The 71,835-nt window shown below is 37.5% G+C and overlaps 4 protein-coding genes, 2 long non-coding RNA genes, 1 other non-coding gene and 3 pseudogenes across 10 annotated transcripts; 7 read left to right on the top strand and 3 right to left on the bottom strand.

The window, feature by feature from the left end:
• LOC147938186 (uncharacterized) overlaps nt 1-2,686 on the top strand; it is an 11,573-nt pseudogene extending 8,887 nt beyond the window's left edge.
• A 24,018-nt stretch (nt 2,687-26,704) lies between these two features.
• LOC147938185 (small nucleolar RNA R71) lies at nt 26,705-26,810 on the top strand. The gene has a single exon (XR_015567546.1). It is a non-coding gene; the product is annotated as a small nucleolar RNA R71 (small nucleolar RNA).
• A 5,541-nt stretch (nt 26,811-32,351) lies between these two features.
• Nucleotides 32,352-32,981, top strand: LOC147938184 (uncharacterized). The gene has a single exon (XM_087465516.1). The coding sequence runs from the start codon at nt 32,352-32,354 to the stop codon at nt 32,979-32,981; it is 630 nt and encodes a 209-aa protein (XP_087321642.1).
• Nucleotides 32,982-34,808: 1,827 nt separating this feature from the next.
• On the top strand, nt 34,809-35,630 carry LOC147938183 (uncharacterized). Its single transcript, XR_015567386.1, has 2 exons — nt 34,809-35,029; nt 35,137-35,630. It is a non-coding gene; the product is annotated as an uncharacterized LOC147938183 (long non-coding RNA).
• Nucleotides 35,631-38,712: 3,082 nt separating this feature from the next.
• On the top strand, nt 38,713-40,725 carry LOC104710873 (leucine-rich repeat protein 2). Its single transcript, XM_010427531.3, has 6 exons — nt 38,713-39,186; nt 39,591-39,662; nt 39,782-39,925; nt 40,065-40,136; nt 40,239-40,310; nt 40,389-40,725. The coding sequence occupies exons 1-6, from the start codon at nt 38,954-38,956 to the stop codon at nt 40,459-40,461; spliced, it is 666 nt and encodes a 221-aa protein (XP_010425833.1). The 5' UTR covers nt 38,713-38,953; the 3' UTR covers nt 40,462-40,725.
• An 11,787-nt stretch (nt 40,726-52,512) lies between these two features.
• Nucleotides 52,513-52,621, bottom strand: LOC147938182 (uncharacterized; annotated as a pseudogene).
• Nucleotides 52,622-59,039: 6,418 nt separating this feature from the next.
• LOC147938181 (uncharacterized) lies at nt 59,040-60,750 on the bottom strand. Of its 4 annotated transcripts, none has more exons than XR_015566827.1 (5): nt 60,634-60,750; nt 59,971-60,530; nt 59,698-59,860; nt 59,293-59,598; nt 59,040-59,178 (listed from the first exon to the last, which is right to left on the bottom strand). It is a non-coding gene; the product is annotated as an uncharacterized LOC147938181 (long non-coding RNA). The 4 variants fall into 4 exon arrangements; XR_015566824.1 differs by having other exon boundaries at nt 59,698-59,842; XR_015566826.1 differs by having other exon boundaries at nt 59,293-59,565; nt 59,698-59,842.
• Nucleotides 60,751-61,260: 510 nt separating this feature from the next.
• Nucleotides 61,261-62,523, top strand: LOC147938180 (uncharacterized). The gene is made up of 4 exons (XM_087465515.1): nt 61,261-61,290; nt 61,449-61,511; nt 61,601-61,828; nt 61,916-62,523. Exons 1-4 carry the CDS (start codon nt 61,261-61,263, stop codon nt 62,444-62,446), a joined length of 852 nt encoding a protein of 283 aa, XP_087321641.1. The 3' UTR covers nt 62,447-62,523.
• Nucleotides 62,524-67,507: 4,984 nt separating this feature from the next.
• On the bottom strand, nt 67,508-68,209 carry LOC147938179 (uncharacterized). The gene is made up of 2 exons (XM_087465514.1): nt 68,021-68,209; nt 67,508-67,912 (listed from the first exon to the last, which is right to left on the bottom strand). Exons 1-2 carry the CDS (start codon nt 68,207-68,209, stop codon nt 67,508-67,510), a joined length of 594 nt encoding a protein of 197 aa, XP_087321640.1.
• Nucleotides 68,210-71,079: 2,870 nt separating this feature from the next.
• The window catches only part of LOC147938178 (E3 ubiquitin-protein ligase RSL1 pseudogene), a 1,159-nt pseudogene continuing 403 nt past the window's right edge, over nt 71,080-71,835 (top strand).

The raw sequence follows: 71,835 nt of genomic DNA, 5'->3' as shown, positions 1-71,835 counted from the left end.
TGTTATTTTGGGAGGCAGATGCAGAAAGGGAGACTTGTAAAGTTTGTGAAGCTTCTCGTTGGAAACAAAATATTTCTGCCAAGAGTAAGGTTAGGCTAAGTACGGTATCTGGATCAGAGAAAAAAAAAAAGAAAACTCCAGCAAAAGGTATAGTATCTGGATCAGAGAAGAAAACAAAAAAAACTCCTGCAAAAGTTTTGCGTTATTTTCCTCTAAAGCCGAGACTACAACGCTTATTCATGTCATCAAAAACTGCTACCCACATGAGATGGCATGCAACTGCGTCTAACAATGATGGCAAGCTTCGACATCCAAGAGATGGAGAGGCTTGGAAATCATTTGATCAAAGATATCCAGAATTTGCATCCGATCCAAGAAATGTCAGATTAGGCTTGGCGACTGACGCTTTTAACCCATTTGGTACAATGAGTAATAGTTATAGCATATGGCCAGTGATACTATTTCCTTATAATTTGCCACCGTGGATGTCAATGAAGCAGACATCAATGATCCTCTCTATGGTTATCCCTGGAAAGCAAATGCATGGTAATGATATTGATGTCTATTTGCAGCCACTTATCAAAGAATTGAAGGAATTATGGTTTGATGGGGTTAAAATAGTAGATGCTTCCACAAAACAAACATTTGACATGCAAGCAGCCATCATGTGGACAATTAGTGATTTTCCTGGTCTTGGAAATTTGTCGGGTTGAAACTTGTCCAAGCTGCAATTTTTGATGGCACCGGCCAACGTTTACACCATGGCAAAAAAATTGTTTTCAGGGTCATCGTCGCTTTCTTTCTCAAGATCATGATTTTCGTCAAAATATAACTAATTTTGACGGATATATTGAAACAAGATCACCACCAGTGACGTTATCAGGTTCTACAATTGTTCATCAACTAGAACAAGTTAATGTTACTCTTGGTAAGAAGCATATTTTAGTTGGAGTTGGAGGAAAAAGAGTTCGAAGTCATGTTGGAAGATCTAGTACTCAACAATGGAAGAAGAGGAGTATATTTTTTGTGTTGCCTTATTGGGAATTTATTATGTTGAGGCATAATTTGGATGTCATGCATATAGAGAAAAATGTGTTTGACAATTTATGCTACACATTATTGGACGACAAAGAAAAATCAAAGGATAATTTGACTGCTAGAAAAGATCTTCGCGAGTTAGGTATACGTTCTGACTTGTGGCCTGATGATAATGGGAAGTATCAAGCAGCATGTTTTACTCTGGACAATGATGGAAAAGACACCTTTTTAAGTGTCTTACAGAATATAAAGTTCCCTGATGGTTATGCGTCTAACTTATCAAGTTGTGTTGATGTTAAAAGTCGAAAGCTAGTAGGCTTAAAAAGCCATGACTGCCATGTGATAATGAGAGATTTATTGTCAGTCGCCATCCGGAATCTACTGCCAACAGATGTGACATCAGCAATTGTTGAGGTTTGTCAGTATTTTAGAGATATATCTGCAAAGGTCCTTGATATTGAGGAGCTTGACAAACTTCAGGACCGTATTGTAGTGACTCTTTGTCGTCTGGAGATGATTTTTCCTCCATCTTTTTTCACAGTGATGGTACATTTAGTAGTACATCTCACAGAAGAAGCAAAATTAGGTGGACCAGTTCCATTTCGCTGGATATATCCGGTTGAGAGGTAATATATATATTTACATTATATGTTTGTATCTATATACACAACTGGAAGTTTACTTAATTAATTTATCTATAGGACTCTAGGACACTTCAAATCTTATGCTCGGAATTGCGCTAAGCCTGAAGGTTCTATATGTGAGCAATATTTAGCCGATGAATGCGTAACATTTTGCTCAATGTATCTAAATGATATAGAGACACGATTTACAAGGATTGGACGTGTTGATGATCGACCTGTAGTTGAGACTATCATAAGACCAAATTCAGAACTTCCAGATTTTTCCAACCCTTGGAAGGTTTGTGGCGGCGGGTCAGGTTTATACTCTCAATCATGTGGAAAGACAGCAAGCACATCGACATATATTGGTTAATTGTCATCTACTTGATCACTTACGCGAGTAAGTTTCTATCACTTAATAATAACTCATTTTCATTATGTATGATTGACGTTCTCTAACTTTTACTAATTATTATCATTTCAGGAAGTATAAAAATGAGTTGTTAGGGAACCCATCTCACCATAGCAAGAGGAATCGTGCTATTGACATTGATCGAGAAATGCATCTTAATTTTGCAAAATGGTTCAAACAGAAAGTAGAGCTTGATGAGTTAGATGGGATAACTGCAGATTTACGATGCTTAGCTTTGGGTCCATCTGAAAAGGTTGTGAAGTATACAGCTCACAATGTCAACGGTTTCAAATTCCGAGCAACAGATCGAGAAGTTGAACTGAAAACCCAAAATAATGGTGTTTATGTGGCTGCTGAGACAATGAGTTATGCTAGTTGTCGTGATCCCAACCCAAGAACAGGAACTGTGCCATACTATGGAGATCTGGTTGAAGTTATTGAATTAAACTACTATGAGGTTTTCAAAGTTGTATTGTTTAAGTGCAAGTGGGCCGATACTCGTACGGAACGAGGATACAAAATAGACGCATACGGTCATCATATGGTAAACTTTTCACGCTTGTTACACAGTGGGGATAATGAAGAAGATGTTAATTATTTGCATCAACAATGAGAGTATCATTTCTATAAGTGATGTAAAATTCTTTTGTATCATTTATAAGTAATGCAAATATACAAAATAAATGATACCACAGACCTATTTTTTTGTAGTGCCTCTACTAATTAATCTATATTTTTATAAGAAGATTGTTTAAAAAAGATCCATGTTTTTAATTTTCTTAAGTGTAGTTATTGTTTTTTTTTCAATTATCTCCCTTTACCTTTAGTAATACTAGGACTATAATTAAAAACAAAATAATATAAATATTAAATATTAAAATATTTTTTAACGAAAAGTTACGATAAATAGACGCAATGCAACTATAAATTATATATTAAGTTTTATTAAATTTCTATATTGCTATAGTTATTTCTAAAATTTTAGTTAGATTATAGAATAACGTTGAATATTAAATATTAATATTCAAATTATTTAGATTAAACATAAAACAGAAAATTTGTTTCAACGAACAATGATTTGTTAGTTATTGATGAAAAGACAAATATATAGAAAGTTCAAAATATATAACTATTTAAATAGACACACTTATTATTACGAAAAGTTGTGATGAAAAAATATGAATAAAATATAGTGAAAAGACACAACTCTAAAATGAACAGATACAACTGTTTGAGTTTTAAAAAAAGAATAAAAACAATTTTCTTACAAAAAAATACTAAGTAAAGTCGCAACTGTTGTTCATATTTATTCAGATTATTATTCTTATTTTTAAATATTAAACTATTTTTTTAACAAAAAGTTACGGTAAAAAAGTGGCAACTATAAATTCTATATTAAGTTGTATTAAATTTTTCTACTGCTATAATCATTTTTAAAATTTTAGTTAGATTATAGAATAATGCTGAATATTATATATTAATATTTAATTATTGTGACAACCCGTCCGTGGACCCCACTAGCCTCACTGCTAGTTGCCCCCATAGGCTGGCCCTGCAGGGCATCGATCCTAACCCATTACTGTGGACTAACTCACATAATCCACCAGTAGGTTATTGGTGCATCAGGCGTTCCTCGAACCATGGTCCCTCACCCTTTAACAACTTTCCCACAGACAAGTTGCCACCAATAACCTACTGGTGGATTATGTGAGTTAGTCCACAGTGATGGGTTAGGATCGATGCCCTGCAGGGCCAGCCTATGGGGGCAACTAGCAGTGAGGCTAGTGGGGTCCACGGACGGGTTGTCACATACCAAAATGAAACGACCGACCTTTTTTTTTTTTTTACTAAATAATAATAAATATAATATAATAAATATAAATAATAAACTACAACTAGTGGTCCCATACCCACTAGCCACCTAACCACATTCACAATCAACAGCGGAAAACAAACCAATAATATCCAATAAACCAATAACCAATAACATGATAACCAGTATTATTTCCAGTCACAACTAATGATTCAAACAACATAAACCAAATATCCAGCAATCCTAAACAATGTTCTAGGACTCAACTCTATCAACCTAACAGAAGCCAGACAACCAAGCGAACCACTAGAACATCCTCCTCTTCATCGCCTTGATTCTACGATCACACTTTGCCTTTACCTGCACCACAAACACATATTGAGATGCATGAGTATTTGATAAACACTCAGTGAGGCAATCCTCCCATCTACTGGGCTATACACACAAGCAATAAGATCTCTACATGCCACAAACAACAATCAATAAAACAAACCAGGCAATATACAAAGCATACAACAATCCATCGTAGCTGAAAGAAGGGTGTCGACCGAAACAACCACAGAAGCACCAAAACACATGAAATCTAGAAATCTTAGCTTAGATAAGCCATGGTCATGCACTCATCTCTTTGAAGGAAGATTTAGACCAAAGGCAACGAATCCAACACTCTCAGCAACCTTCTAGCACGTTCCTAGCCTTGGATCTTCACTCCCACAGCAAGATCTCACCAAAAACGCCTTGAAATCTCACAAACTCTCTCAAGAACCTTTAGGAACTGTTTTTCTCCTTTTCGTTTTCTCTCAAACGGCGTAAGACCACAAAAACACGACCCTAGGTCGTTTTCTCCCTTTTAAACCTCGGTTCAATGGTTTCCTTAAACCAAACCGAACAAAAATCGATTAAAAACTCAATCTGGTCGAACCGGAAATAAGTGGTGTCGACCGACACCCCCTTGGTGTCGATCGACACCCATCCCCAAAAACCAATTTTTGGTTCGCGGATGTTACAATTCTCCCCCACCAATCTAGATTCGTCCTCGAATCTCGAACAACCATCGGCCAAGGACTCCCGTGCAACCGTCTCCACAGCCCGCACTCCTCCGACCGATCAACAGAAGGTCACCTCTAGGCGACAGATTCACGCTCCAGGCGTCATTTGCTCTCGACTTTTGGACTTTCCTTTACTCATAGGCCTAGACCTTGAGTTCTTATTGGCTCCTCATCGGGCCTAAACCTGCATGCCATAATATATAAGGAAAAATCCAAACTCATCTCTCGGGTCGTCACCCTACAGCGCGCCTCCGGACCGTCGTCCGAATTCGATATACCAACCATACTCCCAAGCCACAAAGTCTCTGAATATGGCAGTACTAGGAGAACCTAAGTCCTCCAAGAGCCGCGAGCAAACGATTCTGAACACGTCTGAGTCCTATCCCTATCCAGGTTTCCTTCCCGTGGCTCGCGTAAAACATCTCAATGTCCTACCAACCACATATCCCCTCACTGGAATACCTCATGACCACACAAGGATCATATACATGCCACAAGGGCCAAACAAATGTCCTAAAGAGGACTGCCACTAAGGCCAAACAAGTGTCCTAAAGAGGACCGCCTAAATAGGCACTCTGGCTAAACAGCCCGCCACAAAGGCCATCTGTCCCGAAGGACCATCTGTCCCGAAGGACCGTCTGTCGCGAAGGACCGTCTGTCCCGAAGGACCATCAGTCACGAAGGACCGTCTGTCCCGAAGGACCATCAGTCCCGAAGGACCGTCTGTCCCGAAGGACCGCCTAAACAGGCACCCTGGCTAAACAGCCTGCCACAAAGGCCACACAATAATATAAGAATACTGCCACACACGGCACACTGACACGAAAGTCCACCACTAAGGCCACACAAGCCCCTCCAAGGCTCTCCACCACTAAAATGGACAAATTCTAACTCCTGTAAAACTTTCCATATTTAGCCCTTTCCCTTTTTAGAAACTTTCCTCTTTTGGAACTTCTATTCCAGGAAACTTCCTCCAGAAACCCCGCCTCACGGAAACTTTGTACCCCGAGCACCACCTCATCTTGTTACTGAGTCGCACAACCAACCACCCCAAGCGACCGAGTAACAAGAGAGATGGGCTGGAATACTCCATTCCCGGTCCAGCCACGGATTACAGATGGGAAGCTCAAGTCGCGGCTTGCTTCTCATACCACTTCTTGAACCTTGCCTTCATCTTTGCCTCAGACTCCCAAGTCTGCTCCTCAACACCATCACAGTCCCACAGGACTCTCATCAAAGGAATCTTCTTCTTCCAAAGTTCCTTGATCCTCCTCTCGAGAACCCTCACTGGTCTCGCCTCCAATGTCATGTTAGGCTGAAGATCCTCAGGAATCTTAGCCAACACCTGCTCACCCTCACGGAGACACTTCCGCAACATAGACACATGGAAAACCTTATGGAATGCACGCATAACCTCGGGTAACTCCAGTCTATATGCCACAGGTCCAACCTGCTCAATCACTCTGAATGGACCCATATACCTCGGACTCAACTTAGTCTCTGATAATGACCTGTTCGGACCCTGCAACATGGCCATCTTAAGGTACACTCTGTCTCCTACCTGAAACTCAAGATCTCTCCTCCTCCTATCAGTATAACTCCTCTGTCTATCCTGAGCCTCCTTCATGTTCAGCTTGAGAACCCAAATCTTCTCTGAGGTCTCCTGAACAAAACTAGTACCAAACATGCTCCTCTCCCCCACCTGAGTCCAGCATAATGGTGTACGACATGGTCTCCCATACAAGGCCTCATAAGGAGCCATCTTAATACTCGCCTGATAATTGTTGTTGTAAGAAAACTCTACCAGGTTCAGGTGATCTGCCCAATGGTCATCCCAATCCAATACACACATCTTCAGAAAATCCTCCAACGTCTGGATCGTCCTCTCAGACTGCCCATCTGTCTGGGGATATTAAGCTGTACTCATATGCACCTTAGTGCCCATCTCTGCCTGAAATGCCTTCCAGAACACCGAAGTGAACTTAGAATCCCTATCAGACACAATGCTCGCTAGCATCCCATGCAATCTGACTATCTCTCTCACATACTTCTTAGCTAAGACCGTTGCTCCATCAGTCTTCTTAATGGCCAGAAAATGTGCTGACTTAGTCAACCGGTCCACAATGACCCAAATAGCATCAAAGGTCCGTGACAATGGCAATCTTACCACAAAATCCATATTGATCATATCCCACTTCCACTCAGGAATGGGTAAACTCTTCAGTAAACCGCCAGGAACCTGATGCTCAACCTTCACTAGCTGACACACATCGCACCTTGAAACCCAACTAGCTACATCCTTCTTCATCCCGACCCACTGATAGTACCTCTTGAGATCACGGTACATCTTAGTCGCTCCTGGATGAATGGACAACTTGCTCGCATGAGCCTCTCTCAGAAATCTCCTGTCTCAACTCCTCATCCTTGGGCACACAAACCCGACCATGCACCAAGATAGTACCATTATCTGAGACCTGATACTCTGAATCCACATCCTTGGAGGCATTCACCAGCCCCAAATCCTTCTCCTGAGCCAACCGCACCCTACTCAGAAGATCTGCTCTATCTACTGCTTCCAAACCCAACGGTTCCTGTGAAACAGCACACAGGCTCAAAGCACTGATCTCTCCTACCAGAGACTCCATCTCCTGCTCCTGAGCCGAAGCTACCCTCTTCCGACTCAGAGCATCTGCAACCGTATTAGCCTTACCAGGATGATAGGCTATCTCCAAATCATAATCCGCCACAAGCTCCATCCACCGCCTGTGTCTCAAGTTCAGCTCAGGCTGAGTGAATATATACTTCAGGCTCTTATGATCTGTAAACACCTGTACCTTTGCACCATAAAGATAAGATCTCCAAATCTTCAGGGCAAAAACTATAGCACCCATCTCCAAATCATGAGTAGGATAGTTGCCTTCATGCACCCGCAACTGCCGCGAAGCATAGGCAATCACCTTCCCATGTTGCATCAGAACACACCCCAAACCAACTCTAGATGCATCTGTATAAACCACAGAGGGTTCTCCCTGCTCAGGCAAAGCCAACACTGGCGCAGTAGTCAACATCTCTTTCAGGCATACAAAGCCTTCCTCACACTCTTCTGACCAAACAAAAGGAACATCCTTCCCTTTCAACTTAGTCATAGGACGTGCTCTGCTCGCAAACCCCTGCACAAATCTCCTGTAGTATCCTGCCAATCCAAGAAAACTCCTGATCTCTGTGGCATTCTGCGGTCTAGGCCAATCTCTGATAGCCTGAATCTTCTCTGGATCTACAGAAACCCCGTTTGCAGACACAATATGACCCAGAAAACCCATCTCACGCTGCCAAAAACTACACTTGCTCAACTTGGCAAACAACTTTTGCTCCCGCAGCTTCTCCATAACTGCCCTCAAATGCACTGCATGCTCCTCAGGACTCTTAGAATAAACCAGGATATCGTCGATGAAAATGATGATAGACACATCCAGAAACTCCTGAAACACGCTGTTCAACAATCTCATAAATGCTGCTGGCGCGTTAGTCAACCCGAAAGGCATCACCACAAGCTCATAATACCCATACCTAGTCCTGAAAGCAGTCTTCCTCACATCTGCCTCATCTATCGGTATCTGATGATAACCCGACACCAGATCTACCTTAGAGAACCAAGTAGCACCCCTCAACTGATCCAACAACTCATCGATCCTAGGAAGAGGGTACTTGTTCTTCATAGTGACCCGGTTCAAACCCCGATAATCAATGCACAACCTGAAACTCCCGTCCTTCTTCTTCACAAACAACACCGGCGCTCCCCACGGTGATACACTAGGACGGATGAATCCCTTACTCAATAAATCCTCTAGCTGATTCTTCAGCTCTGCCATCTCTGCTGGAGCCATCCTGTAAGGAGCCTTGGATAACGACATTGTCCCCGGTTCCAGTTCAATGGTAAAAGGATCCGACCGAGATGGTGGTAATCCCTGCAAAGACTGAAACACATCCTCAAACTCCTCCACTACTGGAATACCACTAACCGTAGACTTCCCCGCTGACTCTGGCATAGATATAGTAACCAGATAAGCCTCACGGCCCTTCTCGATCATCTTCCCAGCCTGAATGGCTGAGATCACGAGACTCCCTGAAGTCGGTCTAATACCCTGAAAAACCAACTTCCCTCATGAACGCTCAAACTCCACTCTACCCCGATGGCAATCCAAATGCACCCTATGCCGAAGCAACCAATCCATCCCGAGAATAACATCATATAACTCCACAAGACTGATAAGCAAATCCGCTGGCCACGACTCTCCTGCGATTTGAATATCAATTCCTCTGGCCCGTCCAATCACTCTCAGGAACTCACCTCCCGCAACCCTGACAACTCCTGCATGCTCTCCAGGATCCCCGCTGATCCCCGCACACTCTGCACACTCCGGGGTAATGAAGCTATGAGAAGCTCCAGAATCAAACATAACATAGGACTTAAACCCGCCCACCAACAAGGTCCCTGTGATTGCCCCGACACTAGTTTCACCAGTCTCTGCTGTCGTTTAAACCCGTGGCCCCTGCTCAATTTGTGCCACATGCTGACCTCCAGGCTGCACCTGCTGCAACGCTGCCACTGCTGCCGGCTGCAACTTGGGACACAAGGGCCTGATGTGCCCTGGCTCTTTGCAATGATAACATACTCGAGGCCCTGCCGTCGGAGCACTCCTCTTGGGACAGCTAGCAATCTTATGATCCTTGCTCCCACACTTGAAACAACTCGCACCACCCTGCATCTGCGTAGCCTCCCACTTCCTCTTGGTTCCATGTGCAGATCTACCGCCCCTGCAGCTGAGCCTTACCAGGCTGAACTGTTGGAGCTACCGCCACTGATTGTGCCCGGATATCCTCCTCAATCTCTGCTGCAGTCTCAACCAGCTCTACACGCGTAGCATAACTCCGCCCTCTACAGTGAACCCTCAAATCATCACGTAGATCAATTGGTGACAACTTGTCTGTGGGAAGGTTGTTAAAGGGTGAGGGACCAGGGTTCGAGGAACGCCTGATGCACCAATAACCTACTGGTGGATTATGTGAGTTAGTCCACATTGATGGATTAGGATCGATGCCCTGCAGGGCCAGCCTATGGGGGCAACTCGCAGTGAGGCTAGTGGGATCCACGGACGGGTTGTCACAATTATTTAGATTCAACATAAAATGGAAAATTTTATTTCAACGAAATTGTTAGTTACTAATGAAGAGACAAATATAAAGAGAGTTCAAAAGACATGACTATTTAAATAGACACTTCTATTAGACCGAAAAGTTATGATAAAAATATATAAATAAAATATAGTGAAAAGACACAAATTTACAATGAACAGATACAATCGTTTGAATTAAAAAAAAATATGTAAAGGTGCTACGAAAAATCGCAAATGTTGTGTCTGCACTTTGATTTCACCTAATAACCCATATAAAGTGCTTTTAAATAGAAAACATCTTTATTACCATATTAAGAAGTCAAATTTAAAAACTCACTATATAATCCATGTAACTCTTGAAAAAAAAACTCTAGTTAATTTCATGAAATTTTTATATTTAAAATTAACTAAAAGTTGTAAATTAGATTCGTCATTCCAAAAATCTTTTGTTAAATCAAGAATTGAAGGAATATTTTTACTTTTAAAAGAATGAATGCTAGAGAATAATTTAGAAATGTGTAAATACTGTTGATATTGAAATTTTATATTATTTTGTGTCATGGCAAAAAAATGTAAACAGTTCAAAAAGACAAATATATCTAGATTTCAAAAGATACGAATATTCGAATAAACACAACTCTACAATGAACAGTTGCAACTTTACAAAAAATTTGTTATAATGAACAATCGCAACTTTTTGTAAAACACACAAATTAATTTTTCTACAAATTTTTTTAAAAAATATCCAAAAGGTACGGTTGAAAAAACACAACTTTTGGTAGCATTTATTCAGATTGCTATTATATATAGACATTAAATTTTTATATTTAAAATTAACTAAAAGTTGTAGATTAGATTCATCATTCCAAAAATCTTTTGTTAAATCAAGAATTGGAAGAGTTTCTTTACTTTTAAAAGAATGAATGCTAGAGAATATTTAGAAAGCTGTAAAAACTGTTGATATTAAAATTTTATATTATTTTGTGTCATGGCAAAAAAATGAAAATAGTTCAAACATATAGATTTCAAAAGATACGAATATTCGAAAAAACACAACTCTACAATTAATAGTTGCAACTTTACAAAAAACCATTACGATGAACAATCGCAACTTTTTATAAAACATACAATTTAAATTTTTTATAGATTTTTTTAAAAAAATTATCCAAAAGGTACTTTGAAAAAACACAACTTTTAGTGGCATTTATTCGGATTGGGTTTAAATATATTGAAAAGTCAAATCCAAAAACTCACTATGTAATCCATCTAACTCTTGGAAAACATTCTAGGTATTTTCATTAAAGTTTTATATTCAAAATTAACTAAAATATGTAAATTATATTCATCACTCCAAAAAACTTTTGTTAAATAAAGAATTAGAGGAATTTCTTGACTTTTAAAAGAATGAATGCTAGAAAATAATTTAGAAAAATATATAAACCATTGAGATTGAAATTTGAGAATTTGTTAAAAATGCCCCTTTTGATATATCCCTTTTCAAAAATACCCTTTTTTTCTAGCCATTTTTATTTTTGCCCTCTTTTAATTTTTAATGACCATTTTACCCTTATATGAAAATTATTTTATTCAATAAAAAGAAAAACAAAATTTTCCCGCCAAAAAATTTCCGACATATTTTCCCGCCAAAAAATTTTCGAAAAAATTTTCCCGCCAAAAATTTTTTTGACAAAAAAATTTTGATAAAAAATTTCGACAAAAAAATTTTGATAAAAAATTTCGACAAAAAAATTTTCCCGCCAAAAAAAATTTACAAGGTTTTTAAAAGGTTTTATAAGGTTTCTACCTTATAAAAGCCTTATAAACGCCTTATAAACAACTTGTAAAGGCTTTTACAAGATTTTTTAAAGAGTTTTAAAAGGTTTTTTAAACAACTTGTAAACGCTTTTACAAGATTTTTAAAATGTTTTTAAAAGGTTTTAAAAGGTTTTTAAAAGGTTTTCAAATGGCTTTTAAAAAAAATTTAAAAGGTTTTTAAATACCTTGTAAACGCTTTTACAATGTTTTTAAAAACCTTGTAAAAGTTTTTGTAAGATTTTTAAAAGTGTTTTAAAAGGTTTTTAAACACCTTGTAAATGCTTTTAAAAAGTTATTAAAAGCGTTTACAAGGTGCTTAAAAACCTTTTAAAAGCATTTACAAGCTTTTTTAAAGCATTTACAAGGTTTTTAAAAGCGTTTACAATGTGTTTAAAAACCTTTTAAAAACATTGTAAACGCTTTTGAAAGTTTTTTAAAAGCGTTTACAATGTTTTTAAAAGGTATAAATTTCAATATTTTTGGCGGGAAAAATTTTCGATTTTGGCGGGAAATTTTTTTTTTAGCGGGAAAAAATATTTTTTTCGGGAAAAATTTTCGATTTTGGCGGGAAAAAAAATTTTTTTGCGGGAAATTTTTTTGGCGGGAAAATATTTTCGATTATGATGACTGTACATTCTTGCTGTCACTCAAAAAGGGTAATTTGGTCATTTTGTATATAAAGAGGGGTAGTTTTAAAAATGGTCAACATGAAGGGGTATTTTTAAAAAGGGGTATGGAAAAAGGGGCATTTTTGAGAATGCCCCTTGAAATTTTATCAATTGGTGACAGCTTGTCCTGTGGGAAGGTTGTTAAAGGGTGGGGACCAGGGTTCGAGGAACGCCTGCCGCACTAATAACCTACTGGTGGATTTAGATGAATAGTTCCTTTTCACGTGAGGGGTTAGGATCAATGCCCTGCAGGGCCAGCTTGGAGTCCGTTGGGGCGGCTAGCGGTGGGCTAGTGAAGTCCGCAGGACGGGTTGTCACATAAAAATCGATTTTTATATGACAACCCGTCCCGTTGACCCCACTAGCTCACCGCTAGCTTGCCCCCATAGGCCCAAAGTTGACCCTGCAGGGCATCGATCCTAACCCCTCATTGTGGACAAGAACTATTCATCCAAATCCACCAGTAGGTTATTGGTGCGCCAGACGTCCCTCGAACCCTAGTCCCCACCCTTTAACAGCCTTCCCATAGGACAAGCTTTCACCAATTGATTGACTTTGTGTCAATGACAAAAAAATGAAAACAGTTCAAACAAACAAATGTATATATACTAGGAAAAATCCCACGCGTTGCGTGGGTTATATTAATATATTAGTTATATATATATATTTAAATATAGTTATTTCTATTAAAATTCCTATTAAGAGTAGTTGATTTTATATGTTCCAAGATAAAATACACATAAACTTTTAAATATGTAATATCAAAAAACATCTATTTATTAATTTTAATAAAAATGTATGGTCAAATACTTACGCATAGACTTTCTTGGGAATCATAGTTTCTGCAAATGTTAAATTTCTAAGAAAATTGAAATAATAAGAGATTTAGGAGAAGGAAATTAGGAAGTAAGTATGATGTAAGAACTGAAAATGCAATATAGGTGTTGACGTAAAGACGTTTGGTAGCTAAAAATTAGGTGTTGAAGTAAATATTTTATTTAACGGACGTAGGAGGGAATCATGGTTTCAGGTATTTATTTATTTTGATATGGAATTCAAATTTCGAAACTGCTAACTTATGTTCGTATAGTAATTAGTTGAGGGGTTTGGGATATTTTATGTTGGGAAGCAAATATTTTAGCGATTGTTTTGGTAAGAATTGAGTGTTCACAACAGAAAATTTACTGAGACGCTACATACATTTGAGATTCTAATGTACCTCTCCTGCAAGTTAAATAAACTTTTAACCTTCATTAGGGCCATAACCTGAAGCTCCTAAAGCCAACATTCTAGGAGCGAAGAATGCCAATTCATCCATCTGAATATAATAGAGAAAGTAACAATGTCATACCCACAAAGTTGTCGAGAAAGAAAATCCAACAGGCCATATGAGAAAGTAAACGGGGAAAACCTAAGCAGCAAAGGAAAATAGTGGTGGCAGATCTCATTGTCTCACAATTCTATAACTCCAGATGTATGTTTCTCTTTTCATCATTCAAGTTAGACTGTTTGTAGTCACTGACAGCAACTGCAGAGGAGAAGAAAGTATCAGATCCACACTAAAGAGTCATTATATAAAATTCACATATAAAGTGAAAAAACTTAAAATTACCTGTGATAAGAACCACTGGAAATGCAATGCTTCCTCCATTCAAGTTTTGAGGTTGGAGAGACAGTCTGTAGTCACAGACAGCTGCAGAGGAGAAGAAAGCATCAGAACAACACTAAGAGTCATTATCGAAAAGGAAAATCTCATATATTAAGTGAAAAATTACCTGTGACAAACCTCTGTTTTTGTTATCCCAAGTGCTACTGCAGCAACCATCAAATGAGCTGAAACGAGAAAGAGAAAACAACATTAGAAGCAGGGTTAGTAGTATAACTTGGTAAATCTCAAAAATCCAAGTAAAAAAGAACAAAGAGAGGAGAACAGAGTTAACTTACCTTAGTCAGTCTTCATTCTTCAACCCGACCTGCAAAACATATACAGAATTAGATTAAAACCATATTAGTTAATTTTACAAGTCTGAATCAAACAACGACTTTAAAGAGAAACCCTGAAAAAAAAGAACCCTAGAATTTTTAAAACTTGTACTTGGCCTCCGGTCAAACCAGAAGAAGAGACACCAACTACGGAAACAAAACAACCAACGTCCTCCGATCCTCACCGGGCACCAAAATCCTCCTTAGTTAGAAGACAAAGACAAGACAAGAGAAGATTTCTTACCTTAACATTAAAAAAATAAACCCTAGGATTTGTATACATTAACTTGCTCGTTCGAATAAGAAGCGCCCGTGGAAACCCTAATTCATCAATTAGAAGACGAAAAGAGAAGAGACACTGAGTGAGTCAGTGTACGTTTTATCAAATTATTCTCTAATTATAATGAAAACAACAAAATTAAACATGAAATTGAACTAACACACACAATGGACTGGGGAAGAAGCAGATATTTACCGTTTTTTTAACAGCAACACCACCTCGTTTCTTCTCTGAGTTAAACGGAAAAGCATAAGGATAGAAGACCTGTGACCTGGTTGTCTCACATTCATTCCCAGCTGAAGGAGAGAAAACATACGAATCATTCTCCCACTCATTAGACAAATGAGGATGGTTGGTGTGTCTATAGACTCGGTAATTTCATCGAGCTTGAGATAGGAGAAAATAGGGCTATCTGAAGGGGATCTTTGGAAGACATTTGTGTTTTTTTAGGTTGGAGGAAGGGTTGTTTGGGTTTTAAATTTCATGAGGGATGAAATCAAATATATATGTAAAAAGGTAAGGTTTTAAATCGGGGTAGTAATTAGTAAGTTATGATGAAATCGTAACGGATCGCACAATTAAGGGAAGGCAAATAATTAGAAAGGTAATTAGGAAAACACAGCGGTTAGGCGATTTAACCATTAAGTAAAGGCATATAATCAGGGTTGAATTACCTTCTATGGCAGGAAAATTGTAATGTGATAGAGCTTAGGAAGGTAATTAGGGAGTCACGGTGGTTAGGCCATTTAACCATTAAGGAGAGGCATAAAATCAGGGTAGAATTAGTTTTAATGGGAGGAAACCCTAAGGACATTTCAAATTTAATAATTTACCAACCTGGCCTACAGTAAAGAAATAGTTCTATCCAGCGAGTCCAAGCAACCTGCAGTTAAATGGGAGGAAACAGCAATAAGCAGTGCCCAGTAAATTAACAGAGACGCTAAATACATTTGAGATTCTAATGGACCTCTCCTGCAAGTTTAATAAAATTTATAACTTCATCAGGGCCATAACCTGAAACTCCTAAAGCCAACATTCCAAAGAAACCTCCTTGAAGAAGAAGAAGAGAAGAAGAAAATAACAGATCAACACTAAAGAGTCACTGACAAACCTCAGTTTGTTTTTTGTCTATGGAATGGGATGAGTGCATACCTTCCTCTGGTAGTACGTAGCTCATCAAATTTGACAATCATTGAGGGTGGTTCCAACACAAAAAAAACATACCAAAGTAAGCTAAAGAAGTCAGATTTAAAAAAACAAATCATACACATATAAGCACGTCTCATGAGAGAAAACCTACACGGTCCATATTGCTGCTTGTTGTAGTGATCCATTGTCAACATTATGAGAAAGCTGTTGAGGAATAATTCCAAAATCTTACCAGCCAGACGCAGTTTGGTTCTCACAAACTTGAGAGAAAAAGGGAAGAAGATCATTAGAAACATAGCGAACACAGAAGAAGCGATAAACGGGTCTAGGTCTTTCTCTGTCAACTACATACGAAACATAGATGATCAAAACTATAGATGACATTTCAGTTTAAGCTTAACAAATCTTTCTCACAGGACACGATGTAGTAAGCTGAAACGACCTATGTCTCTATCTCAATGATCGTTTTAGAGCAATTAAAAAGACCCCTAAATCTGAAACGAATGGTCAATTATTCAAACTAAAAAGGATCCCACGACCATGAACCGACCTTTAAAAAAGAATCAAAACATGAGAATAACTTTATAACCAAATCAGAGAAGTAACCTTGACAGAATTCTACGGGCGTAATCAAAATGGGTATGGCCATAATCGATTTTAAAACATAACTTAGCCGATCAATACTTGGAGAGGTGAAGGTGAAGTTTGGGCTTCTTTTTTTTTATCACTTGACGCCATTAAAGAAAGATCCACACAACCCTGTAATTCTGAATATTAATACCGCACTTTCAAATAGGAAATGAAGAAATTTGATTAGAAAAAGAGAGGAATTGAGGAGATCGGCAATGGCGATCTGCCTGAGATGAACATATAAGCATGGAGGAGTGGGGAAGAGAGAGAGCTGGGGAAGAGGAGAAGACTACTCCGAGATTCCGTCATAATATTTGTGTGGCATTAACCCAGTTACAGCCCATTAACAAACCCATTTACAGCATATTAACAAATGCATAAGATATGTCGGGAAGGTTAAAAAGAAGAAGAATTTAGAGGGTGACACGTGTCGGGTGGAGGGAGCTTCTTAGAGGGTGTAACCCTACTTTATTATATTAGATATATGGGCCTCGGTTAGTGAGGGGCAGCTTCTCTCTCTCTGTTGCTTTTACCAGATTCCGTTGCTTTGTTGATGGTTCTTGGAAGGATACCGACAAGCTTGCTGGCGCCGGCTGGGTGTGTATGTCATCCCTAGGATCCTCTTTGCTCATGGGTGCCTTGAATTTTCGGCGTAGTCTCACACCACTCCACGCTGAGGTAGAAGCTTTTGTGTGGGCTTTGCGGTGCATGATAGGCCATGAGTTTCGGGAGGTAGCCTTTCTCACAGACTTCTCAGATTTGGTGAAGGTGGTGTCTTCACTGTCCGACTGGCCGGGCTTCTCTGTGTATCTTGATGACTTTAAAGTGGATTTAGAGGAATTCTCCAGTTTCTCTTTAACTTTGATCCCATGTACTTGTAGATCGATTAGCACGACAAGTTCGTCCTCAACCGCATATGGTTACTTATGTTCACAGTTCCCCCTCCCCCTCCAAATTGGCTTGTTTGAGTCAATTATGTTAGTTTTTGTTGTCAAAAAAAAATGTCTGCATGACCTTTGACCAAAAAAAAAATGTCTGCATGACTTTAAAGATTAACAATTATCTTGCCTTAACATTGTAAAAGCAGAAATATAAGCAGACATATCAATTACAAAATATGAACGAAAAGACTAAGAACCGCAATGTGTTGGGAAAGTTAGCTATGAGTTTTTAGTTTATCAAACATCCTAATTCCTAAACAACGTCATGTTCTCTAAGAAGTGATTGCACTAGAGACCTGAAGCATGAATTAAAATATAGCTAGTCGCAAATGTTCATCACCAAAAAACAACTAATGAGATCTCTGTACAATTTATACGAAGCCAACTAATTTTATGATGCATCCCGATAAAGCTCCGGGCCAGATGGGATGACAGCTTTATTTTTTCAAAAGGCATGGAGCATGGTGAAGACAGATTTGCTCTTTTTGGTAAATTTATTTTTTGATCAGGGTTGTTTTGATAAGCGATTGAACACAACGCATATTTTTTTAATTCCAAAAGTGGCAAAACCGACTCTTATGGCGGAATTACGACCGATCAGCTTATGTAATGTGGGATACAAAATAATTTCTAAAATTCTATGTCAACGGTTGAAACGGGTTCTCCCAGATCTTATTTCGGAAACACAATCTGCTTTCGTCCCGGGCCGTTTGATTTCGGATAATATTTTGATTGCTCAGGAAATGTTTCATGGAATCCGGACTAATCAATCTTGCAAAACAAAATTTATGGCAATAAAGACATATATGAGTAAGGCATATGATCGGGTTGAAGGGGGGGGGGGGTTTGTGGAGCAGGTGCTTCGGAAAATGGGTTTCTCGGAGAAATGGATATCATGGATTATGTTTTGTGTTACACCAGTGGTGGACTGTTAAAGGGTGGGGACTAGGGTTCGAGGTCTGCATGGTAAGACAAACATGATATCATGAATATATGTGTTACTCATATATGTAATGATTGTTTGTCACTAACAATCCTAAGATGGAAATGTAAAGATGCAAAAAGTAAACTACAAGAACTAAGAACTAAATGCAAATGAAACTGAATGATTGAAACTGTAATGAAGCAAGAACAGAAATAGAAACTACTACTAATGAACTAATGCAAGACAATTAATGAACTGAAAGCTAAATGTATGCAACTGGAATGAAACAGGAATGAAACAAGACAATCACAAATCATAAACCAGAGTTCTGGGGATGAACTCGAGCAAGCACTCGACCGAGTGTAGGTCGAGAGAGAGGTCGAGTTGGCTAAATCCGGAAAACAGAGCAACACAACAAAAACAGAGCAATACTAAAACCAATCAAACAACAAGCAAGCTACAAGATTAAGACTTTAAAATCAATAAACAAAAAAGGTTCCTGAGGATGGATTCATGGGAAGAACTAATCATTGTGGTTATCTAACTTGGTCAACAAATCTCAAGCAAACTTTGAGCTAACCTCTAGACATATAAATCTAAGACAAGTTTCTCCCACTCTCATGGTCGAGAAACAATCAAACCTATGCAATTCTAGACTTGTTCTCACACAGTAAAGAATCTACATAAGCAGGCATTAAGCAATACATCTCAAACCAAACAAGACCTCTAATCTCTTAGCAAGCCTAATGGTAAGCTCTAGATCTAGCCTTATCTATGCTTCTTAAACATTGGTGTGATGCTAAGGAGCTTGAAATCAGATCCTAACCTCTCAGTTCAAGATCAGCCTTAAGAACATCTAGCCTAGAAGAGATCTACAACAATCAAGCTTGACCAAATCACATAAACCACAAGATCAATCCTTCCTAACCCATCCTCAAGATCCTAAGAAGACTACTCACAACAAGACATGATGAAACAAATCAAAAACCCAGAAAATATTGAAACTTGCATTATTAGAAAGATAAAACTGAGATCTTCAATATTAATCAAAGGATGAAACTCAAATTCTCAATATTAAGAAAGTTACTGAACCAACAATATTGAAGAATCTAAGAGTTTTCTTAAACAAGTACAAAATCTAATAAAATGCAAAAGGAATAATGCTAAAAAAGGTAAAAACTAGGTTTTTGGGAATATCTAAAAAGCTGGACGCTTTGGTGGCTGCAGGTACAAGGTCTTATATAGTGGGGAAGTGGAAGCCCTAAAAATAGAAAAAGTCAAAGCAGTCAACGGCTCGGTCAACTCAACCTGTGCTCGGTCGAGCTAGGGGTCGAGCTGGCTTCTCACGTGCAATCTCCACTCGGTCGAGTCCTCCTCAGCACACGGTCGAGTGTCTGGTCGAGTGTGCGGTCGAGTTGGACTCCGGACCTTGTTGTTTCAGCCTTAACTTCCTTGTTTCCTCCTCAAGATTGCTTCACATCTCTTCTCCATTGCTTCCATGCTCCTTGAGCTCCAAAATCACCTGTTTATGCATGAAAAGATGCAAATGCAATGCAACTAAGCCCTAATGCATGATTAGTGCTAAAGCTACACAATAATGGCCTAAATGGATATAAAAAGATGCAAAAGATGTGAATAAACTAAGGGAAAACAAGGTAAAATATATGAACATCAATACCCCCAAACTTAGTATTTGCTTGCCCTCAAGCAAATAATCAAAGACATAAGAAGGTAAGTGAGGTTTGAAAGTGGGATCTCAGCTCCTTAAGCTTGCAAATAGACCATCTAGAATCAATGTCCAAGTTACTAGTACTATGATGCAAGTTGAATGAGCTGGAATTTAAAGACTTTAGACAAGCATATCACAACCTTTATTGATTTGAGCCTTAGTTATCCACATGCATTCGAATCAACCATTTCCTTTAACATTCATTAAACAAGAACATGAATCAACTCTATGCAATGCTTAAACTCATTTGGCTTGGTAATAAAAGGTTTTGAGACAATGATGGTCTCTTTTTAGAGTGGGGCTTGTCAATATCAAGGTTCTCTCATAAAAATGGATTGAGCTTTAGAAGAATGCTAAAGGTAAGAACACTTAGACACATACAAGAATAAAACCTTGTCTACCCAAAGGTACCCAAAGTGTTTATCCTAGCAATCTAAACCCAAATGATCCTAGTGCTACCCTTTGCTTCTTCTTTGCTCTTTAACCCTTTTCTCTTTTGGTTTTCAAGTCTTAGGAGATGCTTCTTATTTGATCTTTCTAGTGGAATGGGGGATTCTTTCTTATTGCTATGGTTCTCTTTTCTTCTTATTCTTAAGACATAAAAGCATTTTGCTAAACTTTTCTTTTCTTTCTTTTCTTTTTCTTAACTAGAACCATCTTAATCAACACTTTACTTCCCATCCTTTCACTAGACTTTGCTTAAACACAATCTCCTCTTAAAGACTCTACCCTTTTTCTTTCTTTTTTTCTTTATTTTCTTTTCAAAACAGCCAAGTCCCAAACCCAACAAGTGAACCACCTAGTCCTATCTAGTTTGAAAAATGCAAACTAGAACTACACAAGGTCTTACTCTTGTCAGTTCAAACCTAACAGTTTCTACCAAGCTCAATCCCAAAAGTAGGCCTCACACACTCAAGAACAAACAAGGCTTGAAAGAAGGTATGGTTTAGGGGTAGGGGAACTGATCTTAATGATTTAATCAGCTACTTGGATCAACAAGAGTGGTAAAAAGAAGAAAGATGATCCAAGTATGTATATGGTATCCATGAGTTTAAAGCAATGCACACATTGATAATTAAAAGTCAATATTAGGTTCTTATAAAATAGGAAATGGTTTCAAATCACAACATGCTTCAATTTAGACCAAATGCAATGCAAGAATTCAAGCTTGGTTCAATCTTATGCTTCCTACTACTCAACTAGCATCAAAGTACTAATAACTTGGGCATTGATCCTAGTCTAGTGAATAGGCTAGCTAACAAGGAAATACTCATCATAGATCCCTAATGCAAATATTATACAATTCTACATGAAACATGCTAAACAAGATCCTAATATGCAATGCAAACTACATGAAAACTCTTTTTTTATGAAGATTTTTTCAAAATTTTTCAAATTTTTAGGGTTTTTCTATGCCTTAGATGCTAATGCAAGTGCTAACATGATGATGATAAAAATTTGAAATAAGAACACAAAACACAACATCAAATGCTATCTCAAACCCTCCCCCAAACTTAAATCACACAGTCCCTTGTGTGAAAAAGTTGTGAGAGGATTCAAGATTTAAACACAACACAAAACACAATATGAAATGCAATGGTATAAACAATGGTAAGGTGATAGTGGTACCTTAGGGATTGTGGAAGTAGTTGTCCACATCCATCTGCATGCTGTCATAGGAGTAGTTGGGGTCAGGCTGGTGGCTTGGAGAAGGACTTTGGGGCAGCTTGATGACTCCGATCGATCTTGACACGGTCGAGTACGTGTCCGAGTGGGGGGGTCGAGCTGGACCGCGGTTGTCCATATGATGGGCTTGCTGCTGGCAGAACTGCTGGTAGAGAGCTGGATCCATGTAGTATTGAGGTGGGATGGGAGGGTATAATGGATAACCTGGATAAGCAGCCGGAGGTGGGAAGCCATAGGGTGATCTGGGAAGGTGCTCGGCCGAGTGCGTCGGAGGTGCTCGGTCGAGTGGGTGCTCAAGTGACCCGGTCGAGTGCCTTGAAAACTGATGTTCACGGGTACTTGAGCTCCTCTTCCTTAGATTTGCCTCATACATTGAAGCCCTAGCTGGTTCCACAGGATTCGCAACCCTTGAAAGTGCTCTAGTTGAGCTACTTCTCCTCAAAGGGCTTGAATGTTGGCTAGGAGATGAGTTTCCACTCTTCAGCTCAGCAATCTCCTTCTTCAAGCCTTTGATAGACTTAGCCATGTTGGTCACCTTCTTCTTCAGCTTATCAAATCTCTTTCCATGCCACTTACCCCATTTTTGCAAAAGAGTTAACCTCTTGGCATTCTCCCTCACTCCTCTACTATCTCTTGGGTTGGGCTCATAATCTTCAAAGTAGAACTGCTCCTCTCCATCAGCTACTTGTGCATTCCTAGCTTCCTCAACTCTATGTTGAATCACTCCATCAAACCAATGCTCCTCAGCTGGCCAAAAATCAATGTTGGATCCTTCTTGAATGGTGGTGAGCTCTTGGTTAGGCAATATGAATTGCCTTTTCCCAAGTGTTGGGAGCTCAAAGTTGAATATGTGGTTCCCTTGATGCTTCTCCTTGGCTAGGATGAGAGTAGAAGTGAGGTAGCTTGAGTCAATCCATCTTGGTGAGACCCTCTCTCCTCTAAGTTGAACTCTAGCAGCTTGAAGGATTGGAGTGATGATGCCTCCAATGGTAAGTGCTCCTCTTGACCCTTTGGTCTCCAACTTTCCTACCCAACTTCTCAATTGGGTCATGTGGTCAATGAGCACCATTCCTAAGTCAGTCTCCACTGTGCTCCCAAGGATGATGGTACCATTCCTTGCTTGAAAGATCACTCCATTGAGAGCCAAGTCAATCATCTTTAGCTCTCCCTCATTGATGTTCCCAGTTTCCTTCCTTTCAAAGAATGTATTTGCAAGAGCTTTGTGGAAGTACCTTAGGACTGGGCTTCTTATCCTAGAGCTCTTGGAGTTGGAGGATGAGTAGTACTTGTCATCTCCAATGGTTTCCCACACTGCATACAACTCATCTCTTGGAACCATCAAACTCCTATTGCTCCCAACCTCAAAACCAAACACATTTGCTACCTCTTTCATAGAAAGCTCATGCTTCTTCCCTTTGATAGTGAAAGAGATGTGACCAGCTCCATGTTCAGCACTCTTCCTTGCATATGTGTGCAGCTTGACAGTAGCTAGGAACTCACAGCTTTCCTCCTTGTAGCCTTCCATGCACAGCCCCATGAACTTGGTGAGATTGCTCTTCTCAAAGAGGTATTCCACATCCTCATCAATGGCAAGCTTCTCCATGGTCTCCTTGTGAGGATACCTAGTTCCCAAGAACTCCATCCTCATGAAGGCATCATAAATCTGCCTCTTTGACAGCCCACAAGACTCAGCTTCTCCATCATCCATCAATTCTTCTTCTTCACTCTCCTCCTCACTTTCACTTTCAATCTCTTCTTGCTCAACTTCAACAGCTGGCCTCTTCCCTTTGGCCTTGTGTCTCCTCATAAACTCATTAAGAGTAGGCTCTCTTTCCTCCTCACTCTCAGTCCTTTTAGGATCTTTCTCAACAGAGTATCTCCTTGGATACGGCATCTGGCTCGACCGACTGCTCGACCCGGCACTCGGTCGAGTGGTCGATCGAGTTGTCCGTCGAGTGACTCTCCCAGCTTCACCTCTTGATTCAAGGTCAGCATCACGACGTTCCATGGAGCTTGCAGCGGTTCGGTGAGACTTCTTGGTGATCTTGGAAGACATTTTCAAAAGAAACTGAAGAGAATAAACTCAAAGCTCAAAGTTAATAGGTTAGTGACCCAAAAACTTGAAAGAACAAAGCTTGAGCAAGAGATGAACTTTGAGAGAGATTTTAAAGCTTGAATTTTAAGTGTTTTGAGCAAATGAGAGAATGTGAGAGGTTCAAGATCGTGCAAGGGCTATATAAAGAAGCCAAGGGGACAAGGAGACAAGGGTGGAGCGTCCATACCATTCAAATTTGAATTGGGAATCTTTGACTTTCTTTTGGCTGTAGCTCGACCCCACACTCGACCAACACGTGGTCGAGCTCCTTGACCAATTTTGAAATTTCAAAATTTTTCTCCTTGTTCTTCCCTCCACTCGATCGTCCTAACGGTTTGAAGATGAAATGGGCTTTAATTCATACCCAGCTCGGCCGAGTACCTCTCGTGGACTGGTCGAGTGGGCCTGCGAGTCTTCTTCTCCAAGTCCACAACTCTCCTTAACCAATTACATTCTCACTAAAAGCCTGTCCAACAAAAACATAAAAGAAAACACATCAAAACTACTAAGAATTTAAATCATATTTACAAAGGATACCTTAGGGACTTCCTCCCTAGTGAGCTTGTTTAAAGTCACTAAGCTTGACTTTGGTTTCCTTCTTAACTTTGGTTTAGATACCAAGGAGGTGATGAAATCCTCCCTGGAACCTCTTGGTCACTGTGAAGTTGATCCTTGATCACCTCACCCTTGGCACTCAAACCATATTGCTTCTTAAATTTGAGCCTAGGTCTTGCTTTCCTCAAAGACCTCTTGTTCAGTTTGACTTTGAGATCCTCAACCCTACTAGACAGCTCTTGAACTGAACTCTTAAGCTCCTCAACAGAATCCTCTTGAAGTGGGAGCTCAGCTTTAGGGTCTCCTTCATCCTTGAAAACCTCATGATCAACTTTCTCCTTGATAGTGAAGGGTTGATCATCAATGGTAGGCAGGTTGGTTGGGTTATAGATGTTGAACTTCATGACTGTATCCTCAGCAATGTTCAAGGTCACAAGACCTTCCCTAACATCTATCACTGCTCCAACAGTGGCTAAAAATGGTCTCCCTAACAAGATTGGATCTTCAGGCTCCTTGTCCATCTCTATGACCACAAAATCAGTGTGAACCCTTGCCTTCCCTATCTTGAGTGGGACATTCTCCAACCTTCCAACTACCTCTCTATTTGTCCCATCAGCTAGGCACACATGGAGTTTAGTGGATTTGAAATCAGTTCTCCCAAGCTTTTGAGCTAAGGAGTATGGCATCACACTTGTTGAAGCTCCCAAATCACAAAGGCATTGATTGTAGTGGAGGTAACTGATTGTGCAAGGCAGGTAGAATGGCCCTGGGTCCTTGAGCTTAAGTGGGATGATCACTCCTCCAAGGTTCTCAAGATCCTTCTCATCTTGAGCTTGAGCCTTCTTTACTGATAAATCAAGCAAAAAATCTCTATAGAGAGGGTATGGTTTATACTGTTCCAAAGCATGTCCTCTCTCCTCTTCTTGGTAGGCAATGATGATCTCTTGAATAACCATCACTTCTTCCTTTTTCTCAACCAAAGCTTCTTCCCTCAAAACCCTTTCTTCCTCATGTTGCTTAGCCAACATCTCCTTTTTCTCAATGATTTCCCTTAACTCCTTGATCCTCTGTGCTTTGAAACGCCCAGGGAATGGCAGTGGAGGCTTGTAAGCAGGAGGAATGTACTTAGCAGGCTTGACAGCTTCGGAGTCCCCAGCTCGATCGACCACTCGAGCATGCACTCGGTCGAGTGACTGCTCGAGCTCCTGGTCGAGTTCTCCTGCGTGCTCCTGTTGCTTTGCACAGATGTCACTTGGGGCTTCAGTAACTAATGAATTCCCCCAAACTTGGACTTCACTGTCCTCAGTGACTTCTTCCTCTTGAAATTGTATGGCTTTGGCTGAGAACTCCCTTGGATTTTGTACAGCTTTTCCAGGGAGTTGGTTGGGTTTTGGAGCTGAAGTAGATGCTATGTTACCCTCCATATACTTCACTCTTGAATTAAGACCCTCAAACTTCATATTCAGATCATTGTACTGTGATGTTAACCTTTGGTTCAACTCAGCAAACTGCTTGGCTTCCTCAATCTTTCCTTGTGTTTGCCCAATCAACAATTGTTGCATCATAGCTCTTAAGTCTTGTTCTTGGCCTTGGTTAGTCTAAAACCCTGGTGGGGGACACAACTGAGGCTGGAACACTTGGTGTTGTTGTTTGGGGATGTATGTTTGTTGCTGTTGAGGCTGTTGAGGTGGATAGACTTGGTCTTGAGGATTAGCCACATTGGTACTCCTATAAGATAGGTTGTTGTTCTTGAAACCTCCTTGGTTGTAGCCTTTGAATCCTCCTTGATTCTGCATGTAGCACAACTCAGCAAACTCAGTCTCCCCCTCTTGAACTTGTGCTTCTTCTTCACCAATGAAATGAATAGACTTGGACTGGCTAAGAAGGATCTTGTAAAGTTTCTCATTGACCATCTTCAAGTCTTTCTTATACTTGTCCTCTTGATCAGTTGAGGAGCTCCTTATGGTCCTATCATAGTCCTCATTATAGTTGCCATCTGATTGAGCAAGATTCTCAACTAATTCCCAGCCTTCTTCCACATTCTTGTTGAGGAAGTTGCCATTAGAAGCTGTGTCAAGCAACATCCTTATCTTTGGAAGCACTCCTCTATACAAGGTACTCAAGAGTGACTCATTGCTGAAACCATGATGAGGACATTGAGTCTGATATCCCTTGAATCTCTCCCATGCCTCACAAAAGGTCTCATTGTTCCTTTGAGCAAATCCAGAGATCTCATTGCTACTATAACCTCTTGTTGGTCCTGAACAACTCTCCTTTGCTTAGTTCCCAAACCCTTTGTCACCTTGTGGATGTTATCAATGTGCTTGAGAAGATGGTCCTTTCCTTTAGACCTTGTGTGCATCAACGAACACAAACGGTTTTTCCCAGGCACACGACTGAGCACAGGCTCTTGTTGGTGATCAAGTCGACTGGAAACTGATGGTTATAGAGATCCGGCGTCTGGCTCGATCAAGTGCTCGATCACTGCTCGATCGAGTGGTGGTCGAGTTGATGGTCGAGTGGTACCTGAAATGGAACTTCAACCCAACAACAGAAGATTCAAGTCCAGAAACCTCACAAGTGTTTAAACGAACTTAATCTTAGACTAATATGGATCCTAAATGTCACAAAAACACACTCAAATGGGCAACGGCGCCAAATTGAAACAAGATTATTTGTGTGGTGAATGATGATGATGATGCAATGGTGAGATATGAATGGAATGATGGATGGGTGTTTCAATTCCCCTTATGCTATTGCAGTACAAGAGGTATCAATCCTAAATGAGTGTTTGTGAACAGATAAGATGTGCATATGAATCTAAGTTAAGACAAATGTAATGATTGTTTGTCACTAACAATCCTAAGATGGAAATGTAAAGATGCAAAAAGTAAACTACAAGAACTAAGAACTAAATGCAAATGAAACTGAATGATTGAAACTGTAATGAAGCAAGAACAGAAATAGAAACTACTACTAATGAACTAATGCAAGACAATTGATGAACTGAAAGCTAAATGTATGCAACTGGAATGAAACAGGAATGAAACAAGACAATCACAAATCATAAACCAGAGTTCTGGGGATGAACTCTAGCAAGCACTCGACCGAGTGTAGGTCGAGTGAGAGGTCGAGTTGGCTAAATCCGGAAAACAGAGCAACACAACAAAAACAGAGCAATACTAAAACCAATCAAACAACAAGCAAGCTACAAGATTAAGACTTTAAAATCAATAAACAAAAAAGGTTCCTGAGGATGGATTCATGGGAAGAACTAATCATTGTGGTTATCTAACTTGGTCAACAAATCTCAAGCAAACTTTGAGCTAACCTCTAGACATATAAATCTAAGACAAGTTTCTCCCACTCTCATGGTCAAGAAACAATCAAACCTATGCAATTCTAGACTTGTTTTCACACAGTAAAGAATCTACACAAGCAGGCATTAAGCAATACATCTCAAACCAAACAAGACCTCTAATCTCTTAGCAAGCCTAATGGTAAGCTCTAGATCTAGCCTTATCTATGCTTCTTAAACATTGGTGTGATGCTAAGGAGCTTGAAATCAGATCCTAACCTCTCAGTTCAAGATCAGCCTTAAGAACATCTAGCCTAGAAGAGATCTACAACAATCAAGCTTGACCAAATCACATAAACCACAAGATCAATCCTTCCTAACCCATCCTCAAGATCCTAAGAAGACTACTCACAACAAGACATGATGAAACAAATCAAAAACCCAGAAAATATTGAAACTTGCATTATTAGAAAGATAAAACTGAGATCTTCAATATTAATCAAAGGATGAAACTCAAATTCTCAATATTAAGAAAGTTACTGAACCAACAATATTGAAGAATCTAAGAGTTTTCTTAAACAAGTACAAAATCTAATAAAATGCAAAAGGAATAATGCTAAAAAAGGTAAAAACTAGGTTTTTGGGAATATCTAAAAAGCTGGACGCTTTGGTGGCTGCAGGTACAAGGTCTTATATAGTGGGGAAGTGGAAGCCCTAAAAATAGAAAAAGTCAAAGCGGTCAACGGCTCGGTCAACTCGACCTGTGCTCAGTCGAGCTAGGGGTCGAGCTGGCTTCTCACGTGCAATTTCCACTTGGTCGAGTCCTCCTCAGCACACGGTCGAGTGTCTGGTCGAGTGTGCGGTCGAGTTGGACTCTGGACCTTGGTTCTTCAGCCTTAACTCCCTTGTTTCCTCCTCAAGATTGCTTCACATCTCTTCTCCATTGCTTCCATGCTCCTTGAGCTCCAAAATCACCTGTTTATGCATGAAAAGATGCAAATGCAATGCAACTAAGCCCTAATGCATGATTAGTGCTAAAGCTACACAATAATGGTCTAAATGGATAAAAAAAGATGCAAAAGATGTGAATAAACTAAGGGAAAACAAGGTAAAATATATGAACATCAATTACTGGGATAAAGGTGGCTAATCAATGTCCGCCTATCACTCATCTTCTTTTTGCGGATGATAGTTTTTTTTTTTGTAAAGCTACTAAGGAGGAATGTGGGGCTATCTTAGGGGTTCTAAAGAGCTACGAGGCGGCATCGGGCCAACTGATCAATTTTGACAAATCCTCGCTCCAATTTGGTCACAAGGTTTCTGAAGAGACAAAAGTGGAGATGCAGGCGATCCTTGGTATCTCTAGATTAGGTGGCATGGGGTATTTGGGAATCCCAGAAAGTTTGGGGGGTTCTAAGATCAAAGATTTTTTCTTTTGTCCGGGATAAACTCCGGGGGCGTACTACAGGTTGGTCGGCTAAACTCCTTTCGAAGGGGGGGGGGGGGGGGAAGAAGTGATGGTAAAGTCGGTAGCCACTGCTGTTCCGACGTTTGTGATGTCATGTTTTTGGATTCCAAAAACAATAACTTCCAAACGTACTAGCGCGATAGCCAACTTTTGGTGGAGTAATAATGGGCAGTATGGGGGTATGCATTGGTTGGCATGGGAAAAGCTTTGTTCGAGTAAGCAATTTGGCGGTTTGGGATTCCGGAATATAGATGATTTTAATACAGCATTACTAGCTAAGCAGTTATGGCATTTGATCGAAGCACCGGAGTCCCTCTTTGCAAGGGTTTTTAAAGGTCGGTATTATCGGAATTCAAATCTTATGGATCCAATTAAATCTTACTCTCCATCCTATGGATGGAGAAGTATTGTTTCTGCTAGATCTCTGGTAAATAAAGGGCTTATCAAATGGGTTGGCTTGGGGGATACTGTCTCAGTTTGGACAGACCCTTGGGTTCCAGCCCAATTCCCGAGACCAGCGTTGAGTAAGGATTCCTTTAAGGATCCTCTACTTCAGATCCATGATCTTATTGATCGCAGTACAAACACCTGGCGGATGGATCGGTTAGCCGACTACTTCGACCCGGTTGATGTGGCTTTGGTCGGGGCTATACCTTTGAGCATTACTCCTCAAAAGTGACTCCCTAGGTTGGCATTTTACAAAGTCGGGAAAGTATACGGTTCAATCTGGATATCATACGGCTCGTATGGTGCTTCCTTCCGAAACCCTGACAGTGGTATGCGGACCGGACATAGTTTCCTTAAAGGCTAGTGTGTGGAAGGTCAAGTGTCCTCCTAAAATACAACATTTTACGTGGCAAGTCCTTTCTGGTTGCCTATCAGTTACAGCGAATTTAAGTCGCCGGGGTATTTCATGCGATTTGGAGTGTGCGAGATGTGGTGGTTCGGTTGAAACCATAAATCATGCCCTTTTTGAGTGTCCGCCTGTGCGATAGGTCTGGGCTCTTTCTAATGTTCCGACGAGAGCAGTTGGTTTTCCCACAGGTTCGATATATGCAAATGTCGATCACTTTCTAGGGGTTCATGTTATAGCCTTTCTGTGGATTATGTGGTATATTTGGAAAGCAAGGAACGCAAAGTTTTTCGAAAATGAGATGGAAAAGCCGGTAGAAGTGGCACAGTTGGCAGCAAGTAAGGCGACAACATGGTTTGCGGCTCAGGTAGAGGAGGAGGAGGGTACTCCGGCTGCAACGACATATGGGCCTCGGTTAGTGAGGGGCAGCTTCTCTCTCTGTTGCTTTTACCAGATTCCGTTGCTTTGTTGATGGTTCTTGGAAGGATACCGACAAGCTTGCTGGCGCCGGCTGGGTGTGTATGTCATCCCTAGGATCCTCTTCGCTCATGGGTGCCTTGAATTTTCGGCGTAGTCTCACACCACTCCACGCTGAGGTAGAAGCTTTTGTGTGGGCTTTGCGGTGCATGATAGGCCATGAGTTTCGGGAGGTAGCCTTTCTCACAGACTTCTCAGATTTGGTGAAGGTGGTGTCTTCACTGTCCGACTGGCCGGGCTTCTCTGTGTATCTTGATGACATCAAAGTGGATTTAGAGGAATTCTCCAGTTTCTCTTTAACTTTGATCCCATGTACTTGTAGATCGATTAGCACGACAAGTTCGTACTCAATCTGGATATCATACGGCTCGTATGGTGCTTCCTTCCGAAACCCTGACAGTGGTATGCGGACCGGACATAGTTTCCTTAAAGGCTAGTGTGTGGAAGGTCAAGTGTCCTCCTAAAATACAACATTTTATGTGGCAAGTCCTTTCTGGTTGCCTATCAGTTACAGCGAATTTAAGTCGCCGAGGTATTTCATGCGATTTGGAGTGTGCGAGATCTGGTGGTTCGGTTGAAACCATAAATCAAGCCCTTTTTGAGTGTACGCCTGCGCGATAGGTCTGGGCTCTTTCTAATATTCCGACGAGAGCAGTTGGTTTTCCCACAGGTTCGATATATGCAAATGTCGATCAGTTTCTAGGGGTTCAGGTTATAGCCTTTCTGTGGATTATGTGGTTTATATTGAAAGCAAGGAACGCAAAGTTTTTCGAAAATGAGATGGAAAAGCCGGTAGAAGTGGCACTGTTGGCAGCTAGTAAGGCGACAACATGGTTTGCGGCTCAGGTAGAGGAGGAGGAGGGTACTCCGGCTGCAATGACATATGGGCCTCTGTTAGTGAGGGGCAGCTTCTCTCTCTCTGTTGCTTTTACCAGATTTCGTTGCTTTGTTGATGGTTCTTGGAAGGATACCGACAAGCTTGCTGGCGCCGGCTGGGTGTGTATGTCATCCCTAGGATCCTCTTCGCTCATGGGTGCCTTGAATTTTCGGCGTAGTCTCACACCACTCCACGCTGAGGTAGAAGCTTTTGTGTGGGCTTTGCGGTGCATGATAGGCCATGAGTTTCGGGAGGTAGCCTTTCTCACAGACTTCTCAGATTTGGTGAAGGTGGTGTCTTCACTGTCCGACTGGCCGGGCTTCTCTGTGTATCTTGATGACATCAAAGTGGATTTAGAGGAATTCTCCAGTTTCTCTTTAACTTTGATCCCATGTACTTGTAGATCGATTAGCACGACAAGTTCGTACTCAATCTGGATATCATACGGCTCGTATGGTGCTTCCTTCCGAAACACTGACAGTGGTATGCGGACCGGACATAGTTTCCTTAAAGGCTAGTGTGTGGAAGGTCAAGTGTCCTCCTAAAATACAACATTTTATGTGGCAAGTCCTTTCTGGTTGCCTATCAGTTACAGCGAATTTAAGTCGCCGGGGTATTTCATGCGATTTGGAGTGTGCGAGATCTGGTGGTTCGGTTGAAACCATAAATCAAGCCCTTTTTGAGTGTCCGCCTGCGCGATAGGTCTGGGCTCTTTCTAATATTCCGACGAGAGCAGTTGGTTTTCCCACAGGTTCGATATATGCAAATGTCGATCACTTTCTAGGGGTTCAGGTTATAGCCTTTCTGTGGATTATGTGGTATATTTTGAAAGCAAGGAACGCAAAGGTTTTCGAAAATGAGATGGAAAAGCCGGTAGAAGTGGCACTGTTGGCAGCCAGTAAGGCGACAACATGGTTTGCGGCTCAGGTAGAGGAGGAGGAGGGTACTCCGGCTGCAACGACATATGGGCCTCCGTTAGTGAGGGGCAGCTTCTCTCTCTCTGTTGCTTTTACCAGATTTCGTTGCTTTGTTGATGGTTCTTGGAAGGATACCGACAAGCTTGCTGGCGCCGGCTGGGTGTGTATGTCATCCCTAGGATCCTCTTCGCTCATGGGTGCCTTGAATTTTCGGCGTAGTCTCACACCACTCCACGCTGAGGTAGAAGCTTTTGTGTGGGCTTTGCGGTGCATGATAGGCCATGAGTTTCGGGAGGTAGCCTATCTCACAGACTTCTCAGATTTGGTGAAGGTGGTGTCTTCACTGTCCGACTGGCCGGGCTTCTCTGTGTATCTTGATGACATCAAAGTGGATTTAGAGGAATTCTCCAGTTTCTCTTTAACTTTGATCCCATGTACTTGTAGATCGATTAGCACGACAAGTTCGTACTCAACCGCATATGGTTACTTATGTTCACAGTATCGGTATAATAAAATTCAAAGTTAAAAATGATTATGAAAGGAACATATTAAATTTAAAGTTCTAAAGATGAGTTATTATTATTTTTAGCTCATTGATTAGGCTTTCTATTACGAGAAATTGACCTTAAAAATAAACTTTTAAAAGTTTAATCAAATACTACTACTAAATAGAGTATATTTTGTGATTAGTAAGACTAGTTATCTAGTTGCCGCCTCAAATTATGTACTGTAATTTATAAGTGGAAGTCAAAGTCTTCTGTTTTGACCAAGAGAAAGTAACGTGTTAGAATTTGACGATTAAGTTTGAAAATTTAAATCAATATTTATGTTCTCTTTAAAATATTGACAAAAATGAGAAATACCCTAAAATAGCATTCATCTAAGTTTTTCGGGAAAACGTCCTATTTCTCCCTCGGAACTATCATATCGTATTAGATCCACACCGAACTTTGACCTCGTTCTATAGCTCCTTCGAACTTAAGTCGTCCACCTATTTCTACCCGAATCCATAGTTCTATTGCTATTTTCTCTTCGGATTAAAACTTCTCATCTAATTCTCCATAAATTTGGTTTATACGGTTTATAATTGGTTTAATATTTGCTTAACTAACTAATAAATCCTATTAACCGGATTAAATCTTATTTCAACCCGATTTTAAAATTAAACCCATCAAACCGGATGAAGAAAGCTGAAAATTTAACCACAAAAAAATAAAGCTTAAAAACAATTGAGAAACCTTTGCATAAAACTCATTAATCTCTCGTCAGCCAAGGTAGACTAATCCTTTGGATTTTGAATTGAGGATTTCGATTATGTGGGTTATTAGATAGAAGAAGACTGGGGAAAAACTTTTGGGTCTTGTGGCAAATTGGCAATGATGTGATTTTAGCATAAAGTTTGCTGTTTTGAGAAGAAGATGGGATCTGGGCGGAGCAAATCATGTTGTGGCTCGTCTGTGGTGAGAGGAGATGATGATATCGATGTGGCTTAATCTCCTCTGTCGTCTTCTAGTGGTGGTGAAGCGGAGAAGATCAAAGAGTCTTTGTGTGGTCTTCACTCTTCTTGTCTTCACGACAATGACGATGATAATAATGATGACCAGGTCTGGGTTTTTTTTTAATGTAGTTTCGATTGTTTTATGGAATTAGGTCAAAATCATGAGTCTTGATTTCTTTAGGTGTGTAATGGATGGATAAGGAATGGTCATGGAAGTGATTCACGGCGTAGAATGGAATCAAGGAATCAAAGAGATGATTCAAATTGCTATGAAAATTGACCGATGAACAAAAATCTTAAAATTTGCCCAGAAAAAAAAAATCTGAAAACGAAAGACGTGGGTAACATCGACGACACTAGATTGGTTCATCCTTATCGACAGATTATCAAATCTCAATTGAAATGATTTTTGGTTAATTGCAATGATTTTCCAATGTACTTTTGTAATTTTGAAATCAAAATTCACAAAATAGTAATTTTTTTTTAGTTTCAAAAACCGGGTGAAGAAAAATATGTTAGACATATTGTTTACGGGTCGGGTCAAATTTTTAATGTTGTCTGGTTTGAAAAATTGGTTACATACCAGATTTGTGTCGGTTTGTTAGTAAACCGTTTAAACCAAAAAAATTGGAGAAATAGCAATAGAATTACGAATTCGGGTAGAAATAGGTGGACGACTTAAGCTCGAAGGAGCTATAGAACAAGGTCAAACTTCGGTGTGGATTTAATACGATATGATAGTTCCGAGGGGGAAATAGGACGTTTTCCCAAGTTTTTCTTCCAAAACTAGCACACATACTCATATTTTCCAAAAGTAGCATTTATATATATTGAAATTATTATTTAATTTAAATAGAAAAATTCAATTCCTTAAAAATCAAAACTCACGATTTTAGATTTCATAACTCCGGTGAAGCTTGCGTTTAAAATTTTGATCTGAGATCTTGTCAATTAAGTGTCAAATCGATAAAGTGAAGCTTCAATCAAGTGTCAAATTGATCGACTAAGATCTTTTTCCGCTGTCGTCAACTAGTTTGACATCTAGAAGGGCTTCAGGTTTATCGACGGCGGCGACGGTCTCTTTATTCCCCAAACCTCCATCAGATCTGTAGATCTCTCCTCAGTTTATTTTGATCCTGTTATTGATTCACTAGCTAATAATCTCGACCGATTTGTGTTATAGATGGAGAAGAGAGATAGACCTTGCTGAAGTAGGTGTGAGGAACAAGCATCAGAGCATGTAGTGATGATGACGGAAACATGTGTGAGAGGAAGCAACATGGTTTTAGGAGGCTGATACGCCACATCGTCCGACGAATCCCACCATTTGGATCACATCATCGTCACCAATGTTCGTCGTTGCAAAGAACTTCAACGCTAACCAGTTAGTAATGGATCTAAATAATATAAACCAAACTATTTTAATCATTATTGAACCAAATCCACAAATATTTACAAATGGTTCTCTATAATTTTAAGAAATGTGTATTATGGCTCTTTTTGTTAATTTTTGTTGTTGGCTTCAGCTGTTGTCTCTCTCCGCTTTCAACATTTTGCTAATAAGGTTTACAGTTTGAACTTTATGTACTATGAAGTAATTAACATGTTAGATAGTTGATAATGAAATTTTGAAGTGTAAGGATCTACTGAATGGAATATGCAAGTGTATTGTCTCAATTATATAGTCTCTTGTGCATGACGTAGTGTTTCTTATTGCTCCTTATATAAAGATGCATTTCTTTACGCCACTTTGAATATTTTATTGTATAGCTATAACAGTTGCAGTTAACATGTTGATTTCAGAGCTGGCATGGTAGGTAGGTATCTAGATATGAGTTTTTGAAATGTTTTGCTAATAGCACATATCAAATTGGTAGTGTTTCTTGGGGTTTTAAGATTAATCAATCTGGTAGTGTTGGAGAACTAGTTTAAATGTGGGGTGATATATTAGATATCTCTTGAAGTAATGTTAAAACAAAAATTGAACTCATGGACTAATCATGTTGTTATTTCAGCTCTAAACTTAAGTGATTGATGTTGATGATATACATGATGACAAATATATCAAGAACAAAGCAGATAGTTGATGATGAAGATGAAAAAATAGGTACTTGAGAGGAAGTTTGAGTTCAGGTCATTATAGAAGGCCTTCTTAAAATTCAAGAATGTCTTCCTAAAAGCTATGAAATCCTTCCTAATTTTTTTACAAATATGTTTTTAAATCTCTTTATATATGTTTTACGTTATTGTATCACATATTATTTCATTAGTGATGTATAATGATTCGATTTTGTGCACATATTGATGTTTTACAATAAAGGTAGCAAATAAGAATATCCATCAAGATGTTTTAAGAAGACCTTCCTAAACTCAAATGACTCCTTCCTAAAGAGACTCAAATATTTTATGAAGGTCATCCTGAATTTCAAGGATGTCTTCCTAAACATTATGAAATTCTTCATAAATTTAAAGAATGAGTATTTGAATCTTTTATTTATGGTTTGCCTTAATATATCACAAATTACTCTATTTAGTGAGGGATATTGATTTTATTTTATTGTACATCCTGATATTTATCTATACATATAAGAGTAATGATTTGATTTTGTGTCATCCTAAGTACTTATGAAGGCTATCCTGAATTTTAAGGAATCATCCTGAATATTATTGAGTCCTTCCTAAAATAAATGTGTTTTATGAAACAAACACCAGTGCAAATCAAAGAGAGCCACAATAGAGGCTAGAGAGAGAGAGAGAAAGAGAAAGAAAGAAAAAACATTTTGATATAATGAACGTCAAATTCAAATTATATCACAAATGCTCACGCTTAAGGCTCTCACGAACAACCTTGTTAATCCTTTGGGTACTTTACCTTTTCTACACACTAAACATAAACAAAAGAGATAAAAGAATGGGCAATTGTCGTAAATACCACTAAAATAGGTTTTTATTCCAAAAATACTACAATTTAGTTTTTTTTCCAAAACTACCACTAAAATGTATTTTTTCCAAAAATACCACATAATTGAACTAAAGTTCTAATACTAAAAACTAATTCCTAAATTATAAATACTAAACCCTACCCCTAAAAACTAAACCCTAAAACTAAATTTGTCAACCCAAACATAAAAAAAAAAAAATCTACATTCTTAAAATTCAATTTTTTGTGTTAGTGGTAATTTTGGAAAAAAAAACTTTTGTGGTATTTTTGGAAAAAAAACTAAAATGTGGTATTTTTGGGAAAAAAAACTTTTTTAGTGGTATTTAAAGGAATTTCTCTAAAAGAATCCATAATATATATTCTTAATTAACCCAGCGTGAATTCATCCAGATTACACACATCACGAACCCTAAAAGCATAACTCCGACTTACAAGGAACTGCACATACATCATGTAACTTGGAAAAAGCTCCAGTTACCATTACCTGCGATTAAAAAAAAAATCAGTGAATATGTTTTAAGAAATTGTTCATGAATTCTCAACAATGCTTCAAGAATTTTCAAATGTGACTAAGAAATAAATCAGTACACGAGCAACAAAGAATAAACAATACACAAGCAACAATCAATAAGGATGACAACATAGGATAAGTAATAAGAAAACCAAGTTGTCTTATAAAAAAAATTGTATTTGGACAAGGTTCAAATCATATGGCAAACATGATTCAGATTTACCATTAGGTAGCATCTAAATCTAACAGTACAAAACAATAGCTTAACTAATGGAGGCCTATCTCAGCTCCAAAACCAACTCAATAAGCTACAAAAACATACAATTTCAAGACTCATCACAAAGACACTTATGCTAAACTTGTCCTTAAACGACTAACAGATTTTTTTTTGCAGCTAACAGTAACTCTTCTTTCATTTCTGCAACAAATTAGATTACTAAGAAGGGACAAGACTAGAAAAATCCAAAATGCTAATCACAACAAACATAAAATTTACAAATGCAAATCACCCACACATAAATCAACACTAAATCATCTCACGATCTGCTTTGTTTATGCCCTAACTAATTGATCGAAATATACCGACAATGAAAATCTGGCAATTTAGGTTTCTAGGGATTTAAAGAAGTCAAATTCCCACACATATAAAGTTACAATGCTTACAATTTCTACAATAGAAGGAGAATAACAAGTGAAAATGGATGTAAAACTTACCTTTAGGAAGACCCGATGATGATATGTGACTCGAAGATGAAGAATCTGATCGAGGAAGAAGAAGAACCGTGATTCCAAAGCCGCAACGAGATATACCGATGATAGAACAACGATGATACACCGGTGACGATGTATCAGCGATGAGAGACCGGCAAAGCGATGAGAGACGGAGAAGCTACAAGATCCAGCAATAACAATAGATCGTCATCGTATTTTGGTGAGAGACGAGAATGACTCAGATGTTTTGGAAATATATTTTTGTCAATTGGGTTAATGAACCATGTTAAGAATGAAAGGTGGGCCTCGTAGAATTTTAGTCCAAAAAAAAATAACAATAGCATTTAGTAGAATTATCTACATATTAGATTTTGTGCTAGTTTTGTAACTTTTGATAATGTGTGCTAATATTGGAACAAAAAATTAAAATGGTGCTATTTTTGAGAATCTCCGGACAAAAATTGATATAAAGGTCTTTTGGTTTTAAATTATTAATTTAATTTATCAAAAATTACATGCCACTATCGAGTATAGTAATATTTTCCTAAAATGCTGCAAATCTATTATATTTATTTATATGTTTTTTCCCCACAAATAATTTCAAATTTTAAAGAATTTGAACACTGAGGAAAATAAGAAATCAGAATGATGATTATTTCTGAGGATTCCAATTCTTACATTTAAAAAATGAAAAAGAACAACAAAAAAAAAAAGACAAAACAAAAACTCATTAAGAAAAAATGAAGAAGGTACATTTCAGACCAAAGCCTGCTCTGATCTGTAAAAAGGGTTTGAATAAGTCAGACAGAGATCACGAAAACCTAATTTTGTCTCCCGATGGTGGCGAGAAACAGTCGACGGGAGCTATTCTTCTTAGCAGCTTCTCTGATCTCACTAACCTTAGCTTTACTTGGCCTAACGGAAGCAAACTCCGAAGGCGACGCTCTTCACGCTCTTCGACAGAGCTTGTCAGATCCAGACCATGTTCTTCAGAGCTGGGATCCAACTCTTGTTAATCCTTGTACTTGGTTTCATGTCACTTGTAATCAACACAACCAAGTCACTCGACTGTAACATCCTCTCTCTCTCTCTCTCTCTATCTATCTATCTTTGATTCGATGATTCTTGAGTTCATTTCTTGTGGAAGCTAACCATTTAGTATGGATTACAATTACTATAACCTGATTCTAGATTAAAGGATCTAAATTGAGAAATCAACCACTATAATCTTGATTTGAATTTTTTATTTTAATTTTTTGGGAGCATTACTCCCTGTTTTGTTGCCTTTGGATTTTGGCTTCTGCTAGTGTTTAAGTTTGATTCTTTAAGATTCATAAATGAGTAATGACATGATATTTGTTTTGTTTTAACTTCAGTTCAGTGATGTTATTGTTGCCTATTTAGATTGGAATTCTCTTGTTCGATATAACGATTCTTTAGTATGTTCTCAAAGTTTTATCCTTGTTGTTGGCAGGGATTTGGGGAACTCAAACTTATCTGGACAACTTGTACCTGAACTTGGGAAGCTTCAACATTTACAATATCTGTATGCAATCTCACCGCTCTGTGAAAGACTTAACTTTTACTGATGCAAAAGTTAGTTCCCAATTATGTGATTAGATAATTGTATATTAACTGTTTCTACTCTGGCTCTGATTCATACAGTGAACTCTACAAAAACGAGATTCAAGGAACTATACCTTTTGAACTTGGGAATCTGAAGAGTTTGATCAGTTTGGATCTGTACAGCAACAATCTCTCCGGGAAGATACCGTCTTCTTTGGGGAAATTGAAGTCACTCGTCTTTCTGTAAGTTTTGTATTACTAGTTGTTAGTAAAGTAGGTGTTACTTGTGCTAATCATATGATTTTATATATCTCTTTTCTTCTTTTGCTTTTCTCTCTTTGTGCTGTGAATTTTTCTAAGTAAAAATTGTTCGACATGACAGGCGGCTTAACGAAAACCAATTAACCGGTCCAATTCCTAGAGAGCTCACCGCTGTTTCAAGCCTCAAAGTTGTGTAAGTTCAGTTACTCCAGCAATGTACCACCACTTCTGTTTTCCACAAGGCTTTGAGTCTTTTTTTGTTCAGTTGAATTAATAAATATGCTTTGTTTGTCAGTGATGTATCAAGCAATGATTTGTGTGGAACGATACCAGTAGAAGGACCTTTTGAACACATTCCTATGCAAAAGTAAGTTCTTTTATGACCAATTAACATTTGTCCCTCAATACAAAGCTTGTTTTCTAACGCAAAGCCCCATTGGTACAGCTTTGAGAACAACCTGAGATTGGAGGGACCCGAACTACTAGGTCTTGCAAGCTACGACACCAATTGCACTTGAAATAAGTTGAAGAATTCTATAAAAAGAAGAATGGGCCGGTGTGACCTTGTAAGAACTATGTACCATATATAAGTAACTCTGCACCAAGTGTTTGTAAATCTATATAGCGCCTTGTTTCATGTTAAAATATAAGAGAGGTTTCAAAGACGGAAACATGCAGTGTATTGGTACTGGTAGACGGTGACTTTGAGTGTATTGGTGTTGGTAGATGGTAACTTGAATGAATGTTATACATTCCATAATAATATGTATAATTGGGTTTCATTTTTGCTGTATTTAGCTTAGCTATACGTAACTTTGTTTCTTATTAAAGAAGTGCAATTATCTATCACTCACTACCTTATCATCGTCATCTAATATATTAAAGGAAAAGTCGAGAGAGCTCACAGCCAATCTCACAAAAATTGACCTTCTTTGCCTTTAATGAAAAATACTTTTAAAAATATTTCGAAGAAGCTTTTACTCTCTATTTAGGTTGCTGAAATGCACCACATTCATCCTCAGACTTAAGATTACTAATTTGCCATTAATGAGATTCAAAACTGGACATTTTTACCCTTTTCTAAGTTTAAAAAAAAAAAAAAAAAAAAATCGAAAATTAAAAAAAAAAACGAATTTTGTTTTACAAAATCGGAAATCTAATATATTTACACAATATCTCTTTTTAAAAAAATGGAAGATAAATATTAGAATATATTATGAATATTTGTTTAAAGAAATTTTCTATTTTTTAAAATTTTAAAATGGTAAAGATAATTATGACGATTTTCCTTCTAAGCTATATATATAGAGGCTCACCCAAAACAGTAGAAGTCGGATTCATTAAGCTAAACATATATTTTGAGAGTATAATGTTTTTTTGTATTATTTTGGTTCTAATGAATCAACTTTACTATTGTGTGATTTAGTTTTTTTTTTCATGTTGATGTACTATCCATATGCTTTGATGCTTTGCATGATTAATTTTTATGCTGCTATAATTTTTAATTATTATGTTGAATCATATCAAAAGTTTTACTCATTTTGTACTATTTGGTTGTGTTTTAGGTGTACCTGTCATGGACCATGGACATTTTTTTGTATATCGAAAACAAGATTGGACGAACAAGTTGATGAAGCAAGCAAAAAAATCAAATCGGTAAAGTATTTTTATTAATTGTATTTATTTATTTTTTTTATAGTGGTGATTGTTATTCAATTTTATTCTCTTGGTTAAACATGATCATATTTTTATTCCATGATTTTTTTTATTCTACAAGTAAATGAGCAAAGACAACTTTTGAAAATTTTATATGATTCATCGGATACTAATTTTTTCTTTTTTTTGTTGTTGTAGTGGTTGTTTGGAAAGCAAGATCAAGCAATCATAGACTTTGTCTATGGATTCTCCATCTTTAAAAAATATAGGTTGTATTATTTTCTATATTTTGTTTTGTAGTTTAGTAATTTGAAATATAATTTTATATGTAACCTAATACATATTTTTTTTGTTTCAGTTGAATTCATGGATGATCATTGATCATAATTGTGGATCTACAAAACTGGATATAATAAAATTCAGCTATTAATTTTTGCTAATCTGAATCTTTATTTTTCTAAATAATATTGTTGCTAATGGTTTTTTGTAATAATTATAGTTGCAGAAAATTATGGTGGATTCTGTTCATAACAAATTTATGGTAATTTTCTAAAAACTTGGATTTTTTTTCTATTTACAAATAGATTTAAATTATATTTCTATTTATATGTAACCTATTACATATATTTTTTTGGTTTCAGTTGAATTCATGGATGATCATTGATCATAATTGTGGATCTACAAAATTGAATACATAATGAAATTTAGATATTAATTTTTGCTAACCGAATCCTTAATTTTTTAAAATAATATTGTTGCTAATATTTTTTGTAATGATTATAGTTGCACAAAAATTATGGTGGACTCTATTCATAAAAAAATTATGGTAATTTTCTAAAAACTTTGATTTCTTTCTATTTACAAATAAGCTAAATATTTTTTATGACTAATATTTAAATAAATATTTGTTACTAATATTTCTTCATAAATATTTGTGACTAATATTCCTTCTTCCTCTTAAATTGATAGAAAGAAGAATGAAGGAATATTAATTGGATTCGGGATTTTATATCTCAGAGATTTTTCAAGAAGGAAAGAGATTAAGGAAGATTAGGAAGAGTTTTTTTAAACAATTTACAATTATTGTTTATTTGAAATTGCTTTAGACGGATAAATAATATATAATAAATAGTAAATTTCTCATATTTTTAATAAAAAAAAATCAGAAATCTAAATTTTATGTCTCATTTAAAATTTAAAAGTAATAGAAAATAAATATTAGAATATATTACAAATATTTCTTTGAGAATATCCCTGTTTTTAAAATTAGTAAATTTCTACAGACCTTTTGTTTCACTTTTAAAATTATTTTTCTTTTAAAAACAAAAATTAGAAAAAAAAAAACATTAATCAAATATTTATATCCAATTTAAATTTTTTTAAAAAGTGGAAATAAATACTTAAATCTTTTGTAAATATTTGTTTCAAGTAATTTTATATTTTCGAAAATGTTAAATTTCTGTAGATAATTATGACGGTTTGATTTGGATAGAAGGAATTGAAAATCTCGAGAAGATATACTAAAAATATCCATTTAATTTGATGTAAATCTCCGGAAAACCCATGTTATTCCGGCTGGATACTCTATCACCAAAAGAAGGAACAAAGATTCTAATTAAGACAAAAGGTCCTGACAATTAAAATGTATATATATTAAAAATATAAATGAGTAATTTTAACAAATTATTTTTCTTTCACTTTTAAAAATAAACTGTTTAAAAAACGTATTGTTATTTTTAAAACAAAAATTAGAAAATCTCAAAAGTAAAATAATCGAATCCCATTTTAAATTATTAAAAATGGAAAATAAATACTATTTTTGAAGATTAAATTATAGCTACTCTTTTAGTTAATTCTTTTCCATTTACATTTTTGTTGGAATCCTTTTTAGCCTTATAATTAATTTACTTTTTGGTTTGTTAAATTAGTTGAACTATTATATATTTGCCCACACAAATTTATAAAAGAATTGAATTAGTAATATATATTTGACCACAAACAGTTTAGACAATAATTCTTTTTAAAAAAGTTTTTTCCCGCACAAGTCAAATTGTTATTTGGTTAATTGAATGTAATTTATTTTTCGCAAAACAAAATTATAAATAAGTGTTTAATTTTACTGTTGTAGGTCTAATGTTGACACATGCTCAGATAGAAAATATATGTTTAACTAAAATAGAATTGATGCTGCGATCGAATGGAACGTCTCTTACGGCGTTTGAGAAAATGCCTAAACCAGATAATAGTATGATAAACACATGTGTAAATAGGCTTATCGCAGGTGAGAAAATATATAAACTTCATAAACAACAGGAATTGTACAATGAGTTGTTACCTATGCTAACTGAGGAGCAAAGACGTGTTTATGAAGAAATCATTCACTCTGTGAATCACAACAAATGTGGTATGTTTTATGTCCATGGATTTGGTGGTACTGGAAAACTTTCTTGTGGACTATTCTTGGTGCTGATATAAAGTCTAAAAGTAATATTGTTATGAATGTTGCTTCAAGTGGTATAGCTGCTTTGCTTTTGGAAGGTGGTAGAACGGCTCATTCAAGATTTGGTATTCTAATCAATCTTAATGAATATTTTGTGTGTACTATCGATGCCGAATCGGATCTTGCTGACTTAATTAGAGAAGCAAAACTCATAATATGGATATTGAAGTAATAATTTTAAGAAATATTAATATTAAATACATATCTAAAATTCCATTTTTATTTTTTTATTTACAGGTGAGGAGAGACGATATCTTAGGTCTGATAGTATTGAAACGTCAGATAAAAATGCTCATGATAATATGATCTACACTCAGGAATTTCTAAACAGTATACAAGTTTCTGGATTGCCAAGCCATGTTTTAACGTTGAAAATAGGAGCATCTTCATGTTGCTAAGGAATATAGATCCTAAGGGAGGTTTGTGTAACAATACAAGGTTAATTATTACTCAGATGGCCAATCATGTAATCGAAGCAAGAATCGTGACAGGAAAAAAGATTAGTGGTAGAGTACTTATCCCTAGGATGTATGTTAGTCCACCTGATGCAAAGTTTCCCTTTCGTATGAGGCAACGCCAGTTTTCTGTTACTGTGGCGTTTGCAATTACTATAAACAAAAGTCAAGGTCATACGCTAGAACATGTTGGATTGTTTCTACCAAAACCGGTTTTCACACATGGACAGCTTTATGTTGTCTTCTCTCGAGTCACAATCAGAAAAGAATTCAAGGTGTTACTTACAGATAAAGATGGAAAATGCCAGAATAAAACAGTTAATGTTGTTTTTAAAGAGGTATTTGAGACTGTATAATGATGGTTTGTAGTTGGATAATTGTTTTGGATATTTAGACTTGAATTATATTTCTTCTCTTAAATATAGTGATTTTTAATATTTTTAACACTACCTCTATTTTATAGTCAGATATAGACTTTCACATTGGAGAAAACCATTTTCTAATTTAGACTTATTCTATATTATAAAATAATAGATGAATACACTGTAGATGGTCTAAGAACATATTATTTAAAATTTTCACATGATTATATTTTATTTGGTTTCAACAATGTTGTTTGAAAACATATAATTGTTAGCTGTATCATAAAGTGTATATATAATTTTACATCATATCTATTAACTACAAACTTTACCTTTAACCTGTAATTATATATACTAGGATTTCAGCCCATATGTTATCGTATGGGAAAATGAAAATTTAAAATGACTAACTTTATGGTAATTCTTTAACTGTATAGTATAAAAATCATAAATAATGACTAAGATTAATCAACCAAATAGTTAAATAAAATATTTGTTGTATATCTAAAATGAAAAATCGATTCAGTGAAAATAAGAGAATAGGGTTAAACATATATAAATCTAAGTTTACTGAATTATACTCAGATAATCAATTTTGAAAGATATTCACATTAAAAAAAATCATTATTCTATCAAAATTTATAAAAAATAATAAGAGAATCAGGGAGAAAGAGCTATAGCTGCAACAAACTAAATTGACTAAAAATATAAATTTATTAAAAATTAGAAATCACAATTAATTACCTAAATTAATACTTGGAAGAGATGATCAATACAGGTAGATGGAAAACGACACCAAATAAAAGTTAGATGAATAAATCATAAATAAAACAATTCAAAATTTTTTAACAAAGATGAGTGAATCAATGTTGATTAATAAATTGAAAGAAAATAATACTTATAATTTTTAAATTTGGAGGTGTTAAACAATACTCAAAGAACAAAAACTCTTTTCAAGGTCCATAATATATATATGTCCATAATAAATGTGAACACTAAAAGTTGTGAATACAGCAAAGAAACACAATTGTTGGATCAAAATATTACAACATTTAATATTATTAATAAATCTAAACATCTAGATGAGATAATAAAAATAATCTTATCCCTTATATTTAAATTGACACCTAAAAGTGAGTTTGCTATAATATATAAACATATAAATCTATGAAAAATTAATAATCACAATCAATTACCTAGATTAATAATTGAAAGAGATGATTGATGCATGAATAAATGGAAAACGACACCAAACAAAAGTTAGATGAATGAATCAATAAATAAAACAATCCAAATTTTAACAAAGATGAGTGAATCATGTTGAGTAATAAATTAAAAGAAAATATTACTCATAATTTTTAAAAATTGGAGGTGTGAAATAATACTCACTCAAAGAACAAAAACTCTTTTCAAAGTCCATAAAAATCTGTATATATATAAAAACAAAAATGTGTGAAAACAAAGAGGTGTGAAACAAAAAGGTGTAAAACAAAAAGATGCGAAAACTAACAAGTGCAAAGATTGAAAGCTAGGGTACGACGAAGAAACACAATTATTGGATTAAAACATTGCAACTTTATATAAACCAAAAGATGTAAAACAAAAAGGTGTGAAACCTAACGGTGCCAACATGGAAAACTGGGGATGCGACGAAGAAACACAATTGTTGGATCGAAACTTTGCAACTTTTGAGATTATTAACAAAGAGTGAGATAATTAATGATACTCAAAGAGCAAAAACTTTTTTTAAAGTCCATAAAAATCTGTATATATATAAAAATAAAAATGTGTGAAAAAAGAGGTGTGAAACAAAAAGGTGCAAAAACTAACAAGTGCAAACATTGCAAGCTAGGATACGACGAAGAAACACAATTGTTGGATCAAATAGGTGAGAAACAAAAAGTTGTGAAACAAAAAGATGCGAAAACTAACAAGTGCAAACATTGAAAGGTAAGGAAATGATGAAGTAACACAATTGTTGGATCAAAACATTGCAACTTTATATAAACAAAGAGGTGTAAAACAAAAAAGTGTGAAAACTAACCGGTGCCAACATGAAAAGTTGGGGGTGTGACGAAGAAACACAATTGTTGGATCAAAACTTTGCAAATTTTAAGATCATTAACAAAGGGTGAGATCAATAATGATACTCAAACAACAAAATTGTTGGATCACAATTGTTGGATCACAACTTTACAAATTTTGAGATCATTAACAAAGGGTGAGATCATTAATGATACTCAAAGAGCAAAAACATTTTTCAAAGTCCATAAAAATCTGTATATATATAAAAACAAAAATGTGTGAAAACAAAGAGATGTGAAACAAAAAGGTGTGAAACAAAAATGTGCAAAAACTATTAAGTGCAAACATTACAAGCTAGGGGTACGACGAAGAAACACAATTGTTGGATCAAAACATTACAACTATATATAAACAAATATGTGCAAAACAAAAAGGTGTGAAAACTAACATGTGCCTACATGGAAAGTTGGGGTGCGACAAAGAAACACAATTGTTGGATCAAAACGTTGGAACTTTTGAGATCATTAACAAAGGGTGAGATCATTAATAATACTCAAAGAAAAAACTCTTTTCAAATTCCATAAAAATTTGTATATACATAAAAACAAAAAGGTGTGAAAACAAAGAAGTATGAAACAAAAAGGTATGAAAACTAACAATTGCAAACATTGAAAGCTAGGGGTACGAGAAGAAACTCAAACAAGAAAATTGTTGGATCACAATTGTTGGATCACAACTTTACAAATTTTGAGATCATTAACAAAGGGTGAGATCATTAATGATACTCAAAGAGCAAAAACTTTTTTCAAAGTCCATAAAAATCTGTATATATATAAAAACAAAAATGTGTGAAAACAAAGAGATGTGAAACAAAAAGGTGTGAAACAAAAATGTGCAAAAACTATCAAGTGCAAACATTGCAAGCTAGGGGTACGACGAAGAAACACAATTGTTGGATCAAAACATTACAACTATATATAAACAAATATGTGCAAAACAAAAAGGTGTGAAAACTAATATGTGCCTACATGGAAAGTTGGGGTGCAACAAAGAAACACAATTGTTGGATCAAAACGTTGCAACTTTTGAGATCATTAACAAAGGGTGAGATCATTAATAATACTCAAAGAACAAAAACTCTTTTCAAATTCCATAAAAATTTGTATATACATAAAAACAAAAAGGTGTGAAAACAAAGAAGTGTGAAACAAAAAGGTATGAAAACTAACAATTGCAAACATTGAAAGCTAGGGGTACGAGAAGAAACTCAATTTTTGGTCAAATATTGCAACTTTATATAAACAAAGTTATAAACAAAAAGGTGTAAAACAAAAATTTGTGAAAACTAACGGTGCCAACATGGAAAGCTGGGGGTGCGACAAAGAAACATAATTTTTGGATCAAAACTTTGCAAATTTTGAGATCATTAACAAAGGGTGAGATCATTAATAATACTCAAAGAACAATTTTTTTTCTTTCAAAGTCCATAAAATTCTGTATATATATAAAAATAAAAAAGTGTGAAAACAAAGAGATCTGAAACAAAAAGGTGTGAAACAAAAAGATGTGAATACTAACAAGTGCGAAAACTAACAAGTACAAACATTGAAAGGTTAGAGTATGACGTAGAAACACAATTGTTGGATTAAAACATTGCAACTTTATATTAACAAAAAGGTGTGAAACCTAACGGGTGCCAACATGGAAAACTGGGGATGCGATGAAAAAACACAATTGTTGGTTCGAAACTTTGCAACTTTTGAGATCATTAACAAAATGTGAGATAATTAATAATACTCAAAGAACATAAACTCTTTTCAATGTCCATAAAGATATGTATATATAAAAACAAAGACGTGTGAAGACAAATAGGTGTGAAACAAAAAGATGCGAAAACTAACTAGTGCAAACATTGAAAGGTAAGGGTATGACGAAGTAACATAATTGTTGGATCAAAACATTGCAACTTTATATAAAAAAAGATGTGTAAAACAAAAAAATGTAAAAACTAACGGTGCCAACATGAAAATTTGGGGGTGCAATGAAGAAACACAATTGTTGGATCAAAACTTTGCAAATTTTGAGATCATTAACAAAGGGTGAGATCAATAATGATATTCAAAGAACAAAATTGTTGGATCACAACTTTGCAAATTTTGAGATTATTAACAAAGGATGAGATCATTAATGATACTCAAAGAGCAAAAACTTTTTTTCAAAATCCATAAAAATCTGTATATATATAAAGACAAAAATGTGTGAAAACAAAGAGGTGTGAAACAAAAAGGTGTGAAACAAAAAGGTGAAAAAACTAACAAGTGCAAATATTTCAAGCTAGGGTTACGACGAAGAAAAAAAATTGTTGGATCAAAACATTACAATTATATATAAACAAATAGGTGCAAAACAAAAAGATGTGAAAACTAACTGGTGCCTACAAGGAAAGTTTGGGTGCGACAAAGAAACACAATTGTTGGATCAAAACTTTGCAACTTTTGAGATCATTAACAAAGGGTGAGATCATTAATAATACTCAAAGAACAAAAACTCTTTTCAAATTCCATAAAAATTTGTATATACATAAAAACAAAAAGGTGTGAAAACAAAGAAGTGTGAAACAAAAAGGTGTGAAACTAACAAGTGCAAATACTGAAAGCTAGGGGTACGAGAAGAAACCCAATTTTTGGATCAAAACATTGCAACTTTATATAAACAAAGTAATAAACAAAGAGGTGTAAAAAAAAAATTTGTGAAAACTAACGGTGCCAACATGGAAAGCTGGGGGTGCGACAAAGAAACATAATTTTTGGATCGAAACTTTGCATATTTTGAGATCATTAACAAATGGTGAGATCATTAATAATACTCAAAGAACAAATTTTTTTCTTTCAAAGTCCATAAAATTCTGTATATATATAAAACAAAAAAGTGTGAAAATAAAGAGGTGTGAAACAAAAAGGTGAAAACCCTAATTTGAGAAAATCATGAGATTCGATAAAATTGCTGATCTTCTTCCTGGAAGAACTAATTGGCGTATAAACGCCAAGGTCTTACATTCTTGGAGTATCAACGAGTTCTTTACAAAAAAAGTACTGCTTCTTGTGGATGTAGAGGTTAGCGTTGTTAATTGAACATCATTCTTACTTAAATTACTTAAATTTCAAATTTTAACAGTTCTTATATATATATATATATATATATATATGAATTCTTACACAATTGTTATTAAACTGTGAAGGGTAACACAATTGAAGCTACATTTTTACCAAATACACTCGCTAAACTTCAAAAATATATTGATGATGGTGACTGATATGATATTAGAACTTTCAAAGTAATCAAACCAACTCTGAATGAGAGGAATACTCATCATCCTTATCAAATTAAATTCACGGACGATACTACTATGACGTTGGTCCAACAATTGAGTCCAAAGAATTACTTTTGATTCGAGGATTTGGATGATATATATCGTGGAAGCACAGTTAATATTGATATGGTACAATCTGTGAGTATAGTTAATTGTAACTTTGTGTTTGGGAATCTAGAATCTTTATAGGATTTGTTGTAACTTTGTGTATTGGCCCCTCCCTTAGAAAAGTATGAATTAAACTTTTACAAAATGTAGATTTGCAACACTTTGGAAAACTAAATTCTATCTTTTCCCCAAATTAGATGTTTGTGGGTGTATAGATGTGGAAGATAAAAGAAGACCTCAGAGTGCCATTAAACGTAATGAATTTGTTTTCACGTTGTTGAATTGCAGGTAAAAGACATTACTCTACCTTTAGGACAGTTACGTTTTAAAATTGTCTCTTTTAAGATTTTTTATTAATTTGATAAACATTTATGAATGAAACTGTGAAGTGTCGTGTCAAAGATAACTACGCTTCTGAATTCATGTCTAAATGACAATCAAACAGGTGCCATCTCATATACAAATCCGAACCTGAGTCTTGTGTAATGCGGTTTGTGAAAGTCGGAGAATATGAAGGTATGTAACATAAAATAGTTCTGATATAATCATCATAAGGTAACCAATATATTCTCTCTGCAAATGTTTATAGGTGCACCATGTATCGAAAACACATTGACGTCTTCGAAGATCTTTATAAACCACAGTTCGAAGGACTGGTAAGATTTGATTATAACTTTGTACACTTTATATATGATTATGTATGATGTTAAAATAATTTTGTTTCATACACTTAATATATTTATAGGTCTGAGTTTGCTGGACGTTATTACATAAACTATGTAATGGAGCATCAAAGTGAGAGCTCGGAGACTCAGTCATAAAGAATGGACTCAGAAATGAAGTTACCGTAGCTTAATGAACTTTTTGTATATGCAAACTTTAGTATAATTTTGAATGTTTGTAGTACCAAATACAATGGTCTAAACGAAAGTATATTTATGGGTTGCTTAAAATATTATTTTAATGGTGTAAAAAAAAATACATATTATATTGTCCCAAATTATTATATCAAGGTAATTAAAATTGACCGTAACAATTGTATTTGGCTCATTTAAAACTTTGTTACGGTCAATTTGGGTTTAAACTTTATAAATGAACTTTAAAATTTCAATTAAACTTTAAAAATGGACTTTAAATTTTAATTTATATTTTGCATATGTAGAGTAATACTATCAATAAACATTTTATTAACTATTCATTTTATTATTTTAAAAAATGAAAACAAAATATTTAATACGAAACTTACAAAAAAAATAATTTATGTCTGAACATACGAACTAATATAAAAATTAAAAAAAATTAAACAAGCTTTTAAAATATAAAAAAATTTTAATTCAACATTTTAAATAATTAAATTAATTTTTTTTTCTTTTTTCTATTCAGTTCTTGTCCGCACAAGCGTGCGGGTAAATCACCTAGTTTATCTTAAATTTACCGTTATTCGGTAGAGTTGAGGTTAATTATGAAAAGTAAAGATTATTAAAAAGACACATCAAAGTCTGTCTATAAACATATTAGTTGTTGTGCTCTCGACCTCAATCTTCAATCAAGCGCAGTTAAATTGTGGAAGATAATCTCAGCGGCACGTTCGATTTCCTCCTCCGAGATAATCAAAGGCGGAACAATCGTGAAATAAGAAACTAACTTTCGTGTTTCATCAACTATAATGTAAGTAATTTATTTACATGTTATTATATTCATAGCATGAAGCAATAAAATATGGGAATTCATGTGCGTATTTATTTATTCATGTTCATATTGGGTTTCGTGGTGTTCTGCCTTTAGATGGTTTCTTCTCAAGTTGCAGTGTTGGTGTTGCTTCCTACGGTGTGTCATCTCTAGGTTGCATAGGACAGTGAAACTAAATCTGGGATGCTTCATGCTTGGTTGCGGTTGTCTTGTGGCGGTGTTGGTGGAGCGGCTTCGTTGTTGCTGTTTTTGGATATTTATTTTTCAGTGGTTGAGACTTATATTAGGGATACAATATCCCACATTGGAAGTTGAGTAGGATCTTAAGTAGTATATATAAGATATGGGCTTCTCCACTCATTGCCAATTGATTTTGAGTTGGAAGTCCACTATTTAACATGGTATCAGAGCCCGGTCCGCACATACTCAACAAAATCCACAATTGACCCGGCCCAATAGTTGGCCCGCCGATTCATGCCCGAACATACCGAGATTGATGCCTAAAGAAGCCATCATCTCGAAGAGGCGTATTAGGAATACAATATCCCACATTGGAAGTTGAGTAGGATCTTAAGTAGTATATATAAGATATGGGCCTCTACACTCATTGCCAATTGGTTTTGAGTTGGAAGTCCACTATCTAACAAAACTCAGATTGGGATGTCAACAAAGTTAATGTCTCGATAGAGGGGTGAAGATGTGGACAGAGTGTTATCAATCCAAGATATTGTCCTATGGCAAGGATGGATATATTAGGAGCAAAAAATCAAACAATCAGTGATTAAGAGCACATATTTAAAACTCAAGAGTGACTCCTAAATTACTAAAAGAATCCAAAAAAGAATATTGAAATCTTGAAAACATTCTCAAGAACAGCAAGCTGTAAGGCAAATATGATCAGTTTTTTTTTTCTCTCCGGCAATAATGTCTGTCTTTGAGGTTTTGGAGTCGAAGTCTTTAGTCTTGTATGGTCAGAAGATAGTTCTGCCAGAAGAACCGAGTTGTTCTGCCATATTGGTAGCATGGTCAACCATTTAAGGCAAACAAACACTAATATCTTGGTTATAATTTTATGCGAGTAGTCTCATTAGTTTTACCATTTACGTCTTTGAATTTGGATCCATTGAATTTTTCAAGACAAACAAGATACCACTTTATTTATTGTGTCATTAGTTAATCTCTTTAGCGGAAGATGTGGTCTTTTCCATGATCGATATGGCTCGTCGGATATTTTCAATCTGATCAAAAGGAAACAAATAATTTATAAACCTTCATAAACTTAAATTATCTTACTACACAACTAGATTTTAATCCGCGGTATACCGCGGGACAATATTTTTACAACAAAAAAAAATTAAATTTTAAAAAATTGTATTTGTTTGTTAATTTAGTTTTTTGTTTGTTTAGTGTTTAAGATTGTACAATTGTATTTTAATTGTTAATTATAAAATTTGATCAGTTATATACCGCAGACACGAGACAATTATTTAGTTTTATTTATACTAATGGTACATTTGTACCGTATCGAATTTCTTATGGTTATAAAAATAGAAATTTCAACTGCTTTTTAGATTTAACCCGTGAAAAAATTATTCTTACATTATTATATTTTTAAATTTTTAGTGTTTTTAAATTTAATTCGTAAGTTTAAAGTTATTTAGATTCAACCCGTGAAAGAATTATATCCATAAAAGTTATTATGCAGTATACCACATATTAATTTATATTATAAATACTCGAATTTATTAGATTTAACCCGGAAATAATTATTTTCGCATTTTTTATCAGCATATTAATAACCATTAAAGTTTTAATTGTTCATATGAAACAATATAGTTATTACTGAATATAAGAGTTTTTAAAAGAAGAAAATATTGTATGGATATTTTTGGCATATGTTATTAAGTGTAATAAATTTCTTAATATATAAACTGTTTTAGGAAATTATAAACCAAATTTGTAGAGACATTTTAGGAATCTAATTGATTATGTTTATATGTGCAATTTTTTAAGGATTAACTTTGTAAATAAGTATAACTTAAAGGACACCAAATGTACTTCAATTTATAGAAACACCACGGGATAATTATTTAGTTTTATTTATTATAATTTGAGAAATCTGAGGAATCAACCTCTAAGTACCCCAAATCAAGTAAAGTAGATGACTAAATCTACATTTTACAATCAAAATATGTAAAGCAAAAATTTCTATAGAAATTCTATACAAACAAAATCTCTAAAGATAGTTTTGGTGATTTTATGGGATTAAAACTTTAATGGGTAGAGCTGTTTTTGGAAAAATCGAAATTTATAGATATTGTTAAGATTTTATGGCAATAAATGTAACAAATGTTGGTCGATTTAAGAAAGTTTAGTATTTGAATTTCTCTGCAATATTATTTATGGAACCTTTTTAGGGGTTAATGTTATAAATAAAAATTTAAATAAGCAAAACTTAAAGAGCATAACACAAAATGTACTTCAAAAATGTTAATATAGATATTAACATACACTATAAACCTTATGTTTTTTTTTTTAATAACAATTCTATGCAACATATTCTTTGACTATTATATTTCAAAATGGAAATTGCATAAAGTATGTGTATTACTGTATAACTTGTAAAAATATATACAGAGATCGAAGTAGTGAGGTTATTATTATTCTTTGGATTAATAAGTCACTACAAGAAAACAGTCGATTAGCGACTACAAGTAGCGACTACATTTGTAGTCGCCAAATATAACGATCACATAGTGACCAATTTGCGACTACGTTGTGACTACAGTAATTTAGTCGCTACTGAATCACTACCTTATCGACCACAGTTGATAGTCATACTATAGTCGTCAAATTAGCGACTATTGTGAGACTCATTCGGCGAGTCATTAAATAGTCACCCCTTAGTCGCCAAATAGTCATAAAAACAGTTAAAAAAACGTGTTTTTCATGTGGGGGTTGGTGAACCAACTGTTATTAAGTAGTCGCCTATTAGTGGCATAGGTATAGTCTTTAAAAACAAATTGCACCCATTTGTCTTCTTCATTCCAACACAAGTGTCTTTCTGTAACAACCCGTCCCGTGGACCCCGCTAGCCTCACTGCTAGCCCGCTAGCCTCACTGCTAGCCGCCCAAACGGACCCCAAGCTGGCCCTGCAGGGCATCGATCCTAACCCCTCACTGGGCAAATGGAACTATTCATCCAAATCCACAGTAGGTTATTGGTGCGCCAGGCGTTCCTCGAACCCTGGTCCCCACCCTTTAACAACCTTCCCACAGGACAAGTTGCCACCAATTGAGCTGCAGATCAATTGGTGGCAACTTGTCCTGTGGGAAGGTTGTTAAAGGGTGGGGACCAGGGTTCGAGGAACGCCTGGCGCACCAATAACCTACTGTGGATTTGGATGAATAGTTCCATTTGCCCAGTGAGGGGTTAGGATCGATGCCCTGCAGGGCTAGCTTCGGGCCTATGGGGGCAAGCTAGCAGTGGGCTAGTGGGGTCAACGGGACGGGTTGTCACACTTTCCTTCCCCAAAAAAGAAAATTCTTGATCAAAAAAAAAAAATTGTCTGGATAAAAACTTTTATTTTCTCCCAAAAATATATATATATAGTTCTAAAAAAAAACACAATATATACATATATAATGGCGGGAAATTTTTCATTAGAATTCGAAGTGGGGTTGGACCAATTCTTATCGTTTGCAAGTAGCCAAGATACAGTTCAGAATAATGACGGTAAGTTTCTCTGTCCATGTAGTGTTTGCAAGAACAATAGATCCGTTCGATGCATTTAAACGATCATACGAAAGAACCTGTCGGCAATAGAAGGCAAAACAGAAGAAGAAAAACAAACATATGTTTTAAGAAGCCTATCATTTTCTTACTTTTATTCATAAACAATATTTGCATAATGCATCTATTAGGATTTGGACTTATGAATATGCTCTATTTAAGGCATCTATATAGGTTATATATAGAATCTTTTCCTTATTTCTTTTTTTGTTTCAATATTTAAATAAATTATATTTATAATCTGTAATTTAAATTAATTTTCATTAAGGATTAATTACTAAAATAATTTAAATTTGTAATATAATTTTTAGAAAAATAATAAATTGATTTGATTATTATAATTTGTAAAACCTAAACTAATTACTAATTACTAAACTAATTAAGACCCAAACTAATTAAGGCCCAAACCCACCAACTAACCTAAAAACCCATTAACCCACTAACTAACCTAAAAACCCTAATCTCACGAGACAATAACCCTCTCGAACTCTATCGCCTCTCTCGTAACTCTCTCTCAAACCCTACTCTCTCGAAACCTCTCTCCTTACCTCTCTCGTTATTTTTCTCTTCGAATCTATCAGTCTCAATCACCAACAAGATGCCGAATCAAGGGAAGAAGAGGAAGGTTGCTCCTAACGTTACTTAGAGAGCGATGGGGGCAACACCAAATCGATGGCCTAATACTCTGCCCAGTCGGTACAACTTCATGCCGGCGGGACAAGAACCTCCTCCTCTGCAGACGCCTGAAGAACAACTCGGCGGTTTGCAACGGCAGTCATCAGCCCAGATCCAGAACTATCCTCCGCCGCAACAACTTTTTTCATAACTCATCTACACATCCACCACCACCTCCACCCGAGCTACACCAGACTCCTTCAGAAGAAGTCCACTTCAATCCACGGACTCAGGCCAGAAGTTGGGATGTCTCTCCGCCTTCTCCAGTTCGACCCTCTCAAAGTCAGGTGAGAAGTCAGGCGAGAAGTCAGGCCAGAAGTCAGGAGCATCCATCGCATCCGTCGTCTCAAGGGAATAACTTCGAAGAAGAATCTTCTCCAGTGTTGCCCGAACTACAGGCGGACATGTTGCGTGCTCTAAATTCACTGCTTGTGGTTCCAGACAGGGATAAGTTCACCACCGTCCTCTCTCTCACACCCGTACCGAACACCCAATGGTATGATTTTCATCTTCACATGCGAATAACAATGATTGTGGTCTTGTCTTGTGCGAATATAAATGATTGTGGTCTTGTCTTGTGCGAATAGCAATGATTGTGGTCTTGTCTTGTGCGAATAGCAATGTTTGTGGTCTTGGCTTGTGCGAATAGCAATGATTGTGGTCTTGTCTTGTGCGAATAGCAATGTTTGTGGTCTTGTCCTCTGCGAATAGCAATGATTGTGGTCTTGTCTTGTGCGAATAGCAATGACTGTGGTCTTGTCTTGTATTGATCTCATTTTTGTTGGTTTGTCTATTATTTGATTCTAAGTAACCTGCTTACTTATTTTATTGGTTCATGTGTATGGAGGTTTACTCGTGACAAAGGATTGAAACTTGTTCGGAAGATTACTAAAATTCTTCAAAACAAATTTGAAGGTCCCTTCTACAACTGGACATGTGTGCCGCGGGACAAACAAGAGAGATACTTCCTTGAGTTCGTGGTAAGGATAGGTCCTTTTTACATAGCTTTCATACATAGCCTTCATACATAGCTTTACATGTCTTCTTTTCACTCACAATAGCTCCTTTTTTTTTCTAGAAAACCCACACTTGGGATCTTTTGATAACCGGGACTGTTCAAGCTTACTTTGAGGGAATCTATCAAAACCGGATCAAAGACATGGTTAGCACTGTGAGGACTAGTCGAGTTCAACCAAACTTGATTGGCAACACTCTCTGGATTACGATGAAGGATTACTGGGACACTGAAGAAGCACAACAAAGGAGTAAAACCTACTCTGATGCCCGTATGTCTGACCGTAACGGTCTCACTACAAGAAAAGTGAATATTAATAGCGCGGCATATCCGCTATGGTAGGATTCGATAGCGCTCTTACGGACGTTGTCTATACGCCCCGTTATAAAAAGTACAAGACTTTAGATAACGTTTTTTCCAAACGCTATAATTTAAGTGATTTAACATAACGCTGTTTTATATGCAATATAAAATTATATAATAACGCTTTTTCTTTGCAATATTTAAGTTTATAATAGCATTTTTTTGTTGTTATCATTTTATAATGTATATTATCATAATGCTACAATAATCATAATTTACAATTTAATTTTTGTTTATTAAATCAAAATTTGAAATCTGATAAACACAAATTCTATAACGGAAAGAATTATATGATCAAATGTATTACAAAATCTGATACAAGCTTAAACCAAAGAACTACTTAACACAACACCTAAAAGAAACACAAAGCCATTCTGTGACCAAACATAAACTAAAAAGATCTTCAAAACTCTTAGCTTCATCATCGTTGTTTTACCTTGGAGCGAACTAATAAACGCTTACAAACACAGGGTCCCAGAATCGGAGACCTACCTGAGACAAAGCTTATCAGAGTCAATAACAAAGTCAATGGAAACAGCAGATTGTTAAAAGATAACCACAATGAATCAAAGAAATAATCACCTAATACAACTTAAACAGACCACAAGGATGTAGAACATATTGATCTGAGTAAACCTAGAAGATTTAGAAATGAAGACTGACCTAAACCGATAGATTCCGAGCTCTTCATGATTTTTTGGTTCTTACACGAGCATATAAACACTCTGCACAGAAAAATGAAAGTAAGAGAGCTTCACTGAACTATATTCTTCTGTTAAGCTAGAACTGTGCTAAGATCATTAGATATGATATAGTACATTAGTAGTAGATGTTAATGTACAACAATAAACAATCAAGCTGTTGAGATTCGATCTTAGAAGTTTCTTAAAAATAGCAATCAAAGACTTACTCCCAGAACCACGCAAGAGATCAGTCAAGCGAGAGTCTCGTTTAACCCATCTCTCCCACACCCTCCATGAGACCCAAACTGACCTGAAAAAAAACCAAAGAACACCCAAAAAAAAAACAGTTACACACTAACTCAACCACAATATTTATCTCAGTGAAGGAGAGACTAGAAAACGTTACCGATGGTGAAGCAGCTAAACATCTTCTCAAGAGCTGAAGAGAGCTCAAGGTAGCTCTTGTAAGTCTTGAGATCGATTTTTCTCAAGTAAGGAGCACCTTCCATACTTACTTTCACATGCAAGCAAGGTTCTTGTTCTGGTCAACTCAAAAACAAACACCATCTTTACAAAAGCTTTTTTTTGGTTTTTCAATATCTGAGAAAGATCTTAAACAGAGCAAAAAAAAAAAACAAAAAAAAAAGAAACTTACATTGAAGCTGGAGCTGTTGCAGAGCTCTTCTTCTCCTTAATCGGCACAGAAGGTTGTCGACTTACCATCTTTCACGACAGAGCTACCAGGACCATAACCGGAACCAGCATCAGCAGTAGCAGTAGTGGATCCAGGAGAGAATACCCATTTGTTAGACTCGTTAATGGCATAAGAGAACACCCTTTTGGCACCTGACACAGGACAGCTACTCTTGTTGAGAGACAAGAATCAGTGGCTTCTTTCTGCTTCTCAAAGCACAAATCTTTCACGCTTCTGCAGAGATTACCAACGCAGCCCATATTCATACTGTCAACAGAAAACTCCCAAGCAAACTCAAGCGGGATGGCAAGAAAAGTGAAAAGAAAATCAACAAAATCTTCTCTGCACTCAGCATAAAGAATCAACCTGTCTGTCTTTCTAACGTAAACTTTCAAAGATATGAGCTCATCTGCATTTCCTGCAACTTTCATTTCTTGCACGAGTGGTGTGAACATTTTATGCTTCTTGGACATACAATTTTTCCTCAGGAATGTGTCTGTCAAGGGAGACTCTGAAGTAAACATACACCCTAACAAAGTTAGCACCCGCGTTTTAAAACAATACACATAAGATTAAAGACTAAATCACAAAGTAGTAATTAAGCAAAGTACAAAATAATAAAAAAGATAGACAAAGTACCTCTTCAAAACCAACATCAATGACCATTTCTTGCAGCTTGTCAAAACCAGCATAGCCAAGGTCATTGAGGACGTTAAGAACAAGACCCATAGAATTCAATGCCACCTTCAGATCATCAGTGATGATAAATGGAGCTCGATACAACCAAAGAAATCGACTCTCTCCGGTGACTCAGAACCAGAGAAGTTCAACACGAGAAAATCGAAAAGGGGTTATTAGATACAACCAAAGAAATAATCAGAGACAGAGAAACACCAAAAAGGAGCCAACAAAACACAGAGACGAAGCAGTGCTCCAAGATAGAGCTGAGAAATACAGAGATAGAGCTATAAAATAGATCACGAAACCAAAGAAAAAGAGAGAGAAGACGAACAAAATGTTCCAGAGATGAAGAGATCTATGAAAGTTTAGTCACCGCTGGTGGAAAGAATGCCGACGAAAGAGCTGCCGTCTTCCTCTCCAATTGATCATCTAGGGTTTGCTTTGTTTGATTTTGGGATCCAGCGAAAGCCCAGAAGAAGAAGAAGAGGAAGAAGAAGATTAGACACCTAATAAAAACCCTAAATCGATACAAGAGAAAAGTAATCGAAAAGGGGTCACATGGAAGAACCCTAAATCGTTACAAACCCAGAAACAAAAATTCTACCTAAACTTCAAATATACCTTGGAAATTGGAATCAGAAGGCCAACGACGACAACAACATGGCGAAGACTTTGTTATATTATCACGGCTAGTATGGCCCTGTTCTTTTTGCTGTCGCGCGACTCCACCTAGCGACTGTCTTCTTTACAACTATATATTGTAAATATGAGCAATTTGATGGATTAAAATGTAAATTCTGCAAATTTCTAATTAAAATTTATTTTTTTATGTTGATAATTATTCTATTCATCGTCTTCTTCCCAGAGCTGAATCTATAGGATTCAAAATCAGCGACAGTCGCTATTTCTAATTTAAAGTATGGGTGGTGTCGTTAATTAATCTGGCGACTCCGAAATCTTGAGATTTAAGTCGCAGCGACGGGAGAAAAGGAAAGATGATGAATAATTGAAAGAAAAGTAAGCTGTTTTTGGGTCGCCGTGACTCGGTTCCCGAACAGGGCCAAAGACATGTATCACATACAGAGAGAGTGAAAGGCAGGAGGGAAGATCCAAAGAAGGTTTTTTTGGCTAAGTATTTTTTTAATTTTTTTGGTTAAAAGTTTCGTTCTTTTATGTTTTTTTGACTAAATTTTTAACACGCGGACAACAAAAAAAATTCCGCTTAAAACATAAGATAACACTATAGATATGTCACATGCAATAAAAGATAAAGACAGAGTAAAAAAACAAAATTAAAATCATACTTTTTATACCCTTACACTTTTAATAGCATAGCCAATTCGTAAACGTTATAAAAAAGTAGCGTCTCACTCATTTATTGCGGAAAAAATAAAAACGCTATCTTTCAATGCTATTAATACTCACTTTTCTTGTAGTGCCTAGGTCCTCACGTCCACCTCTCAGGGCTAAAGTCGTATCCACAACTTCAAGATGAAATGGTTAAGTAGCTGTTATTTTTGCCACTTTCAATTCTTACATAGCTGTTATTTTTTTTTTGTTAATCTCTGTTTCTTTGCTAACATTGCAGGTTGAGGAATTGGGAAGAGAAGTCCGACTTGGTGAGGTTTTTATCAAGGCACATACAAAGCCTGATGGTACATATGTTGATCGGAAGGCAGAGAAGATTGCAGAAACTTATGAGAAGACTGTTCAAGAGAGGTTGTCTCAGCTCGAGGCAGAGTCTTTTGCTGTGTCAGATGGAGAATCACGGCCACGGGACCTCACAACAGAAGAATATACAGAAATTTTCTTTGAGGTAACTTTTTTAAAAAACCAACACACATTTATAGTCTTGTAGTTTAATTTGTCATCCACTAATCTTAACTTTTTTCTTATTTTCAAGACCACTGAGAAAGATACAAGAGGAACACCTTATGGAGTTGGAAGCCTCAAGGACTGCCTTGTCAATGGAAAGCATAAGCAAGCATGTGGCTCTTCTACTTTTGTGGCTCTCCAAGAACAGTTGAAGGAAGCTCAACGCATGATTGAAGAACAGGCTGCTCAACTGCAGAGGCGTGATGCAGAAACAACTGTGCGTGAAGCTGAGCAATCCAAAGTTATTGCTGCCCAGAAGGACAAGATTGACCATTTCTCAATCGTCGAGGAGTTTCTGAGGGAATGTGATCCGCGGTTTGAGAATTTCGTTGCAAGCAAACAGACAACCACAGAACCTCTTCCCAAGATGATCCAACTCCAACTCCATCAACCGCTGCTTAATAGGTTTCTTCTATGTCTTAACTCTTTTTGGATGAACTCTATCTCACTCTACTCGGATGAACTCTATCTCTCGCTCTTTTGTATCTCACTCTACTCGGATGAACTTTATCTCTCTCTCTTTTGTATGAACTCATTGCCACTTTCAGATTGTGTTTAGGACCTTTTTTGATTTCTGTAACTTGAACATGTACCGTGTATTTCAATATTATGTCTTTCCAAATTTGAATCTTTCAATTAAAATTGGTTTACAAGAATTAAAAGAAGAGGATACTGGGAATGAAAAGAAGAGGATAATGGGAAATTAGTATATGAAACATTCAAATTATGAAATCAACATCAGTGGCTAAATAGTCGTAACATACAGATTCTGAAATCAAAATCAGTTTGCCAAATAGTCCTAATGTAGTTTCTATATAGTCACTACGGTAAGTGACTATATAGCAACTATAAACACTCAGTTACTAATTAATTACACTATAGTCGTAAAACAGACACTATTTTAACGACTACGAGACGACTACTTCATGACCATATAACGACTACATCTTTTGGTCGTACAGTAGTCGCTAAAAGGCGACTAAAAATACGACTACATTAATTAGTGACTCTCGATCTCCGACTGTTTGAGTTAGTCGCTATTTGGTCGTAAACACAGTTTTTACGACTACAAAGCGACTAATAATGTAGTCGCTAACCACCTGTTTTCTTGTAGTGAGTGAAATTCACATATGAATCATTGGTGTTGATCAAAAATGAAAGGAAAATATGAATAATTGGTATATATATATATATATATTGTATGAATCATTGGTATACATATATATATATATATTGTATTACGATAATAATCATTGTCATATATATTACCTAAAATTAAAAAATGAGAATATATATATATATATATATTATGTATCTTATATAATATATAGTTTTCTATATTAATTAGGGTCAGAGTTTTTATAGGGTTGTGTCCGTTTTATTATGTTTAGGTTTTCACTAGGTTCTTAATTTTCACAGACATAACATAACTGTGAGAACTGAAACCGAATTCTCCTTCCGAAGTGTTTCTGAACGGAGGAATTTACCACCGTTATAATTCCAAACTGAATTTAGAGATAAAAGGCTGTGAAATAGAATGAGTATTATTGCTTAAGAGAAAGTTTTTCCATCCCCCTTATAGTCCCCATTCTTTCGTATTTATATCAGTCTATTACAATCAATGCCAAATCAAATAACTGCGTAATCCTCGCGTCCTAATCAATTCGATTAATTGCGGGAATCTTTGGCCGAGTCCGAACTGCAAACTGACTCGAGGGATACTTCTCTCCGCTCCAAACCTTCTATCGGGCCTAGTGGGCCGATCCGAATCATGGCCTTGGCCCATTTTGATTGTTTGGTCTGGGCCTTAGTCCGTTAACCCGAGGTGAACAATCGTGGTTACAACAGTTGCCCCCCAAGTCCTCCGAGCTGATTAGCTCGGGGGACTTTTGATCTTCAATCGATTGGTTTTGGGAAACTGAATATCCCCCCCATATCTCATAATTTGATCGTGGTAATGATGAGATTTGCCTTCCCGAACAAGCTCTGGGGCCCACTATGAGGCTTAACACGCTATAAGAGAGAAAAAATGAACCGGGACTTCTCGTTTTCCCAGGCCATCATTACTTCCTCTCGGTTCCGTGTATAAAGGTAACCTCTCAACTTCTTTCTCGATTATTCTGAAAATTTGTTATTTGCTCTCTGTGTCTTGCTTTGCTCTTTTCGTTTTGCTCTGCTTTGTTCTTCGTTACTCGCCGGAAAGTTCTTCAATTCTTTCCTCTTTAGATTAATTTTCTCTATTTTTGTTCGAAAAGCATGTCGCCTCCGAAATCGACGCCGAGTAAAGTCACAAAACCTCTAATTCCCAGCGCTTTCGGTCCTCATCAACTGTCGATTCTCTCTGCGAATGACATGGCCGAGATTAGGGGATCCACCGGAATTCCTCCGGAGATTAAGATTCGATTCCCGGAAGCTCACGAGTCTCCGGAAAACCCACCTCCAGGCTACTGCTCCGCGTTCGAGATCTCTTTTTCTCTGCGTGCGGACTATCATTCCCCTTCCCGAGCTCATCCTGCGGATGATGTTTGAGTTGGGCTTCGCGCTACCCCAGATGTGCCCGAATTTTGTCCGGACCGTTCTATGTCTTAAGACTCTGGGGGAAGAGTTCGATTACCAACTGTCCGTAGCTGATTTTCTTCACATTTACACCGTGAAAACGGGTCACACCAAGGGTACTCTTTACGTAAGCCCTCTCTCCAGGCTGAAGGTATTCGACGACCTCCCCGAAAAGGATGAGAAATGGCGCAAGTCATTCTTCTTCTTTTCGTTTAATGAGCTCACCTTCGGACACCTCTCGAGCTCGCACGTGTCGAAGTGGACTTCGAAAATTGGTAGCGTGGTGTACTTCGTTAGGTACCGACTAGTTTTTAGTTTTTGCTTCTTACCACTTTATTGTTTTTGTTTCAGCCCACTTTGAGCGAGGTTTGCTTTCTCCCACATTCGCGGAGTTCTTTTCGCGGTTCTGTAGCCAAGGTCAAATTGCCTGGGACTCTTTTTCGTGCGAGAGAATTAGAGAGTCCGGAGCTAGGCTCAGGAGACGTTCTCTCGTTTGCTCTGTCCCTCCCCCTGTTTCCGATACTTCCTCAATGGGCTATAGGGAAGAAAGAGCTTTCAAGAAAGAGCTCGAGAATGCTGAGAAGGAAGCAAAGAGGCAAATGTCTGCTGCCCTTCCTGAAGGAAAAGCTCGCATTCCTGCTAAGAATGCCGACTCTTCTGCCCCTGAAGTGAACGAGGCTTCCGTACCCCATGCTGATCCTTTCGAACCCCCATGATTGTCATTGCTAATCCCAGCAACGAACCTCAGGAAACTGAGGTTCCTCCTCCGACATTAAACAAGGGCCCTACTAAAGTGAGCTCGTAGCGAACCGAGCCATTAAAAAAAAAGGAAGGAACCTGAGTTTTCTTCTTCTTCTCGCGAGAAAACCTGAGCCCGGACTAGTTTGTCAGGGGATGAGCGGGGTAGATCCAGCTCGAGGGATGAGGCAAGGAGTCTTGAGGTTCCTCTGGGAAGCTACCTCCGAAGGAACAGCGTCATTCTCCTCGAGGTAAGCGTGACCCGGGGGATACTATATTTTTTGTTTTTACACGTTTAAAGTGGAATAACGTTGTTCATGTTGTGCAGCTCCTCCTGCTTCTCCAGCCGACCTAATGAGAAGCTACACCCGACCTGGAGTTCGGGTTCCAGCTTTTGCCGATATGTCCGAGGTCAACCGTGCGAACTTCTTCCATTTCGCGGATAAAGTCGGCGAGCTCAGTGAAATTTTTTTTTTTATTTTTTTTTATTTTATGTTTTGACTAACAAGCCGCCTCTCTCAGATGATTATCGACTTTAACAACTAGGTGGCGTCTTATGAGGAGCAGCTGTGTGCTTCCCCATCGACCTCTATAAGTGAATGGTCTTCAGGAAGAGTGGCTGACCTTGAAGCCCAGGTGGCAGAGTTCACCAGATTGGAGGCCGTAAATGCTAAAACCGTGGAGAAAGCCGAACAGATCCAAGCTCGGATGAAGAAGGCTGAGGTGGAGGTGCTGGACCTTGGGGTTGCCAACAACGACCTCCGAGGGAAATTGAAGAAGGCGGGCGATCTCTACTATGAGGCCACGGAAAATGAAAAAGCAGCTAAGAATAAACTGCACGAGATCAAACTCCACAACCAACTTCTAGAGGCTGGCAACAGCTGCGAGATTGAAAGAGTGCGGAGGGAGGAGAGGTAACCAATGAGGCGAACTCTCCGTCCACTGATTGAGGAAGTGAAGGTTCACTTCGAGGAAAGGGAGAAGCTAGCTCCGGCCAAGATCCGAGCTGCTGAGATTAGGGCTAACCGTATGTTGGTTGAGGAGATCTCTAGAGGGGAGATCCAAGACATCGAAGCTGAGCTCGGTATTTTGCTAGCTGACGAGGAGAAAGCTGATGAAGAGGTCTTGAAGGTAATTCTTCGCGACTTTGATCCTTCTGCATTTTCTGACCTCTTGGTGGACAGGCCCGAGCTATTATGCAACGAGCCCCCCTTGAGTATCACCATTGATGAGTCCGGAACTAACTTCAGAAGAATGTCGAACCAGGGGCTAGATGCCTTCCAAGGTAATACCAGGTTGGAGGTGGAGATTGCAGAGATGAGCCTGGTCCTTCCCAAAGCAGACAAGGTTGCGGCATCAGAACCTCCTCATTCTTCCGATCATTAGTAGATTCATTCCGGGGTTGTTTTGGCACGAGTTGTCCCCCCTTTTGTTGTTTTTCCGTCTCTTTTGCTGAACCTAACTCGGAGTTTTTGGTCGCGGTGACCACTCCGAGTATGAATATTTCCTTTAATATTAAGATTTCTTTTATCTTCATAACTCATACATCCGAAATTTTTTATTGCTAACCCGCGACCAAATTGAATTCGTGGAGTCGTATTTTTGATCTTGACTTTAGGCAGGACTCTAATAGTACGAAGTGATATTTCGATTCAAACAGTTTTTAGGAAGTGTGACTTCCGTTAAGGTTCTTGAAATTACCTCGGTCAAAAAATTTTACGGAGTAGGACTCCGGTTTTAACGAAGCTTTATGGAGTAAGGTGGCTCCGTTTTATTGAATTTCGCAAAGTTAAAACTCCAAGTTATCCGTCACGAAGTAAGACTTCTGTTTTTATTGAATTTCGCGAAGTAAGTTTAACTCTAGACTTTCTGATACAAAGTAAGACTTCAGTTTAACTGAATTTTGCGGAGTTTAACTCCGGGTTTTCTGACACGAAGTGAGACTTCGGTTTAATTGAATTTTGCGAAGTTTGACTCCGGACTTTCTGATACGAAGTAAGACTTTGGTTTAATTGAATTTTGCAAAGTTTAACTCCAGACTTTTTGATACGAAGTTAGACTTTGGTTTTTGTCGAATTTTGCGAAGTTAGACTTCGGCTTTTTGATGATGATCAACCATTCTTAACAAAAAGTTAGAGAAAAATTTTGATTTCCCCTTTGAATCTTCCAGCTGATAGAATCCGTTGCGCACTTCACTAGTAATTTTGTACGGTCCTTCCCAGTTGATTTCCAGTTTTCCCGCGTTGAGCTCTTCGGTGTTCTCATGGACTTTTCGCAAGACTAAGTCGCCAACTGCTAGTGGTCTACCTCAGACCTTGGAGTTATACTAGCGTGCCATGGCACTCTGATAATTCTGCATCCGAACCAAAGCTCGGTCCCGACGCTCGTTAATGACATCCAGTGTGTCTAGCATAAATTCTTCGTTCTTCAAGGCTCGAAGTGGATTCAAGGTCGTGCGAACTCCGGGTACTGCGAGGTAAGCTGGGACTACGGAATCGACTCCATAGACCAAGGAAAAAGGTGTCTCGTTTGTAGCTCGTCGAGGCGTGGTTCGGATTACCCTGAGTACACCTTTCAGTTCGTCCGGCCAGCATCCTTTGCGAGAGTCCAATCGTTTTTTCAAATTCGCCAGTATAACCTTGTTCATCGCTTCGGCTTGCCTATTTCCTTGTGGGTAACGAGGAGTTGACTTACTAAGCCGTATTTTCCATTTGGCACAAAACCTTTCGAACTGCGAAGAGAGGAACTACGGGCCATTGTCCGTGATGATTTCGTGTGGAACGCCATACCGGTATATTATGCTCTTAAACAGGAACTGCTCTACTTCCTCACTTATCACTTTTGCATAAGCCGCTGCTTCAACCCACTTAGAGAAGTAATTAGTAAGGGCCAGCACGTACTGAACCCCCCGGGTCCTCGTTGTAAAGGGCCAATGATGTCCATAGACCACCTCATGAACGGATAAGGAGCGGACACAGAGAACAGGTGTTTGGTAGGCTGGTGAATTGAGAGAGCATGCTTTTGACATTTCTCACAAGTTCGGGCGTAGTCCTCGCAGTCAGCGACCATGGTGGGCCAAAAGTACCCCTGCCGTTTGATTTTGAAGGCCAGGGTCCGTCCTCCGGAGTGGCTTCCACTAGGGCCATTGTGAACAGCTTGCATCAGTGTCACGAGTTCCTCGCCAGCAACACACATTAAATAAGAACCTGTTATGCTCCGTTATAGATGCAATATCGTGCACTGATAATTTTAAGTATCCTAGCCGCCCAATTGTCGGCTGGGAGTTCGCCTCGTTCCAAGTAAGCCCAGATCAGGCTTCGCCAGTCCCTTGCCCCCCAATTGTTCGAGTCCGTGTTGCTCGGAAGCCTATCAGGTAGGATGGTTTGATCCGGGCACGATGAAGTTATCGTTCCTAGAGACATCGATGTTTCGCTGGTGAATGAAACCAATGGAGATGGAGGTCCTGCGATGTGCTCCTTTCCGATGCCCATCCTAGTGAGAGTCTCCCGGAAAATTAAATCCACCGAGCTTCCAGTATCTATCAAGATTCGGCATACCTCGTGATTCGCTGCATCAAGTGAAATAACTAGTGCGTCGTCATGAGGAGCGTCCAGATCCTCTGTTTCTTTCTCTGAAAAGGTGATCTCAGGCAGATTGCTCGGAGTGAGCTTCGCCCGTTTAGGTGCTGGATTAGCGAGCTTGTGTTGATGATCTTTGATTGCCATTATCGAGTTGTAAAATAAACGTGAGCCCCCATAATGACGTATATTTGTTTTTTAGGACCTGCGTCCCCCTCAGTTTGCCTTGGCTTTTTTGGTGGAGGGACATCTTCATCGATTTCGGACGCCGTCTTTGGGTCTAGCTCATCAATTGACACACTCGGCATTTCGCCAGATACAAACTTCTCAGCGAGAAGGTGCATCAACTTCTTGCAATCCCGAGTTGAGTGTCCTGAACCCATTTGTTGCTTGGAAGCACTCCTGTTTTGGAGCGTGGTGAAAATGGTGGTTATGAAGGAGATCCCCTAGGGGATCCTTTCTGCAGTGACTTGTGGACCGCAAAGGTCCCAAGCCCTGACTTCGGAGCTGCTGGAGGTGTCTTCATGGCCGGTGCCTCGAAACGGGGTTTCAATATTGCTTTATGCTTCTGAACTGCTGCCGCTTTTTCTTCCTCGGCAACTATCCAGTTGGAAGCTCGATGCAGAGCATCCTGAATGGTGGCAAACCTGTTCACAATCAATTCTTCTCGGAAGCGGGACTCGTGCCAGAGGCCATTCTTTAGGGCGGCCAAGGCAGTTGAGTCCGAAAGTCCCGGAATCTGGACTTGGATTTCTTTGAATTTGGTTACATACGAGCGAAGTGATTCTCCTGCGGTCTGAGTTACATTCCACAGTTGGGCATCCGTAACCGCCGTTTCTATCAAGCTCGAGTATTGCTTGACAAAGGATGTGAATAACTCCGTAAAATTGTTAATGGAGCCAGCTGCTAAGGACGCGAACCAAAGCAGAGCGGGTCCGCAGAAAGTTTCGGCAAACAGCTTACAGTAACTGGCATCAGCTTTAAGAGGTTCTAGGTCCACACGGCTAGCCGTGAGCAGGAAAATTTTGAGATGCTTTGTCGGATCTCCTTTCCCTTCGTAGCTCAAAAATTTAATCTTCCCTGTATCCTTCACACGCACTCCGGCTATCTGAGCTGAGAATGGAGTCCGCTTTGATTCTTCGATTACTTGAAAAATATATCCGGTGCTGAAGTGGTCGCACTGTGCATTCTAGATCGCATGTCACGGATCTAGCCCTGCATCCAATGAAGCTCGAGATTGGTTGAAGTGCCCGAAGTCAGGTTTTCCCGAAGGACATTCCCTCCTACGGGAGGAGGTACCCGAACTGGGAGTACCGAAGGACCAGCGGCCTTGAGCTTGACCGGGGCATGGCCATCCCTGGCTGGTAGTGGCGTAGTCCGGGAGATGGTATGACCTGGAGTTGTTGTTGTTGTCTCCTGCTGCAGATTGAATGGTGGAGCTATGCCAGTGAAGTACAGAGCACGCCTCTATGGATTTTGATCTGTAGAAAGAAGGTCCACTCGATCAGCATATGCGCGGTGAGAAGCCGAGAGATCGGCGACTGAGCTGGCGACTGCTTCCAAACGAGTGGAGACTCGTCCTTCCAAGCTATCAAGGCGCTCGGAAAAGGTGATGGCAGTTGCTTGCTGACGGTCAGATTTTTTGGTCAAATCCTGCAAAAGTTTCTGGATAGACTCCAAAGTTACCTGATTGGTAGATTCGTGAGCCATAGTAGAGTTGAATGATGAAGATTTGGAGAAAAACGTCGAAACTATATGGAGTGCAGGTGATAGAGTTCCCCTCCTTCTAGCGCCAAATGTAAGAACTGAAACCGAATTCTCCTTCCGAAGTGTTTCTGAACGGAGGACCCTACCACCGTTATAATTCCAAACTGAATTTAGAGATAAAATGCTGTGAAATAGAATGAGAATTATTGCTTAAGAGAAAGTTTTTCCATCCCCCTTACAGTCCCCATCCTTTCGTATTTATATCAGTCTATTACAATCAATGCCAAATCAATTCACTGCGTAATCCTCGCGTCCTAATCAATTCAATTAATTGCGAGAATCTTTGATCGAGTCCAAACTGCGAACTGACTCGAGGGATACGTCTCTCCGCTCCAAACCTTCTATCGGGCTTAGTGGGCCGATCCGAATCATGGCCTTGGCCCATTTTGATTGTTTGGTCTGGGTCTTAGTCTGTTACCCCAAGGTGAACAATCGTGGTTACAACAATAACTATGGAGTAAGAAGGCCCTATGTCACGAGCACATACATAGCCCAATACTCTCACTGTCCAACACGTACATGCTTTACTTCAAGGGTTTGGTAAGTAGCGGGATTTGGGGTTACGATTTTGGACCAAGATGAGAATCTCTTGTTTCAGATGAAGGGACCTCTTCATCATGGCTCGGACATTACAATTTTAGAAACTGAGCTTATGGCATTAAAGGCCTGAATAACCGAAGCCGTGAGTATGGGGATAAATCATCTCTCAATCTGTTGTGATCATGATCAGATTTTCGAATTGGTAAGTGTGTTTCCTTGGCTGTTAAGGTTCACATGATTCATTATTAATTCTTGTTTTAAATACATATAGGTCATGGGAAGATCCGCACCTGAGCCAAATAATATAGCCTTGCTAATGGATGATGTGCAACACATCAGACAACAACTTACGTCTAGCATACTTGTTTTGGTGACTGGTCAAAATCAAGCTAATTTTGTTTCTAAACTTGCAATGGAAACAATGGATTGTGAAATCGGCATATGTATGTTTGGGACTTGCCGTGTCTGTTTCAATAACAATATCAAAGCTGAGGCAGATATTTTTAGGCTTTTTATGGGGCAATCAATTCTGCATGGAGTGTGTGAAACGGCATATAGAAGTTAAGCTACTTGATGGAGGTGTACCGAGATGTCTTGATTATCAATGCGAGTATAAGCTAACTCTTCCAAGTTGTGCGAGTCTTTTGACTCCTAGACTACAAGAGATGTGGGAACAAAGGATTGAAGAGGGATCATTTCCTGTGGCAGACAGAGTTTATTGCCCAAACCCTAGGTGCTCGAGTTTAATATCGAAAACCGAGATTTCTAA

Source organism: Camelina sativa, chromosome 9, assembly GCF_030686135.1.
Source record: "Camelina sativa cultivar CO46 ecotype springtype chromosome 9, ASM3068613v1".
Taxonomy (NCBI): Eukaryota; Viridiplantae; Streptophyta; class Magnoliopsida; order Brassicales; family Brassicaceae; genus Camelina; species Camelina sativa.
Note: the sequence above shows the minus strand (reverse complement) of the source record. Positions and strands in the feature narration are given on the sequence as shown.

Excerpts from the sequence above, each read along its gene's own strand:
- LOC147938184 (XM_087465516.1), top strand. The coding sequence starts at position 32,352 with ATGTGGTATATTTTGAAAGCAAGGAACGCAAAGGTTTTCGAAAATGAG.
- LOC104710873 (XM_010427531.3), top strand. The coding sequence starts at position 38,954 with ATGGTGGCGAGAAACAGTCGACGGGAGCTATTCTTCTTAGCAGCTTCT. Across the intron at positions 39,663-39,781 it reads CTTCAACATTTACAATATCT|TGAACTCTACAAAAACGAGA; the intron begins GTATGCAATCTC and ends TGATTCATACAG. Across the intron at positions 40,311-40,388 it reads GAACACATTCCTATGCAAAA|CTTTGAGAACAACCTGAGAT; the intron begins GTAAGTTCTTTT and ends CCATTGGTACAG.
- LOC147938180 (XM_087465515.1), top strand. The coding sequence starts at position 61,261 with ATGTCACATGCAATAAAAGATAAAGACAGA. Across the intron at positions 61,291-61,448 it reads CAATAAAAGATAAAGACAGA|TGCCTAGGTCCTCACGTCCA; the intron begins GTAAAAAAACAA and ends CTTTTCTTGTAG. Across the intron at positions 61,829-61,915 it reads ATACAGAAATTTTCTTTGAG|ACCACTGAGAAAGATACAAG; the intron begins GTAACTTTTTTA and ends CTTATTTTCAAG.
- LOC147938179 (XM_087465514.1), bottom strand. The coding sequence starts at position 68,209 with ATGTCAAAAGCATGCTCTCTCAATTCACCAGCCTACCAAACACCTGTT. Across the intron at positions 67,913-68,020 it reads AAGCAGCGGCTTATGCAAAA|TTCGAAAGGTTTTGTGCCAA; the intron begins GTGATAAGTGAG and ends CTCTCTTCGCAG.